General features: G+C 35.5%; 1 long non-coding RNA gene across 1 annotated transcript; it reads right to left on the reverse strand.

The window, feature by feature from the left end:
• Window positions 1-22,735: 22,735 nt before the first annotated feature.
• On the reverse strand, window positions 22,736-46,252 carry LOC137851772 (uncharacterized). Its single transcript, XR_011093453.1, has 3 exons — window positions 46,105-46,252; window positions 33,408-33,475; window positions 22,736-22,815 (listed from the first exon to the last, which is right to left on the reverse strand). It is a non-coding gene; the product is annotated as an uncharacterized lncRNA (long non-coding RNA).
• Window positions 46,253-72,089: the final 25,837 nt, after the last annotated feature.

Genomic DNA, 72,089 nt, shown 5'->3' on the forward strand with positions numbered 1-72,089 from the left:
ACCTCCCCTTCCATTTACCCTCCTCAGGAAGTTGTAGAGAGCCATTTTAGCCTTCTTTTCTCCCATGTAGATAACCCAAGTGTCCCAGCCTCTTCTCATAGGGCATGCCTTCCAGCCCTTTTATCAGTTTTGTTGCTCCCCGACTCCCTCCCCCCACCCCCTGGACACTTGCAAGTACCTTAGTGTCATTTTTATATTGTGGAGACAAGAACTACACACTATATTCAAGGTGAGGCTGCACCAATGCTAAATATAGTGGGATAATCATCTCTTTTTAACCAGCTGGCTATGCTGTGCACCCCAAAATGTGGTTTGATGTCTTCACTGCCAGGGCACACACATCTGGCTTGTGTTGAGCCTGCTGTCAACCAGCACCCTCATATCCCTTTCTGCAGAGCTGCTCTCCAGCCACTCATCTGCCAGTCAGTGCCTGTGTCCATCATTGCTCTGTCTCAAACTCAGATCTCATTGTTTGCCTTTGTTGATTGCCTCTGATAATTGCCTGATGCTCCAATGCATCTAGATCCCTTTTCAAGGCCTCCTGTTCCTCCAGGAAGTCAACAGTGTCTCCCAGTTTAGTGTCATCAGCAAATTTGCTGATGATGCATTGCACTACTGCATCCAGATCATTGATAAAAATGTTGAACAGGACTGGCCCTAGAATTGAGCCATGACAAACACTAATAAGCCCTGTGAAACACTGCTATAACCACAAATGCCATGATAGTAAGTCCTTTATTTTTCGATTAGTCTTATTTCGTAATTCAGATGCCATCTGGCTTTACAGGAAATTGAGTTTATTTCTGGATCTTTAATACAATTATTATCAACCTTACCTCAGATGTTAATGCTGAGAAATCAGCAAAAGATGCTTTAAGAACTCATCTGAGAAGCAAGACATTTCTGTCTGTATTAGTCACAAATGGTGACTGATACTCTAGACAAGTATGATATATCAATATCAGTATTACCAGTGTCACCTCAGGCTAGTTTAGCTGCTGACTAAGGGACAGAAAGGAAACCTCAGAATCAGAAAGTGTGTTTTATTTAGACTGTGGTGTTTATTTCCATACAGAAATAGACTGTCTACAATTCTGGTATTTTACTGAGTTTCCTGCTGCAACAATAAAGACAAAAAAATCTTTCTGCACCTTTAAAATGCTAATTCTATCCTAATTCTGTAGTGAAGCTACATTTGTTAATGAAATAATTTAACTTTAGAAGGATTACATGATCAAATGTTAGGGTACAATATGAAGGAAACAATTATTTGATGAGTAATGTTAATTGGTCATAATTTTATTTAAAAAAATATTTTAAAACTTATTTTTGGCATAGATTGATAATAAAGAAGGCATGATTTGTACTAACATACAATTTCTCTTCATGTCATCTAAACTGTTGATTAGGTAGGTTTGTTTCTAACGAACCTAAAAAATGTCATATGCTTGGATTTACAATTGAATTCATTGTTTTTGAGTTCAACCCTTGCAAATGCATGAGTAGAAGACATAAAGTATATCAGGATGCTACACAAGGAAGAACTACCACATGTTCTATGAGGTATGCAGAATTGCATTCAAATGTATACAATTCTTTGAACCTTTGCAAATAATCTTTAAATTGCTGCTTAATGTTCATGTGGAAAAATGTGTATTGTGCCTGTGCCTTCTGCCTTACTTACAACATTTGATAATCATAGAATCATAGAATATCCTATAGAATATCATATGTATGAGTGTTGTCCAAATGCTTCTTGAACTCTGGCAGGCTCGGTGCTGTGACCACTTCCCTGGGAAGCCTGTTCCCATACCCAACCTCCCTCTGATAACCTCAAACCTTTTCCTGATAACCAGCCTGAAATTCCTCTGTCACAGCTTCAAGCCATTACCTTGGGTCCTGTCGCTAGTCACTAGAGACCAGAGATCAGTGCCTGCCTCTCTGCTTCTCCTCATGAGGAAGTTGTAAACTGTGATGAGGTCAGTCATCCTCAGTCTCGTCTTCTCCAGGCTGAACTGTCCAAGTAATTTCAGCTATTCCTCATACCCCTTCCTCTCTAGAATTTTTACCATCTTTGCTGCCTTCCTTTGGACCCTCTCTAACAGTTTTACATCTTTCTTTCACTGTGGCCCCCAAAACTGCACACAGTACTCAAGTTGAGACCATACCATCACAGAGTAGAGCAAGACAATCACTCCCCTTGACCATCTAGCAGTGCTGTGCTTGATGCACCCCAGGGTACAGTTGGCCCTCCTGGCTGCAAAGGCACACTGCTGGCTCATGTTCAGTTTGCTGTCGATCAAAATTCCCATTTCTTCAGGGCTGTTTTTCAGCCTCTCATATCCCAGCCTGTATGTATAACCAGGATTGCCCCTTCCCTGTTGAAGAATCTGGCACTTGCTCTTTTTAAACTTAATATCATTGGTGATTGTCCAGCTCTCTAATTTGTCCTTGCAGATCTCTCTGCAAGGCCTCACCACGCTTGACAGAATCAACAGCTCCACCCAATTTGGTAACATCCATGAATTTGTTCAAAAAAAGTTCAAGGCCTTCATCCAAATTACTTATGAAAACACTGAAGAGGACTGGTCCTAAAATGGAGCCCTGGAGAACCCCACTAGTGATAGATCACCAGCCTGATGTAACTGCAGTGTGGTGTTTTCCCATCCACTAAAATAAATCATTTCAAAACACACGTAGCAAACATTGTCATAAAGAAAATGTTTTCAACGTGATAAAAGAAGGCAGTTTTAATGCAGATCATATTTTAATGCAGTCTTGCTACATAACAAAGGCCCTTAATGATTTCAACAATTTATTTTGAAACATACTTATTTAATGGGTAAACTGAATCCTGTTCACATTGAAGACTCTCATACTGGGAAAACAATAGGAATGGTTAATAAGTATGTTGCCAATGGGCTAGTGATACAGCACAGCTTTTTGTGTTGTCTGCCTTATGACAGATTTGGTAACCATATGATTTATGAAAGGCAGGTACGGACAATTCAGCAAGTGATAGTATTTATACTTGATGCTTAGTTCACAGTTACTTTGTTTCAAAAGAAACATTGCAGCTAGATGTACTGGAAAATTATTTCTGTTGTATAGCAGTTATGCTTGCTGAAAAGTTTCAACTTCTAATATGCTGATGCACACATCTCACATATCTTTGACTTTTTAAAAGAGAAAAATCTGACGTAAAAATAAGCCACAATATGAATTTATCAGTTTACATAAGCTGAACATAAATGTTGACACTGGTTTGTCTTTTATTGCACAATATGAAGTGCTTCTTTTTTGTAATATTGTGTTAGATGTGAAATAAAGTCAGCAGTTTGTTTTGTTTTGTTTTGCTTTTCCCAATACTGTTAATCAGTGCCAGGTTCCAATGACCTTTTATTGCAATATGATGTGGTAGAAGTTTGTTCACCATCCTGTAATCTGAACAGTCAGTGAACTATGGTAGGTGTAAATATAATATTTTGTGTCTTTTGAATCTTATCTCTTTTGTATCATATGGGATGTTACAATACTTTCAGGAAGAATAGCATCAAACAGATTAGACAAACATTGTGGAACTTTGAACACAGAGGATCACAGTTTCCATCACATGTTCACGCATGTGCATAAGCAGTTATCGTTCTCAGCAGGACTGCTGTTGAAATCTTTATATCCAAGAATGACAACATGGAATTTGACAAGTGACTGGCAGATACTTTGATATAATTTCTAAAGCCATGGAAAAAACTATTACTTGTTCTAAGGTATGGGGAAAACTAAATATATAAACTCCAACTTTGCCCAAGAGTGGACTTAGCAATACAAGGTTCAGCTTAGGTGTCAGTTTTAGGTTTTATTTTTCACTAGCAATTTTCAGCTTGTGTCTGTATTCACAGAAATAATATTCAATGGCTCAACATTCAGAAGTGTTATTTTCCATTTTCTAAGGAGTGATTTCCTGTATATTTTAAATTCAGAATCATTTATACGATCTATATGTCTCTCTATATAACATATATACATGATATATATACTTATGTATATATATACTATATACATGTCTATATACATGATATTTATATCATGTATATGATATTTATATCATGTATATACAGAACAAATCTTCTGTAAATATATATTTGTATTTCTCTATATATGTAGAATGTTATGTGAACATATGTATGTTTATTATATGTAGAATTATGTGAATATTTATTCACATAAATATTCAAGAAACAATAATATTGTTCCTTACAGGGAAAACTATATAAAAGATTGTAGGTTAATGATTTCTTTATTTTCAGCCAGGAAGACAAAACAGAATAATATTAAGTTGCTTAACAAATGCACTTTATATGTTTAAGAAGTATGAACTGAAACAACACTGATGTCTTAGTGGCAGTGTGTCATGGCATGATTGTTTTTCATAAGAGAAAGCATCACTTGCCCATCAGACCTCTCTTGAATAACAGAATCATATTCCAGCTGAGTCATCTTTATGTTCTTAACTAGCTAATTGCTTATCATTCTGTAACTTCTGTAAAGAAAATTGAGAGATCTTTATATATTGCATGGAAAATACTTATCTTCCCACCAGTTAATAATGTCATGAGCTGAAAATGTGAATTGCCTTGCTGTATTGTTATATGAGAATTTTCCACCTTTACTTTTACACACAAAATAACTTTAACATTTTGGGAAGCTATGTCACTCCAGTAAAAGGTGTTAGATTATTGCTGAAAAACACAAAAACAAACTGTACTGTATCTTATATAGCACAGGAAACAGAACTTAGGCCACTTTATTTCCCATTTGTTTCATCTGTGATTTAGAACATCCAGCCTTATGGCCAAAGGAATAACAGAATTTCCATTCTCCAGGTATCTCTTGTGACTTCCAGGAAAGTTACTGGTCAATGATGGGTGTGGAAGACAGCAGTGTTTTATGCTATGAATGGATGCTCAGCAGTGAGAACTTTATGCTGAGTTTATTATTGTAGAACAGAGAACGGAGTGTTAAACAGTAGGTCTAGACTAGCTGTCAGGGCAACTTTCATATCTCTTGATTGTCTATGAGGAAAGCCTAGAGCAGGCTAGGCAGACTATTCTATCTTCAGATAGTTAAAGTTAGGTGAGGTGAATTCCATTACCAAGTGTATTTCTTCATTGTGTGGTTTGATCATTATTATTATTAGGGTATAGTTATTATTATTTGTGATATTATTAGGGTCATAAGAAACCCTAATAAGATCACAAATGGTTGGAGCTGGTAAGTAGGAGAGACAACATAATACATCTCTCTTCATAGCTGGTTGCTGCAGAAATGAGTAGGGAAACTTATTGTAGTACCTAGATTTTTCCTTTGACCAGAAACAAGTCAACTTGTTTCATGATTTTCTGTTTCATTTGGCCTAGCTTTGTTGCCAAAGTTCAGCAATGCTTGTATAATTAATACAAGATCCTACACATTAAAATAGATAAAATATGCATGATGAAACATACTACAGACAGGTCTGGGTTTCCAAACTGGAGATGCCAAAGAAAAAGTCAGAAACAGGTTAAACAGTGAGCAATTAAACTAAAATTTTCTCATTAAGGATATAAAGTTTGAATATTAAATTTCATCCAAATGATAAAGGGTACAGTATGCAATACACAAGAGAATTAAAAAATGACTGATGCTTACGCAGTACAAACAAATTAGCAGGATCTGACCTAAATGATAAGGGTGTTATTACACATTAGAGTTAGATGTCATTCCCCCTAATTTAAGAGTATTCCAATTACTGTTAACCTGAAGGTTTGTTACTTTCATCTTTACCATCTTTGTGATAGTGTTAACCCTGTTGTTGTGGCATCATGGAAATTGTATGCATCATAAAAATGTAGCTAATTATCATTGAACTAGACACTTCTTATGTAAAATTAGTTTAATATTTTCAGGCCAATATTTGTGACCCATTTGTCTGACAACAACATCCATTATTGACCTGTGGCATGCCCTGTCTATCTTTCCTTTAAATTCACTCTGACTGGCATTGCATTTTCACTTACCAGATGAAACTATATTTTGTGGTGTGTGTTTTGTTTGTTTTTTTTGGTTTGGTTTGGTTTGATGTTTTTTTTTGTTTGTTTTGTTTGTTTGTTTGTTAGTTTTTGTTAAAAAACATTTAACATCCAGGGTGTACAGAAGGGACTCTTCTTAATTAAGCACCTGAAAATATATTGTTGTGTTCATTTGATATAAAAATGGGATTATGAGGACTATGTTTTCAAAAGAAAATTATTGCATAACATTCTATAAGATTGACAGTGGATTCTGCAGGATTACAGACATTTTTTGGCTCCTAAACTCTATAAGAAATTTTTAAGAATGTACAAAAAAGAAAATCAAACTCAGAGAAGTATTGAAATATCTCTTATCTTTATTATTTAAGTTCGGTTAAAGTCAAAATTATATTAACTTTTAGGATAAAGCATAATAAAAGATAAAGCTTTAATACAGTATTGTCTTGAAATATTCTACATCTTTCCAGAAAAAAAAAAAAAAAAAAAAGTATAGATGACTGCTCTGTGAATACATTATTCAGTGAATTTTGTCATTTTTTTTTATTTAATAAGTTCAATGACTTTTCCTCTGATTATTTTCCTAGGTCTATAATGGATACAATACTATTCATTGAGCATATTACTCAATAAAAAATTATAATAATTGAATAAATTGTTCAATTAATATTTTTCCCTATAATATGCCTACTTTTATCCTTTCTTTTTTTGCAATTGTATTTAAAAAAAAAATAATCATAGTTTTTAAATCTAAATACAGATGCGCTAGCCATGGAAAAGTGATGAAATGATATAAGATTTCTTTTTTTCTTCTTTTTTTCTTTTTTTTTTCCTGAAATTTTATTATCAAAACCTTGGATGTGAATGTGGATTGCATTTTATCTGTTGTTGTCATCTAATTACAAACCAAGCCTTAGTAAGTAAAGTAAAACTTAGCTGTTATAAGCAATAACAGTTGTAAAAACAGTCTCAATATATAAAAAGTTACCAGAAATTAAAGACTATATAAGCATACAAGGAGATCCACAGATCTCTAGTCTTATGTTCAGAAGTTTGTTTAATATGACAGATATCAATCACACAACCAGTTGATAAACTTGTCTTTTAATATAGAATTTCTAGCTAATTTAACAACTTAAAAATAAATAAATAAATATATAAATTTGGGAAGGTTGCTGTATACGAGGGACCTTTTACTGACAAATGTTTCATTAGCATGAAGTGTTTAAAATCTTTGATTAACTGAAACATTAAGGTCTACTACTTTTACCTCAGGGACTTAGTCTGTTCAGTTGGTCATTAAATGAAAAGTAAATTAATTAAAGGTTAAACATTATGGTGAAGTTAATAAAAAACATTAAGAAAAATTAAGTTGATAATGCAGTGTGTATAATGCAGTGTTGATAATGCAGTATCTTCTTTGTAAAATTCCATATCTTTCAACCAAGAGTCATACCTTTTACAACGAGACGCTAAAGAGCTCTGCAGAAAAAAAAATGGAAGAAGATGCAGAAACACCAAATAACATTGGTTAACCAAATAACCAAAATTTTGTTTATTTTTAAATAACCAAAATCTGGAGTTTCAGCTTCACAGGGCAGCACTTGTGGAACTCACTTCTAGGGCTTTTCACCAGAGGCCTTGATGGCCTCTCATATAATTCCAACCTGCATTTTCTTAGGCCAATTTATTCAAAAAGCTCTTCTCTGTCCCTGACTTATTTCTGTCCTGTTGAATAAACAAGGACAATGAAAACACAGAGAGCAATGTATTATTTTTCATCCTTTATTTTATCAAGGAAAACAAGTAAGCTTTTAGTGTCTTTCATGTTCTTCTTGCTGGAAAGTTGCAATGTTTCAAAAGTACGCATTTTATACATAGTGGATTATATCCTTAATCTGACTATCATCTATGATAGAGAGCAAAAAATGAGTGCCTGCCCAAGGCACTAAGATTCAGATATATCATTTTATGTTTGAGATTTTTTTTTCTTTCTGGAAAATTATTTATATAACCTGAATTAAGGAATTTGCACATTAATTTTTCTGCCAGTCTGTAAACATTGATGTTGAAAGAGTCCTTCCTCTGGTTCTTCGAATGTAGAATTCAAAGTCTCAGTACATTTTATTTTAACAATGTACTTGGTCATAATTGGATTCCATGGCTAAGCTTTCACACTTCATGCTTTCAGAATTTTCTGTGATAGAGCTTTATCTCCCCAGTCATGTTTTTGCCCAACAGGTATCAGGCAAGGAAAGATGTGTTGATTCCTGCATCGTACAAGCAAGGCCTTTGACAAAAGGCAGTATCTCCATGATTAGCAGATTACATAGATCTATCTGTCTTCACCTTTCCAGCTAGCTTCCTGACTTGTTTTCATAAATAAAATAAAATAAAATAAAATAAAATAAAATAAAATAAAATAAAATAAAATAAAATAAAATAAAATAAAATAAAATAAAATAAAATAAAATAAAATAAAATAAAATGTTTTGAAACCAATTTAGAAGAAATATCCAAGAATGACTCTGTTATTATAACAAGCTTTCACAGAGTAGTTGAGTGCAAACTCTTAGTTAAAACCTGGTTTAAGTCAGCAAAACTTGGCAGACACTATTAAGCTTTCATTTGCTATCATCAAAACTTCCTATGAAATATTGTGTGTGGTAACTACAGCAATTTTAAACCTCTCATGGAAGCAGAAATCCTTTTTGGAATCAGGATGATATAGGAGATAAATATTACAACACTTTCCTTCATAACATCATGAGCCAGAAAAAATACATACAAAGAAACTGTTGATATTTATACAAAAATCACAAACAGTGAGGCATCTATCTTTCATATTTAATAAAGATTTTCCAAGTCATCTGCAGCTGACGATAAGTATAATATCTTTAAATGGTTAATCCAAGGGTCATGGCTCAAGTGCTTTATATGGTTAGGAGCGAGTAAAGCTGTGCATTTCATAAATCCAATTATATTTTTTTATTATTATTTCTTTTTTTCTTTTCTTTTCTTTTTTCTTTTCTTTTTTTCCTTTTTGGTTTGGCTTTCTAATATATCTTAAATGCTTTATTTTTCAGAGGAGAGATAAGACTTAGTTCTTCACATAAAACTACAGCTTAGCCATTACTTAGTCTTTCTCCGTTACAGAAAAGGTCCTGTCTGTGCACAGATGTCTCAGATTAAATTGTATCTCACAGTCCTTACAGTGCTCAGTACTAGATGAACTGCCAAAAGGGCCGTAGGCAAGAACTAAATTGCTTTGGTTTCAGTACACAGTGAATTTGGCTCAGACAAGCTGAATCAGTACATTAAATGCGAATCCCTCACAGATTTGAAAGCAGCCTTTAGCACAATTATTGACTGTGAGTGATGATTATGTCTAATTGAAGGAGACTTTTGCTACCTGTAGCTCAGTTGGAGTCCATGAGAGCCACAGCAAGGCACTGCATCTTAATTCAATGTTCCAGCTTGAAAGAAGCAATTGAACCTAAATCCTGAAGTGTATACACATGGTCGATAAACTTTAATAAACTTTACAGGTTCAGTAACTAGACTGAGTGTATATAATTCAATTTTTTAATTCAGGAAAGGAAAATAGCTAACAAGTATGTTAGGCTACAATAATGTATTAGTTCATCTCATGCAGAGGCCCTCTCAGTAAAAGGAAAAGATATAGTTTCATGCTTGTCTTTGGTATGAGTCATAAATCTGTTGTTCTATACACTATATTAATGCTCTACAGGTGGGAGATTACTGGGTTACTTGGGTATGACCCAACTTCCAGTAAATTTGTGAGGGAAATAAAGTAATTTGACAATTTTGCATCTTTTGCTATGGAAGTTATGCCAATAATAAAGAGAAATTAATGTTTTTCTTAATAGATTCTGCCTCTCTTCAAGATTTCTTGGCACGTTTTCACAGTATAACAACCCTGTTGTACCAAAAATTATGATATTCTATGTCTCAATCTTTCCAAAAAATGTTATTGATTTTTCTCAGTGAACAAAAATAGATACTCTCAGGGGCCCTGCAATCAGAATTGTGTTTTCCTTCTGTTCTCTAACAAATAAAATGTGTTCACAACAAACATTTTTCACCCACACACATTTGTTTTGACCTATTAGATCGTTTCTAGCCTTAGATTAGGTTCCCTTGGCACCATTATTGTGATAACATTCATGAAAAGATCTGTGCCAATGCATTTTTCATATTTTCCATGCACATGTAGCTATCTGAGTCATGAAAACTTTCCATTCAAATTGCTCCTTCACTCAATAACTGATATAAAGGTCACATATGAGCCCTACAGGATGTTTGCCCCTTCATATGGGCTTGTTTATATATTTTGTAGGCCTGAGCTTTTAGAAAAAAAAAAAAGTAATTTGAACTTTGTCTTGGAAAAGTGATATATAGCATAGGCTGTGTGAGCAATACCATACGCAGAATGAAAGGATATCTGTGATAAGAGAGTTTGGCAAAATCCTTCCTTAATCAATAGCACACAATAAGCCTTGAAATGTTACTAGGAAGTATCTGTGATTGCTACATGCAGACAAGCCTACACAACAGTTGTATTATGTGTCATTTTAGGCTAACAAAGCCAAGAATAGGGTATGTCAGAAGTAGATCTCACTTTAGAATCCTTTAGGCAACCTTGCTGTAATTCCCTAAAGAAAAGCCTTTAAAGTGGCCTGTTAGCAGAAATGCTTACATTCATAACACAGACTTTGTGTCTTGGGCAAATAGATTAACTGATAGTGAGATTTTGCCACTTTATAGCTTCTCTGGCTTAATTACACACTCTCTTTTGTAAAATTTCCAGGTATATAATAAGAACAAGGATGCTTTTCCAGGATTTCCAGGAGGCTATGCAGTAACCGCTTCTTCTGTCCTTTTTCCCTGTGCTTCACTTCTTGGGTTCATTCTGGCTAAACTCATTTTGCCTCTATTTACCTTAACTTTCTTTTCAAACCAGATCTTCCCTTTCAGATGTGCTGTCTCCTCAGCTTTTCTTTTCAGATGTTATTTCTAATTAAATTTACCTTAATTGAAGATTTTTTTCTAAATTTCATCACCATCACTTAATATGTCATGCCTCCTGATATTCACTTTAACTAAGCCGTCATCTTCTCTTCCTTCCAGGTTCTTATGTGATCTCAGTAGTCTCTACTAAGTGTCTTGAATTTTATTTCCCTTTCTGATTCCTGTCTGCGTACACTATTCCCCTTAAATACCATGTCTGGCATATTTCCATTCTCAGTTTCACTCTCCCCTCCATGTTGTCTCTTATTTATCTGGAATATCTCCTTTCCAACTCCAGTCTTTTTTTTTTTTTTTTTTTTTTTTTTCCTGTTCATCTCAGTCATACCATCTTCCTTTTCTCAGTCTTCTCTCCAATAATTTTCCTACCAGACACTGGTAGCAAAATTATTGGGTTGTTCCATGGGGACTTTTTATACATAATGTGTTCAGCACTCCCCAGCTGTGGGGAAACAGAACATTACCTAATCAAAGGACAACCTAAATAATACTACATGCAAAATGCAGTTAATTCAAGATTTTAAATGATTTGCTATTGATGATAGGTTGTCCAGATTCAGCTAAGTCAAGATGAATTTCCACTCCAGCTATTTTCCAAAAGCACAAAGCCACTACAGCACCCAAAAGGAAGGATCTTGGCAATTTTTAACATTGACAGAATAAGCTGACAAACCAAGCTGAAATAATAATAAAAATAAAAAATAATTAAAAAAAAAAAAAAATCAGACACAAAGTATGGGAAACTACAGAGCAAAGAAGCTGTGTCAAAATTATAAGAAAACTTAAACTGTATTTTTTAAATAAGTGTCAAGCAACTAATCTTGCTTGCAATATTGTTCATTTTTCTGGTAAATGTTCCTTTAAAGTAAGGAGTTTTGTCTGAAGGGGAACAGTGAGAACAAACTTAAATTATTTTCTTGGTACGGGGGTTGGTGGACTGACATTTTGCAAGCAGTCTCTAAAATTCACTGTTTTGATTCAGTATTCAGATAGATAAATTTAAATAGTAACACCAAGGTAGCATTACATTTTAAAATTCAAATAATAGAGTACAATTATCTCACAAAACAACAACAACAAACAGGACAGTAAGATGCATCTTAGCTTCAGATGTCAACATATCACAGGTAGTGTTTTGAGCCATGATCTTTAATACCCATTAGTAACTGCAGAGACTTATGAAGTCAATTTTTGCATAAATCTTTATGCAAAGATTTATGAAGTTTAGTAACCTTTCTCACTATTGCCTTTTCTATAAAGCTATAATTTATAAAATACTGCTTGAAGTTAACCTTCTTGTAGAAAGATTAAAGCCTTTCAGAAAAATGAAACACTGAAAAGAAACATAAGACATACAATAAATATACAAATATATATATAAAGAAACAGTGACATGAAGAGGAAATTTATATTACAGTTACTATATATGTTTGAGACCTATTTAGTTTTACATACAGAAGCCAAACTGTCACATACATATATACAGAGCTGACAATGAAGTCAGTGAAAACTCTGTAACACACTAATGCTTTATTTATTTTCATGCTGTTGAATTTGTGTTCTTATTATTTTTCACCATGCTTATCCTGCATAAATTGTATTTTCATAGAAAGACTCAGTGAAAACTTACAACCATTCCTCAAAATGGGTTCAGTGACTTTTTTCCTAGTTCCCATTTCTTTGTCAGCTTTTGCATCTTTAACCTAGACTGGCTGGTCTAGAAACCCACACATTTCTCTTGCCAGAGAAGTCTCTTTTATTTACCTCCAAATTGCACACTTACTGACATCACAAATATATGTGTTTATTGTTTTTCTAGAGACCTGTTGCTTAAACCTCCAGCCTTCTGATCCCTGTGAAATTGTTTCCTAAATACCAATTCCACTGAGTGTGTTGTCTTTCTATACCCAGTCTTCATCACAAAAGAACAAAGTTAAGGGCAGTAGTGGTTGACTCAGCAGTGAAATTACTGTAAGGGAAGCCAGCAGGTTGCTCGCAGTTGTCAGTTCACACTTATGTTGACTGATCACAGTTCGTTACAAATTGTATATTTGTTTTTCGAAATACTGCAGTATGCCTGCAGTGGGAGACAAGTGACATTCAACCACTCAATTTTACAATTCTTAGAGACTCTATAACATTGTTGTGTAAGATAAGTCTTCCAGTATCAAACATGGAAATTCTGTGATTCATAAAATCATAGAATATCCCGAGTTGGAAGGGACTCATAAGAATCATCGAGTCTAACTCCTGGCACCGCACAGGTCTACCCAAAATTTTAGACCATGTGACTAAGTGCACAGTCCTATCGCTTCTTAAATTCAGACAGGCTTGGTGCAGTGACTACTTCCCTGGGAAGCCTGTTCCAGTGTGCAACCACCCTCTCAGTGAAGAACCTCTACCTATGTCAAGCCTAAACCTCCCCTGCCTCAGCTTGACACTGTTACCATGGGTCCTATCACTGGTGATTATGGGGAATAGGTCAGCACCTGCCTCTCCACTCCACCTTGCAAGGAAGTTGTAGACTGCGATGAAGTCTCCCCTCAGCCTCCTCTTCTCCAGGCTGAACAAACCAAGCGACCTCAGCTGCTCCTCATGTATCTTCCCCTCTAGGCCCTTCACTATCTTCACCACTCTCCTCTGAACACTCTCCAACAGTTGTACATCCTTTTTGTATTGTGGTGCCCAGAACTGCACACACTACTTGAGGTGAGGCTGCACCAGTTCAGAGTAGAACAGGACAATCAGTTCCCTTGACGGACTAGCAATGACGTGCTTGATGCACACCAGGACACGGTTGGCCCTCCTGGCTGCCAGGGCACACTGCTGGCTCATATTCAACTTACTGTCAACCACAACCCACAGATCCCTCTCTGCGGGGCTGCTCTCCAGCATCTCATCGCTCAGTCTGTCTTTCCATATCACTGTGCCAGCAAACTGCAGCTGAGGTGCTATATCCACAACCAAGGCCAGAAAACTCATATAGATAAATATTTTCCCGAACACAACAGGGTTGGAAGCCATGGCATCCTGAGAAAGGCAGCAGATCTATCTCTTGTTTCTCCTTTTATTTTGAACTCTGTAGAGCCAGGAGCTGCTATCTTTCACAGAAGCAATATGTCATCAACTCAGTGACTCAGTGACATGCCCTCTGCAGAATGGCATGTTAAATTACATTCAGTATCCACCAACAAATTTAAACTCTAATTTAGAAAAAGCAGAAAAATCACTCTTAAGATGTTAAAATTTATACATAAATCCACACATCTGCTGACAACATTTCTTGTTGAGGGTGGGTCCCATGTAGAAAATCACAGGATACTATTACTAGAAATTACATTTACACAGAGAAAAAATTATTCTTTCCCAAAAAACATATTTAGAAAAAAAAAAAAAAAAAGGAAATAATGCATGAAAAACTTTTCCCTTTTGAGATTTCAATGAAAATTTAAAACTATGAAAAACAAATTCTATAACTTTTATTTACAAATTCATCAAAAGATTATGTTATGATGGAAATATTTTTCTTCATGACATACTGCATTAGAAAAAAAAATGATTTTGAAACATTATTTTGAAAGGAAATTTACCATTTTAAAGTTATTTTCATTTCATTAGCTTTATTTCAGGTCATATCATAATATGCTGATGAGACTGAAGCAAAATATTTCAACAGTTTTTTAAGAGAGAATAATTGAGAACATGTTTTCATTATAGAAACATACATTTTTTTGCCTCAGAAATAAAACATCTATTTCTCACTTAACTAGATCATAGGCCCTAGACATCCTTTTATGTTATGAAGAAATAACATTTTCCTTTGCTTACAACACTGGGTTGGGGTCTAGATAAGTTTAATTATTTCAGAGCATATATTTCACGTGGTCAAACTTGTTCAGCACTGTTTTTCTTTGGGCTACTTCCATTCATTTAAAAAATTTGAATGGGACATCAAAATGCTGCATGATAATTATACCATGGAAAATATGCTATTAGCAAATATATATATATATATATAAGTATCTATTTTACATTTAAATGTAAACTGTGCAGCCAATACTTTCATAACGAATAAGTGAATACTCATATTCAAAAGTGCTGGTTTCCCAGGAAGAATCTTAGTACTTTCTCAGATATCCTGGACCTTTAAGGTGTCTTACATTTTGTGAATTTCTGCTCCTCAGTTTTGGGGTACCTATCACAGTAAAAACTATCACAGGAAAAACTAATAAATTAAAGCTAATTAAAAATAAAAAATTTTTTTAAATAAGTATTAATAAATAAATAAAAATAAATATTTTAAAATAAAAATAAATATATAATTAAGCTATCTCAATAATTTACTTTAGCCAATACTGAGAAAATAATGATGCACCAAAATCCACATAAAGTATTTATGGCAAAATAAATAAGTTTTAAGTCATGAAATTCCAAATGCTGGTTCTTCCAGTTTGCTTGATCAGTCTCATGGTGTATTCCAAATTTTTATATGTATGACTAAATTAAATTCTACATATAACAAGGAGAAGAGGCTTTGAAGTTATTTCATATAAAAAGAAAAAGCACACATCTGTGGTTTTCAGCATTGCTCACCTAACACTCTGGAAAGTAAAAGTATGAGACTAGGTGTATAGTTTTGCCCATGAATGTATAAATAGCCTGAACAGCCAGGCTGGGTTTTGTGGTCACAGTCAAGGAAGTGATTATGTTTTCTGCACAGTAAAACTATATACTACAAGTGCCTAAAGAACTACTCCTAAACAACTAATTCCCAAGTAACTAATCCAGAATTATGCTTCATGTTTCACTTATTGCTCCTTCAAATAGCTGTTCCTGCTGCTTTTGTGGCAACGATTTAATCTGACAGTCACTTTAGTGTGAGTGCATACTCCCTCTAATTTACTGTATATGTAAATTATGTTTGTTCTGCAGCCATTGTAATTTTCCATGCAGTACTTTACCTTTTGATGATATTTTTTTTCTGTGCTAGTTTCAGCCCTGATCTAGTTTGTACCTCTTTAAACCCAGGTCTTTTACCTCTCTCTAAATTTCCTTTAATAACTTAGGCAAGGAGATCCAGCAGGAAGTGCGTGTTTATAGAGAGCTTAAAAGTTGACTGAGTACAAATCTATTAGATGAGAACAGTGATTAATGTAAACATCAGTTTAATGTAAAGATGTCTGAACCAGACTGTCATGTAAGCCTGAACTAGATTGTCACTGGAGCAACCAGAATTTTTCCAGCTCTTTCTGGCATCAAGTTGGGTACAGGTTATTCTGCTCTATAAACAACTATTTTTTCTCCACACACAGACACACAGAAAAGTGGGATCATTCCTGAATTATTCCAGCCAGTTTGAGCTATGTTTGAAAAAGGTTGAGCACCCACAGTCAGCTTTATATGTTTTTTCCCACCAAGTGCATGTCATTTCAGTAAACAGATACAATTTGATAAAGGCTCCTTATGAGAATTATTATGAGCATTTTATTTTAGAGGAGGGAAAATGAATAACTGTTTTCCTTTTCCTTTGTGGCATGCAAACTCCCTTACATTTACACATTATGCAAACTTCAAGGAGGAAGCAGTTAGTATGTCAGAGAACCAGCAATGACAATAGTTGAGTGGAGCAGTCTGTAGCAGTCCCTTTAGTTTCACAACAAGCATATTAGTCGGAACGTTAGCTACTTCTCCTTAATTGGATTGCTTGCATAAATTGCAATACAAGGTGGACATGCGATAGCTTTCTTTTTCACCAATCAGTCATGTCAAGAGAACCTTATGTATTTTATATAGAAAGTAGAAAAAATGATAATTTGAAGAGATGAGAAGATGGTGCAGGGTAAAAGCTGATATTCCTCTTTTATAACAGATAGCCCCAAGTTGTAGAGGCCATTATTTCTTGCATTTTCAGAGCAAATGAACTTGACAGATGGCTGTGTCACCTAAACCCCTACCTACCAACTTGATTATGCAGAAAACAATACAATAGAAAAGAAATCATTACTGAAGGAACCTGGTTAGTCCACAGAGGGCTGAGCAGTGCAGAAGAACAAAATTACAGTTGTGGAATTGAACAGCAAGAATACATTTAACATAAAGTGGGTTACAGCAAGGTAATCAGTCATGGCTAAAGCTATTGTCTGGGCTTGCTTGCATGGTATATGAAGTAATCTGTCATCTACCACTGAATTTATGCTTAGTGCATAGTAGAAAAATACAAAGGTTTTGCCAGGGCATGTTCTGATAGTCTTAAGTAGCTCAACTATGGATCTATGAAATTAAAATTATTGGAATTCAGGACATTTTTCTGCTTGCAATGTGTTTTGGAGAACATTAGCACCAAAGTAGTTCCTCCTCCCTTCTCCCCTGTTACTCAAACATTAAGCAAATCACACCACTTATAGAAAGGCAAAGCAGCCTGGGCAAGACAAATATTCACCACTGGTCCAGTTTATACAGATCCATCATTACTCCATAAAAGTTGCACTAGATTTACTGGAAGTCTGGCTGCAGAAGCCGTGTAATGACACACAACACAGGAACAGAACAGGACGATTCCTATTCCTGGTGGCCTGGTCCCCACTTTGTTGATTATTACACATTCTTTGCAAAAAGATAAAATCTTCTATCAGTATTATTACTATCTATCAGGGATATTATTATATGATCTCATACATCATTCTCAATAAAGTAGGCTTCCAATCGCTTTCTATTCCTCTCAACAGTTTCAAGCTACGCTATCTACTACTATATGCTTCAGGGCTTACCACCTGGTAAGCCTTCATGTTAACTAATTATTTCAATTAACTAGTTTTGAAATAACCCACATCTTCTCCTATGCCATTAACAACACTAAAGATATGAGTTTTAGCATGCCTTACAGTCCATACAAGAAGAAAGTTCAGTTGCTTTCATTTTGCAATTGCCTGTCAAACAGATGTTGACAAAAATCCACATCCCCAAGAGAATGTATTTCATTATTTTAGTCTTGGAGACACAGTTACACACTTCCTTCGTAACAGAAAGGTAAATTACTATAATAGTGTTAACAAAACTTTATTAGGATTTTGGGTTTGCTCTGCAGAAAAGACTAAGTATTATAACTTCAGTTTATTTTAATTCTTTTCCACAAAACAGTAATCAGGTCACAAACCAAAAGAACACGCATAGATAGCTTAGCCATAACTTCATATAGGATACTAAAGTGTGATAGACATTCTCCTAAGTATTCAGGTATAATTTGTAATTTAGATAAAGCCTAGATTTTCTTGTACTTATTCACTAAATACAGTAGCTGATGTACAGTCTTCAGACAAATAAACTATTGGTCAAAGAACCAATAAAAGAAGAAACTTGATACCTTCTATATCTATGAATCAATTCATGAAATTACAAAGAGAGAGAGAGAGAGAAACAAAAAAGGCATTAGAGCAATATATAGCAATATAACAATATATAATTATTCACCTAAATTTAACTACTCACTGTTCAGGTACATCTCAGTAACTGCATGTTAGGATTCAAATAGCTAATAAAATACTTTATGTTATATATATATATATATGTATATATATATATATATTATAATAGCTAATAAAATAAAACTGCATAGATTTCTACTATCATCAAATGATGTCTGCAATACTATGTTGAAAACACACATTTCTCAGTGAAGTTTGGTTCATAATATTTAATTAGGGAAGCCACACTAGAACTTGTTCCCATTTTGTAGAATATCTTTCTTTCAAAAATAACATAATATGGATTATAAAGGTAAAGAAAAAGAAGCCCCAAATTAACCAAATTTTAATCATACTTATAATCACCCTACATCTTTTCCTCCTCACCTCATTTCTTTTACTTATGTCATCTCTATGCCCAGGATTAATGTGTTTGTTCACAGATTGGATAATTAGAAAGGCCTAATGCCAGTGGTAGAAAGTGAAGGTTACCAAGAAAAATTAAGGTGGGAAGGCTCTCTACAGAACACACAGCGAAGTTCCTTCACAGAAATAGCTCTTGCCTTTCAAGTGCTAGGCCTCCCTGCCTTTCAGAGCATATTTGGCAGGTTCCCGTTTTTTTCTTGTCTGTTTTGGTGCAGTTAAATGTTTACATCACTGGGAATCCATCCCAGTGGCAGGTCACCAGAGGTCCAGGAGCAAGAATATTAGTACTAGTATGTACTATATTAGTACTAGTGTGCACCTAGTACTCCTCAGCATCCTGAGAGGGAAAAAAAAAAAAAGCAAGAGGATAGAGATAGAGCCTCGAAAACAGAAGAATCTTACTCCTGATTCCCACAAAAATTGATATGTTTTTTAGCCTGAACATGTAATCTGACCCCTGCAGATGAAATCTTTGATGTTTCCCCAATACTTCCATCATTAGCAGCTCTACCTCATCTACCTTGGAGGCTTGTGTCTTTTTCCTTGGGCCGTGGTCTGAGATTCTTTGGAATACCTAGGGATTGAGACTACTTCTGGGGGGAGTCAAGAGTCCACATTCTCATAGGAGAGATTAGGGACAGCTACTTGAATAGGGTTCAGCCTAATTTATTTTATTTTTTTTTCCATCCCCAAAATGCTGCCTGCAATGTTATATACTGGTGCAGGTTTTCCAGATCTTTGTTCAACAGAATGAATGTTTTTGATAGGGCCGTCATACATCCAGAATCTCCATGCCTGGGTGCAACGTAGGCCAAGATTGCATGGAAATATACGCAACCATATATACAGCAATTCAAATAGAAATACAGAGCCTAGATAAAATTAAAAAAAAAAAAAAAAAAAAAAAAGAGGAGGGAGAGAAGATAGGGTTAAGTATTTTCCAACGAGAAGCTTTACTGTGCACATGTTTATCTGTATACAGGTAAGAATCAGATTTTACAGACATCAATTCTGATTCATCCCAAGTTTGCAAAATTACATTTTATCTTCCCATCATTGCTCCATTTCTCAACTTCCTCCCTCCAAAATATCATCATGAAGTTCCATGAGAAATTCAGAGGAATAAACAAGGAAAGAACACAACTTTTCAAAGTTATCTCTGGAAATCTTTGGAAATGTTTCAGTATCTAAAATGTGACAGTTACTGTGGGGATACACCTAACTTTTAGGTAGGACAACTAAATTTGAGAAACTGGATTTAGTAATTAATTTATATGTGTCTCTTTCACATCTAATTCTGTATCACACTAGGATAGAGTACGACAACTGGGTTCAAGGCAAGTTCTCTCTTTCACTCCTTGCTTAATTACATCTTGAAAGAACTGAATGAAATTAATTCAGGAGTAAAACATTTTGAACACTAAGAGCATCATTATATTTTACCTGAAAAGCTCAGTGCCCAGCAATTAGATGGATGGCACACAATTCTATCAACACCATCCCCCTAGCTTCCTGATTTGTACTAGATATTTTACTCCTTTCCTTCCATATGCATTCAGAATTTTGCCAGAGCAACCTACTCTGGCTACTCAGATTCCCAATATCCGTCAGATTAATGCTAAGATAGGATGTAACAGTGATCCTCTTCTGCTGATGATCCTCTTCTACACTGAAAAAAAACTCTGTTAATACTAAACAGCAGATTACAAGAATCACATCCTCCCTCCTCTAATCTCTGCCTGTGTTTATACTTCATCCAGGGAAGATTTTGATCTCACCTTGGTCATTTCCTGGTGTACTTTCAGCCCTGTACCTGAATCAAAGACATGTTCTTCACAAGCTAAAAATTGCTTGGAGGATCAACTTTCTCATGTTTCACATTTAGCATATCAGCTGCTTGCTCGTCTAAATTTTGATGTATTTTTCTGTAGGGTAAGTAATCCAAAGCTTTTCAGTTACTACATGAAATGAATGTATGTGTGATTAATCGGTCTATTCCATAATATTAACCTACTAGGAATATTTTTCTTAGCTTAGTGGTTTGGGTGCTCATGGGATAACAAAATCTTAAGATTAAAAAAAGTAAATGTATTTAGTCATGTATTTCATCTCCTGATCAGGACAGAATTGTGCCTTGCTGCATGTCAGATAATGACTGTTCATCTTTTAAATAAACAAGAACACCTTGGAGTTATTATACCTTGTCTGTATCTCCTCAGTAATGATATTACTGTTTGGATTTTTCATTAAAAACAGGATTTTATTAAAACATTTTTATGTTGAATCTGAAAACATAATTAATGACACAAAATTGAACTGTTTCTTTGCTGATGTTTTACAGCAAACATTTTGAAATGCACAGCTTTATCCCTTCAATGCACTGGCCACAGCTACCTTCCTGGTAAACTGCTGGACTTGGGATCTTTAAAACTTAGCACACCACTGGGACCAGCTTGGACTGCAGACGATTTTTAGACAACTCATGGTACAAGTCCTGTTTGATTTTTGTACCAGATGACATGGGTATCAGCATCAAGGCAGATGAAATATTTAGAAAAAATCAGCCCAGGGCATAATTTCCTGCCCATCTACACGGGAGCTACATGCAGGATTGCTTATTCTAACAGTTAGCATGTGAATATGTTTCCTCCTCAAGACCCTATATACAATATGTGAATGTGATACAGGCATGTATTACCACAGTAATTACTGTGGTAATTAAAGAAATATCTGACTCTCAGTGGTTATTTGCATGCTGAAATCCAGGTCTAGAAATAAATAAGTATATGAAATACTCTATGAATTCATATTATCATAACACATACACATAACTATATATAATTATTGCTGTTTTAGTAGCTGGAGTACCTGTACTCTTCACCAGGAAAAGAAAAAATCCCAGGATCCGATCCTGTCACTGTCTGCACGAGTGTGCTGCTTGTGAAGAAGTTAATCATATGCTCTGGCTTTTAAAGATGAATCTCACTTTGTTCTTAGATTCCTAAAACTGCTGGAGTTTGCAAATTAATTTTCCAAAACCTTTCTTCATATTCTAGAACATGCTTCAAGGCAGTTCACAATTCTTAGTTGTTCACAGCATTAATTTACTTTATTGATGACATCATCAGTATTTTGTCACTGTAGAGTTTAGTTGTCCTGAGTAAAGCTGACCATGGAAGTTTTGAACATTGATTTTTTTTTTTCCCTTCTCTAACATAAGCGAATGATTTATCATCTTCTTCTGGGACATACGCCAGAGGCAAGAAATAGCTCTAATAACATGCTCGAAAGTGACTTATACTGATTGTGTGTTTAAAAACCTGGTCAAGAAATGTACTCTACCTGGACAAAGGAACATTAACCAGCAGGAAAGACAAGAAAGTTTTTAAAACAAATGACACCTGCCACACAGAAAATGCAGAACCCAGTTTTCCTCAAAAGCTCAGAGACTTTTTTCACTTGTGCTTGAATTATAGCTATATGAACTCAATTTTTATTATTTAAAAATTTCTTAATAAAAATATTGTGAAAATACATGTCAATCAGGAAAAGGTAGAATAGGTTTCATGTAGGAACTTTCTCCTCAACAGGGCCTTAGATTTTCCCATCACTAATTTTATTAATTTTCATTCTTTTACATTGTTCTACAATACAATCCTGAAAAGAAATAAATAACTAAATTAATCTAAATCTCATACAACAGACGACAGAAAAAAACCTTTGCACTGCTTACAGAATAAGCAGAAAGCAAGTATGAAAAATAGTTTCATAGGTTTCCTATCTCTGTTGCCTCAGTAGATTCATGTATGTGCCTGTGCATTTCCAAAGAGAAACAGATAGGATGCAATTAGATGTTTGCTTAGGTGAAGAAGCTGGTTATTTCTTGATTTATACAGCAGTCTCATAAGCAGTCATTTTGACACTATTGATACAACAGGAGAAGGAAAAGCTCTAGTACAAGGATGGGAATAAAAGTGAAAATATTAGAGGAAATAGGACCTCCTTATGCTGGAGGGACAACTAATAAAAGCAAATATTTTGAATGTATTTTATAGATAAAAATTAATTTTGATTAAGGAAGCAACTACAAATAATGTACCAGCAAGCTTTTAAATTGGTCTCAGAGTTGTAACATTTCTAATGTGCAAAAAACCCAGAAACAGAGTGGGAAATATATACATTTTTACTTTGCATGTCTACAGGCTAAGTAAAAATAAATAAATAAATAAATAAAAAATAAATAAAAAATAAATTGGAGATGCTTATGGGGGTAATGACAGACCTTTACACTAACTGTGTTTGGCCACTTTCTTACTTGCTCTTCTGCATATTTTTTTTGGAAAATTTTTGGTCTCCTAATTGTTCACTTGAAATAACCAGAGACCAAAAATTATATGTTTATAAACACTTTATGAACTTTGGTCAGATCCATTAATGTAATTTATTTTAGGACTATTTATTTTTGGACAGAACAAGAACTATTTATGTATGTAAAATCATTCAGGAATCCATATATTCATTTACATATACTGTCACTAGGCTAGATTTTTAGCTGACTTAGATGGATATAGCTTTATGGGTACATGATGCTTTGTACCTACAACATTTTTATACTTCTGCCTCATATAGATAAATTAAAAATAAGAATTCTGTGATTCTGTAAATTCTAATGTTCAAGAGAATTGAGTTTTTTCTCCCAGACTGAAATACTGGTGTATAATATTTCCTGATTTTATTTATTTATTTATTTTAATTACAGTACATTCAAGATATTAATCAACCAGAAATAAACTATTTTAAGTTAATATTAGCTTATTGTAGTGGCAAATCATTGCATAAATTCAGGTAAAACAGACTGTTACAGACTACTAGGTCCGATCTTATGGTAAATTTCAGAAACACTGGATTATACTAAATGAAATAAAATATGTGAATATTTTTACTTTTTTTTTTTTAATTACTTCTACACAGCAAGAATTATCCCCTTCCAAAAAAAAAAAAAAAAAAAAGAAGTTATCTCTGCAGTATCAAAGTCACTTTTCAACTTGAAAAAGCATCAGCTCAGTATTTTGAGCTTTACTAGAATTCTTATTCTTCTGTTTCAAAATTTGACATGTTTTCTCAAAACTACTTCTGAACCCTCATTTATCTTTGCTACAAGAGTCCACTGCATTTTTTTTTCTGAACTACCTCTTCCATAATATCCAGTAGATATTATGGAAGACCCATATTTTACATTATTTTTATATTATGGACCCTAACAGCAGAGGGTCCAGCAGACCCTCTCAATATATACTTATTGCCTATGTATGAACACTACTTGATGAATATTCTCACAAGTCACTACTCCCTCCTTGATAGCTTGTCGGGATGAAGAGATTTTAAATGATAGTATTCACTCTATTTGCACTGCCACTTTTGCTGCAGAAATTTTTGATAAACAAATGAGTTAGCCACCAGGAAGAGAAATCCTTTTCCTTTCTTCTGTTGAGGACCCTAAGGAAAATCTCTGCCCCTCTTCTAAAGAGATCTACATAGGTTGGGGAAGAGCAGGTTAGTGCCAGCTGTGCACTTGATATGAGCACCATCTGGCACTTGCGGGGTAGGGTGACTCTGGGGGAACACTGTCAAGAGCACTCTGCCATTGCTCTAAAGAGGAGCAACTACAACATCTTGCTAGAATATGCTGCTGGTTTTAGCATATGTGATAACAAACTGAGACTGGACATGCCACTTCTTATGGAACCACATCTCCCCAACTGATGAGGGATCCATTTCTGTCTTTATACTAAAAGAAACCTGGGTTTGGAATTTATTCTCCTCAAGGCCTGCTTAAGCACACAAACCAGTGTTCTGATTGTTTATTTTCCAGATCCACTGGGCTATAAGATACATGCCACAAACATTAAAGTTTTACAGGTTACAGTGTGTAAGACATAGTAGCAAGTTTTCAGCATTGAATCCAAAGGAACATGTCTTTCTTTTAACAAGGGTTAAGAACTCAAGAAGCAGATCAGTTTTAATATATAAAATGCTGTAAGAAAACATTTGCCAGATGATTCTTGGAAAAGAAATTAAAGCAGAAACTTACTAGAGTCAGGCTACACAAAGAATAACCACATGAGCAGATATTGACATCCAAAGTTAAAATCAAACAAAAATCTCAAACTCAAAACAATCTTGCACTTGTACCCTACGTTAGAACATACTTTCTCTTCCACCTTTTATATACACATGATCCGTCTGGAAAACAAAACAATAAAACCAAGCAAACAAATAAACAAATGGGGAGGTGGGAAGAGAGAAGGGCAAACAAACAAAACAAAGATATACAGGCAAACTAAGATATACCCACTCATGTTAACATTAAAATATTATGTAATATGAGTTAGTTCCAAAATATCCAAATGGTTCAAGTGAACACTGAGATAGACCTAGTTTTGGTTACTGTTTAAGTAGAGATATAAGTTAATAAATTTATACCTTTCTATATGAGTCCCATCAATTTGTAAGAGTATTTCCACAGATAGAGACAACTACATTAAACAGAAATGGTTCAGCAATCTAAGAAAGGATTCTTTGGATCTTCTGCATTTCCGAGGTCATATTATGTACGGCTTATTCATTCATTTGGGGGCTGGATAGCAAAGTAATTAATATTAATTAGAAGTTATCATGTAAGAGTAAATACTACCACATCATTGTTACTTTTTTATACATATTTAGTACTCACTACAAAGGAGTGAGAAATCCAGCAGTTATGACCAGGCTTCTGAAAATCTGGCCCCACTTTTAAAATTCTGACAAAAACAAACAACCAAAAACAACAACAGAACTATAGATTATTATCACTGAATGAACTCCATTTTGTCTTCCACTAATGAGCTTTGTTTCCATCCCCAGGATACAAATACATTCAGAAGTTACACCATTTACATGATTTCATGTTGTGGCTCTAAGAAACAAATTCAATTGCTTCTGTTGAGATGACAGGGACTCCTTGGGCCTGGACACAGAAAAAATTGTTTTTGTTTTTCCATTTTTTTCTTTCCTTTTTTTCTTCATGCAACACTATTAAAAATAAAAGTTCCATTTTGACAAATAAGATTGTTTTCAAAATTTGAGTACATTTTGGAAGTAGAGGGGAGTATAATTCATTTTTTCTCTTAAATTTCCGTGTTTTTATTTGTTTGTTAGTTTTTGTTTTGAGGTGGTGGTGATAGGTTTCTTTAGTATTCTTTTATTTCTTTGATTTTTTTTTATTATTATTATTATTTATTTTTTTAAAGGGATTCTATTCTAAGATATCTCTAAAAACATGTATATCAAGTGATGTTTATTTTTGAAAGTTAGTATTCCTGGTGGGGAAAAAATTATAAAAGTTCTACAAAGCTCCAAAACCAGAAGGCTGACTTACACCCCTTGCAACTGACTTGCAAGAAGACCTTGTCCTCATTTTTACAAGCAAGTGTACCAGACCTGTGCTGTTAGTCCATTTATGTAAATAATAAGTCCAATTCCCTTTGTGACCTCCTGCGAAAGCTGTGCCATTAGAGCCATAGTGTCATTTAGGCAGTCAGTGGAGAATCAAAGACTGCCTGTGCTGCAGCAGCCCACTACTATGTTTCTAAGAAAATGGGCTCTTAAAAAAGGAAATGTCACACCACAGAGTGAGAGATAAACAGAGGTATATCTTTAGAGCAGCAGGCAGGGACTGTAGAAACACTCTCTGTAAATGACTTTGATCCCCTAGTGTGATGAATCATGGAGTCGCAAATCCTTTTTAGCTAATTGCTATCAGCTTGCAAGATTTTTCCTTCCATGTTCAATATCAATTTTCAGGGCCATAAGAGATAGCACTTCTCCCCCGAGCCCGCTGGCAACTTACCGCTAAAACTGAACTAGCACCACTTAACAGTTTAAAGGGGGAAGTCATTTAATATGACACTGCTGCTAGTAACTAAAAGGGAAAAATATTGGGGGCAAATACATGCAATAGTAAACCTTTTTACTGTCAGTGACCTTCCTTTGAAAACTGTCCTTTCCCTATCTGTGTAGTATCAGTATAGCTATCTCAAAGCAAAAGAATCTTTAATTATTCACAAGTGCTAAACTGGGACCTCAGAAAAAGGAGAGTGAAATCTAGTCATTTTTAAGGCCTAATGACTTAACCACTAAAAACTGAACAGAAAACAAACTTTTAAAATATCTTTTGAATCCTACTATGAAACTGAATGGGAAATTAACAACATCCATTTTACCAGTTAATTTTAAACAACACTTACTCTGCAAATTTCATTACATTTTTCATTTGCAGAACAATCTCATGAAACTATTATTTCTTTTCAGGAAAATCTGTAGATCTTTTTTCCATATTCAGTTCAATGGGACTATAGATTTTTTCCATATACAAGGGGAAGAGGAGGCGAAGGGGAGAGGAAGGGGGGGGATTCATTCATTATTTCCCAGAAGTTATTCCTTTGGCCTTCTTGTCAGGAAAAATGTCTAACATTAAGGTAGAGATACGTTTACTTGAGGTGGGTTAGCCTTCATATATTGTAATAAGACAAAAAAAAAAACATAGGATTTTGACATATATACTGAAACCATAATATTTAAGTTTTACATGCCTTTTCAGTTTTGAACACTTGACCAAGTTTTAAAGGTTCCCATCTGTTTCTTAAGAAAAATTCTTAGCAGGTGGAGTTGCTTTGCCTACTGTTCTGAATTGTTTAAGAACAGAGTAGGAGTTCTCAGGTTTCCTCTTACATCTGGGTTCCAGTTATATGTGTTCACTTAACTTGTATGTATTTTTAATACTTAACTAAATGTCCAAGGGAGTACATCAATTTCTCACATATTTTTCACCTGCCTTGCTTATGACTTTTCTTCTCTGAAACTTGACTCAAAAATCTTACCATACCATCTGTGGCCCAAATCACAGCACCATCACAGATGATGCAAACATTAAAAAGTACCTGCATTCTGAAATTATACTAATTTAGTTAATTTGATATGGCATTGCATCAAAGCTTCTTTATAAATAAGATAATTAGAATTATTTCCTATTCCTACCATATTTACAGAGATGTTACAGTAAACAAACAAGGACAGGCAACTGCAGGATCAGATCTTTTCCTTGGAGTTAAAAATGTGGATGTTAAATTTGAAATGAAATTACTTACTAAAAGCTAAAGTCACAGAAAGTTAGACAAGTAGTTTGATTCTAGAATCCCCTGACTTTCCCCAAAACATTGAACAGTTATGTTATGAGAAATGAAAAACAAACAAACAAACAAACAAAAGTATTGACAATCAATCTCATTCTGCAATGAATTATACTTCAAATATAGAATATTCAAAGTGATTAAAATGATTTGTGCATTTATGTACATGTTACAGCTGGTGTCGTAAACTGAAAAACAGTTACAAATACTATGTACAGGTAAAATGTCTTTATTTGAATTAAGCCAAATTTAATTTAAAGCCAATAAATAGCCACTTCTGGCAAAAGAGACAAGAGCAAAGATCTCACAGAAATTGGTGGGAAATTTTGTCTGCTACCTTCTCTGACAGTGTTAAAATGAATTATAATCATCAAGTGTATCACAGACTATTTCTAGCTCACAAACATACAAAAATTCAAGCCGTTCCTAAAACTCAGTGAAGATTTTCATGCAATTTAGAGTGAATTCCAATTCAAAAAGTCTGCAAAGTTATAACTACTTAAAGATTTGTCAGGTAAAGTCTGAATGAAGTCTAACTTGTTTCTCGTGAAGATAAACTTGATGTCTTTGGCCTTTGAAATCAGGATCTAAGAAACCTCAACAAGATTCTGGATCAACAAAACTATTCTTCTAGTAAAGTTTTATTGATGAATTTAAATAAATAAATAAATGACACTTTGGCTTTATGACTGCGTGCTGAATCAACCTGATAATTACCAATGTGGCATGCCTTTAGGGAAGAAGACTAGTGCTCTTCCATTACAAAGGCAATATATTGTACCTTTTGAAAAGCCAGTGATATTAGCACTAACATATTAAATTCCTAAATATTCTTCTAATTGATTAAAGGGGTTAGCCCATTTATTCCAATAACAGTTATTTGTTAATAAAGATTTGTTTCTAGACAGTTCAGTTTTTTTCTATTTTTTAAATAGAAAAAAAAAAGAACATGTATATAAACCTGTATTTCAAATAACTGGAAGCAATGGGAAGTTATTCTCATTGAAAACAGAGACAGCAAGTTTTGATAAAAAGTTGATCTTACAAATGTTATGTAGATTTTCTCATATACACAACTTTCCCCCATTTATCTACAAATAAGAAACAGTTACAAAATAATATTTAAAATAGCTAAGAAAGGTGATGCCCATCAATAAAATTTCATTATTAAATTGTTAATGATGAAAGTCTGATTTCTTTTATTTGCTCTGAGTTTTCAAAGAGAGTTTGAGAATTTTGACAGTAGCTCAAATATTTGAGCTTCTATTCAATGTTTTTATTCAGTAGCTAATTTAGTTGTAGCTTAAAAAGAAACAAAAAAAAAAAAAAAGAAGAAAAAAACATAACAAAATAAAGATATAAAATAAAGTGCATTTGAGGTTTTTAAATAAGTAGGGGCAATATTGTGTGGACTATTCTAGGAACCACACAATACTAGCTAAAGTGATGCATCTCAGGAAGAGTGACACTGTACTATCAGTGAGAATCACTACTGGAGTTTAGAGGGAAACTAAGATTGCCCTTTTACATCTTTTAAAAATTGTGTGAAAGAACATCTCTGTGGTGATCACTGTCAACACTAATATTGTGTCTGTGTTGTTGAGCATTCAGGCAACACCAGCAAACTAAAAAGAAAAACAATCCTGCCCTGTCTCTTCACTGTATAATTCTCACTGATGTTGGTGGATGTCCTAGCGGTAGAGAGGGTAAAGGATAAGGTCACAAGATAATGAATTTAACTCTAGGTTTTTAAATGAGGGAGGTTGAATTTGGAGGTGTTTTTTTGTTTGTTTGTTTTTTGTTTTTTTTTTTTTTTTTTAAATGGCATCTTTTTCTTCCTTGGGGAGATCTGCAGGCTGTGGCTTTTTGCCTTTGAACATCCTCAAGTCAAGCATCAAGAAAAGGTGATGAGGGTTAGGGAGGCTCCCTTGACATTTGGTGCACTGGCATCAGCCTTTGCAATTATGGGCCACCTTTCTAGCAGACGGTAATTGAAAAGTGTGAACCACATGGGCTCTAGTCAATAATAGCGTCAGCATACAAATGATACTCTGAGCTTTCTGTGTTCACCATTCACTGTTTTTGCTTTTCACCTTTTATCCTTCTCAGCATCATGACTTAATCCAGTCTAATGAGGTGATCTTTATTGCCAAAAATCAGCAGCAACACAGCTCTCTTCTGGCACCACTTGGGGTTTGTAAGTAGTCAAAAAATAGTGAGTCTGTCAGCTTTCCAAAAGGGCGGACAGTGCACCTTTTGAAATGTTCTTAGCTTTTTGAGCTCTCTTTTGAGCACAGGCTTCTTCCACACTTGCTAAGGAATGCATGCCACCTTCATACAACTTTTTCATCATTAAGGCAGCACCAACCCAAGGTGGCCAGAGCATTTGAGCTAGCTTAGTACATGCCTCTCTTAGCTTGAAGGTCATTATTGGTGGCCACATGTCACTATTTACAAACAGCAGGTGACTGCCCACAGTGGTGAGTGTGAATTTCCTTTGCTCTCTTTTCCTTACCCATCTGTCCATGTTTCTGGAATTGTAAGTATCTGCTTGTACAAAAAGCTTCTGAAAAGACATACTAAGATATTGTAGGTGACAGGAAGATACAGGAAGTAACCAGCTATTTCTGAGTGACTAAAAGGAAAACAGTTAATTTTACAGGGTTTTTATTCTTTTCTTTTGTCACAAACATTTTAATGTAAGGTCGCAGAAGAGTACGTTGTCTATGTAGCACTTACAAAGACCTGGAATTAATGAATTTTGTCTAGCAATGGGTTTTTCATCAGACTTCAAAATGGACCCAGAAGCAAGACCTATGTGTGTCAGTAATAAATACATGCCCTAATAAAAATATAAAACAATCCATATTAAAAAAAAACCACAGTGTAATTGTAATTGTTGATCCTTAGAAATGGTATGGTATCCTTATCAACAATTTTAGCTGCAATGGCAATTTCAATTTTTAAGATGGGACAAGAGGGTGAGGATGTGTGTGTTTGGGGGAGGAGGGAGCGGGGGGGGGGAATGGAGAGAGACAAAGAAATATAACGGAAAGTATTACCATGGGATTAGATCACGTGGCTTTAATACATATATATACAACTGAGAAAAGCAGAGAATTTTGCCTCTTACTCTCCTTGGACCTCTTTCTCCCCTTTCTTCATCTCTAATCTGTGTTTTTTTTCTTCCCCCCCCAGTTCCTTTTGATCTATTAGGGACAGGCAAGTCAGCTCTGTAAGTACAGATGGAGTAAATATGGAGATTAGCCTCTTCTCGTACTGCATTAGCTCCTAATACCTGATTAAGCCCAGAATCATGCAATTGTCTCCGTGTTGGCTATCAGAGTGGCAGAGCACAGAAGGGGGCAGGATGAAGGCTGATTTTGTAATGGATACTTATTTTATCCCAGTGCTCTAAGAAGATTAGGCCTGGGGGTGTCACATTAGCCATGATCTCTGGGCCTTTGGTAGTCTCTTGCAGTTTTCAAACACCTTAGCTTCAGCCATAGAACAAACAGGCAGCTTGGACACCGTGGCCCCATGTTGTGGCATGAATAATTGCACACTGCAAACTGTTTGAAGATCACAAAGTGCTGTGTAAATTACCCAGTTTGGGCTTAGTAGAAGTGATTTGTGGTGACTTACTGAATCTTTTCACAGTTCAGCATTAAACTTTCCACACTTCCCACTATCTCAGATGGAATGAAGGTTGAGTCGTATCTTCCTTTATTCTTATCAGATCAATCTTTGTAAAGCCAGTTTGTATAAACTGCTGTACTATATGCAAACTGTGCATGCAGTACTTTGGTAAAAGTTCAATTTTATTTATCTGAAACACCAAAAGATGTCTATTCAACATAAACCTTAAATCAGCTCATGTGAAGAATGTAAGGATATGTTCAAAACCATCTGTATAATACATGCCAAAATAGTACGTGTGAAAACCTGAATTTGTTTCTTTTTATTGAAGTTTCTTGCAAGATTTTTTTTTCTTTTTGTTTAGAATTAAGATTCAACTTTATCAATGAGCAAGCAAAGTCAAAAAAAAAAAAAGAGAGTGACTTTTCACTGAGGAAAAATGTGAACTCTACTCTAAACTGAAACTTGGAATATGGGATTTAGAAAAGGAAAAGGGGGAAAGGGGGAAAAAGGGGAGGGAAAAGAAATGCATCTGTTTATTGTTTGTTTTTCATTTTTTTCTTCATCAATTAATGTTGGTGCTTTTTATCACTAAGGAGTAAGAAAACTAAAAACAAACCTTTGAGATGCATGGACACCCAGACGTGCACATATCTATGCACACACAAAATATGTGCAAGACTAGAATCTCCCGTTGTAAACCAGCAAGAAAATTAAACACCTGAAGCAGCTTCTACACACTACTGAAAGTGAATACTGAAATTGATGTTCATATCCTAGAGGATTTAAAGCAAGTGATCACTAACAGTTTAACAGGAATGTTCAAATGCCATCCTTAGGAGAGATAAGCACATGCTAAGTGTGAGACACGAGTCTTCTAAACACAGTACATATTGCATCAGGTAAAATATTTTGAAAGAAAGAGAAGATGCAGAAAAATAATTCAGAAAGTCTTTATATACCTTTCAATTTGCTCTGCTTATCAGAGAAGCAGAATTTCTCCCCCCATCCACATGATAAATATATATTTTTGATCTGCAAATTGAGGAAGAACTATGCTGGATTGATAAATCGTGGGCTACATTACATTAAAAGAAAAAAAAAAAAAAGCCTCAAACCAAAAATCTGATATACCGCTCCGCCTATATTTTTGTTTGTGAGCCTATCTTATGTCCTCCATATCAAATACATACTATACAATCTAAATTTATCACAAATGTGTAAGGTATATCTAGAAGAAACATTATGGAATTTCCTGACTTCTACCAAACAATAAGAGACAGGTAAATATACATTAAAATTAACTTATGAATAGAAAAATAGCGAGATTATAAATTATTGTACAGACAATAATGCTCACAAATACGTTCAAGTACCTGGAAGACTTTGTTATCTGGTGAAGAACCCTTAAAATTCAAGCAGAGCTTTCTTTTTGCCTGAGAGAGGGTAGACACATAAAATTTAGAACTGGGTGAGAAGCTTAAGAGTTTTTCAGCCTTTTGGACTGAATAGGTGAAGTTTTTTCTCATGTTTCTTACCTTGTAAACGAATAGAAAAAAAACTTCTGGGACTTGACCAAATCATCTTGTACTCTTCACAGTAAATCCTATTTAAGTGAGAAAAGATAATTTCAGTAGGAACCCAAAAGCGCTCAGAAACCATGGAATTGCCTGTGAGGCATAGTACAATGGAGTACGACCACAATTTGGAAGAGAATCCTAATTTTCTGATCCTCACTGGTGCTCTGAAAAACAGAGAAATCTACCAAGATATGGAGCCATTTTCCTTGTGTGTTAGTTTTTTAAAATGTCAGGAAGATATTTTGAACTTTGTCCTAGTGGGACCCTTTTTTTCCAAGGATTCTCCTAGACCTCATGTACACCAAGCCTGTCCTGTCCCACGACATTCAAATTAATAAATATAACAAAAATAAATAAATAATAAAATTACTTGTAAATAAATATAATATAGAAATAGTAAAAATACATGTAAATAAATATGATAAATACATTCAACCTAAATTATTAAAGCAACCAGATTAGTTAATTTACGACTCAGTAACATTTAAACCAAATTGAACACAATTCATAACTGTTGTATATCTTTCCTTATAAAGGCATTATTCATACATTTCTTAGATAAGCATTTAAACTCAACAGCTGCCAAAGTAAAGATTAATAACAGCAATACATTTATGACACAACAAGAGATAGTGTATAATCATTCGGTTCTGTGAGCTTTTTAATGCTGAAAATACAATATAAATTACTCAGAAGAGTAATTATAATCTGTTTAGGGAGAGATATATTAATGAATAGTATATTTTTTAAAAAAAGAAACTCTGTAAAATGGTCGGTTTTAGTCTGATGATTTTTATATTAAAAGAGATAACCATAATTTGTTCTCTACCTCTTTCGGAAGGCAGATTCACTCAGACAGCCTTTGATTATTCAGCATGGTAATCTTATTGTTTTAATATTTTAGCAATAAAAGTGAAGATGAAAGAGAAAATCCTGTAGTTAATGGTTACATCACTTAGGTTTTGGGAACTATTATATTTTATGTATATAAACCAGTTTGAATTAATTGATATGAGACCAATAAAGGTGGAGAGATATATGTTGATTGTATAACTTTCAATCTTAGAATTGATATTCTTATTAGTTTAGTAAACTGGAATGATGTTTCTCTTAATTCTTCTCTAGTGCCCTCTGGTTCTCATGTTCCATAAAAAATGTACATTAAGTCCCCTGTATCATTACCCTTAAAGACCGTCTTGGGTAGTTCTATATTAACCCATGTAGGGATGGGGCATCCACAACCTCTCTGTACAACCTGTTCCTCTTTTATTTCAAAACCATTCCTCTTGTCTTATCATTATCTGATTGAGCAAAGAATTACTCTTTTATAACCTCCCTTTAAGTACTGAAAAGATACAATGAGGTAACCTCAGTCTTCTCTTCTTTAGGCTGAGAGAGCTGGGACTGTTCAGCCTTTCTTTGTAAGAAAGGTGCTCCAGCCCCTTGATCATATTTGTGGCCCTCCTCTTGACCCATTCTGACAGATCAATATCCTTTTTGTGCTGGGGGCCCCAGACCTGGACACACTACTCCAAGTGATGTCTTAACAAGGGCAGAGTAGAGGGTGACAATCACTTCCCTAGTCCCGCTGGGCACTCTTCTGTTGATGCAGCCCAGGATGCAATTGACCTTCTGGGCTGCAGCAAGCATGTACAGCTGGCTCATGTTGAGCTTTTCATTCCATCAGAAGCGCCATGTCCTTCTCTGCAGGACAACAGTCAGTGAGTTCTTCTCCCAGTCTATACTCATGTGTGGGATTTCGCCAACCCAGGTGCAGCACCTTGCACTTGGACTTGTGGAACCTCATTAGGTTCTCATGGGCCCACTTCTTGAGCTTGTCCAGGTCCCTTTGGATGGCATCCCTTCCTTCTGTTCTATCAAGTGCACTACTCAGCTTTGTGCCATCTGCAAACTTGTTGAAGGTGCACTCAATCCCTATGTCACTGATAAAGATATTAAACAGTACCAGTCCCAGGACAGACCCCTGAGGGACATCACTTGTCACTGGCCTCCACCTGGACATAGAGGCATTAACCACCACTCTCTGGGTGCAATCTTCAAGTCAACTCCTTAACCACTGAATGGTCCTCCCATCAAATCCACCCCTCTCCAATTTGGAGACCAGGATGTCATATGGGGCTGTATCATAAACCTTACAGAAATCCAAGCAGATGACATCAGTCAGTCTTCTCTTGTCAGTTGTTGCAGTTCCTCCATTGTAGAAAGCCACCAAATTGGTCAGGCATGATTTACATTTGGTGAAGCCATGCTGCCTGTCTCAGATCACCTCTTTATCTTGTATGAGCCTTGTCATTGCTTCTAGCAGGTTCTTTTCCATGATCTTGCCAGGCACAGAGGTGAGCCTCACTGGTGTGTAGTTCCCCAGGTCTTCCTTTCTACTCTTTTAAAAACAGGAGTGATATTTCCCTTTTTCCAGTCACTGGGAATTTTGCCTGACTGACAGGAATTTTCAAATATGATGGAGAAAGACTTGGCAACTACATAAGCCAATTCCTTCAGGAGCCTGGGATGCATGTCATCAGGTGGTCTCAAACCTGCTCTTCACTTACAGTGAGTGGGACTTTGTTCCCCCAGCCTCCATCTACAGGTTCAGGAAAATGAAAGACTTGGGAAGCCTCAGTGGCAGTGAAAACTGAGGCAATGAAGTTTTTGTGTACCTCAGCCTTCTCCCTGTCTGTCTTTACCTGTTCATCCTTCTCATCCATGAGAGGGAGTACACTCTCCTTGGCCTTTCTTTTCTGAGCAATGTAGCTATAGACTCCTTTCCTGTTATTCTTTGCATCCCTTGCCAAGCAGAGTTCCATCCATGCCTTGTCTTTCCTTATCCCCTCCCTGAACATCCAGACTGCATCCCTATACTCTTCCTAGATCACATGTCCCTGCTTCCACTGCCTGTGCATTTCCCTCTTGCATGTCAGTTTGACCAGCAGGTCCTTGATCATCCATCCCAGTTGGCTACCCACATTTTTGTGTGGGTGTCTTGCCCACATTTTTACGCAGAGGGATGGAGAGTTCTTGTGCTTTAAGAAAAGCATCCTTATAGAGTTTCCCGTTCAACTCCTTTTTTTTCCTAAGGACAATGTTCCAGATAATCTTACCTAGTAAGTCTTTAAATAGCTTGAAGTTCACTCTTTGGAAGTTCAGGGTCTTGACTTTGCTCTTTTCCAGGCACATATTCATAGAGATCACAAGTTTAACCAGGGCATGGTCACTACAGCCCAGACTGCCTCTAATCTTGACCTCTTTAATGATCTCTTCAGCATTGTTGAGCACCAGGTCAAGTAATGCTTCTCCTCTGGTTGGTTTGTCTAATACAATTTATTTTATGGAAATAGTGTATTTTATTGAATATACTGTCATTTTTTTCTTATTTTTTTTCATTTGTATATACATCTCCACATAATGTCCATATGATAGAACTAGCAAATATGTTCTGTAATATAGCACTGTAGGTTCATTCATATGTGTGTACTTCCTTCCACTCCAGTCTGTTACTTTGAAAGGATCAGTAAAAAAGTAGTTTATCCATCTCTAACATCATGAAATCCAGCAGTTCTTCCCATCTCTCACTTACCTGCCTTATTTTAAGAGGCATTCATGTGATGCATCAGTTTAAATTAGTTTATTTTAATACATAAATAATAATATAAATAATATCAAATTATCCTAAGTATGTGTTTCTGGAAGAAAATAATTGGTCTGATAAAATGTTAATTTGATCTCTCCATCTAATCTGGTGTTCTGACTAACTATAGATGATTAAAAGAAAGGTACAAAGGTACAGGATGCTCTATAATGAGCATGTGATAGAAATGACACTAACAAAAAGACAGTTAAGAAATGACATCTTTCACATGGTAAAAGCAGCCATATTATTATTATTACACATTTGTAAATAATACCAAAAGTGTTAAAATATTATTTCAAATTCAAGTACTTGAAAGCTAAGAAAGGCCAGAACTAAAACTGTTTCTATGGGTGGTATTTCAAAAACACAAACCTTTTCTCTTTTTTTTTTTTTTTAAATACTATAAACACCTTAGAATTATTAGATCCTCATACATTTTTTTTTCTGAAACATCTTTTATTGTACAGTACACATGATGGGAAAGTCATGAGAAAATCAAATCTATATATTGAAAACAGTTCTATTGTGGGATTTATGCCCTGTTTGCATTAAGATGTTGGACTTTGATTAGGAAAATTTGACTATGACATTTTTGGCATAAATATTTGGATTAATTCAATATTTAATTACACTAATTTCTATGAACAGCCACAATAAATAATAATTTAGAAAAAGAAACATCAGATGGTTGCATTTCTGCACATATTCACTCCTGTTTTCCTATGATAAGTACATAGATGCATATACTGATGCCACCTATATCTCTATTTGAATCTGGTAAGCGTTTGCACAGATTCCTTTTCTAGCATTATGCCAAAATTTTTCATTGTACAAAAGAAAAAAAAAATATTCTCAGTTTTTCCTGGCCATCTCACAAACATGAAGAATCTTACTTGCTTACTCAAAACAGATCTCTTGAAGAAGATAATTTTTTTCAAGACTTAAGGGGGGTAGAATAAGAGATAAGTTTCATATGACTTTCTAGCAAGAATCTGCACAGCATTTCAGTCAACAGCATCAAACAACTTCAGGATTTAGATAAGGCTATCTTCTAAAGGCAAGACTACAGACAGCTAACGAGTTGTGTACACTTACCATAACTTATTCTCAAATGAAATAATGGGATTGAAATTCTCATAAGAATCATGACACTAGTTGCTCACAACCTTATTAACTGTAAGCATGAACCTTACATTCCAGAGGATAAGTACCAAGATAAATACCAAGATCGTGTTGAAGTCAAGGGAAAGTTTCCCAGGTAACTTCCTTATGATTATTCCTATCAAAGAAGTTAATATTTTTCATTAAATGGAGGTTGTTAACTTCAGTTATTATCACTAAGAAGAAAACATTCTTCCACTGCTGCAGATGACTTAACTACAAAATTAATAAACTGATATACTGGCAGCCACCATGTTTTGCTTTCTCTCAGGAAAGTTGTTCACTCCGCAGTGGAATAGATCCAGGACTCTTCCCTCTTTTTTTTTTTTTTTTTTTTTTTTTTTGAAGCAGTCCATTTCAAAACTTTTATTAACAATTTAATTTCTTGAAGTGATATGCAGCTGCAATGGTTTAACTTGTTAGCTTAAAATGATGAAAAGGTTTTCAGAAGAATGCACAAGTTCTGGAAGACTTCTTGTGCCATTCCTTTACACACACACCTGCATGGGCAACTTATGCTGAATTTGTCTTGCAACTACAAAACTCAGCTTTGCAGAATTGCTCACGGTTGTTTGTTTGTTTTTTTTTTTGTGTGTTTGTTTATTTTTTTTTGCTTCCAGCCTCCAGGCATTATGTGAACATTAGGGGAAAACATGTGCTGCCTTCTTTATGTGTACACAGAAAAAGATACATAAATACAGTAACTTATGACTTTCCCACCCATTTCAGTGTTTTGTATAAAATATTCCATGATGAATATCGATTTTTTACTTTTTTATACAAAAAATACTTTGCCTGTTCTGCATTTCTTTACTAACAAACAATCGTAAAAGTTTAAATAAATGGAAACACACAGATAATTTGGATATTAAACCCCCCCACTAATAACCCAAACAACCAAAGACTAAAAGTAGCCAAAATACTTTTGCTGAGGGTATGGATAAATTTCCAGATTCCCCAGGGGAAACCATGATGAATTCTGTTTTACTTCTAACTAAAGTAGAGGAATACGATGAATGAAAGATTTCAACCTCCTACCATTACTGTGCTTTCCAGCCCACTGTTTAAGTAAAGGCAATGAAAGCTGAACTTCAGACCGCGTCCCCTGAAACAGCATCAGGCCATGGACTTGTTTCCAGGTTACAAAGTCAAAGTTAATAATGCTTCACAAGCAGCAACAGTTCTAGTTCTGTTAGCAAAATACCCACAAGTACACAGGAAAAAAAGAACATGTTCAGGAGCTAGTCACAGTTTAGTAGTGAAAAGAGATGTTGTTAAGAATGGTGCAGTAAATTCAGTTATGTTGTTCTTTTCACCCTTGTCTCTATTTTTTTCAGATCTGTTTTTGTTCCCAGACAATCTAAATGCCCTTTTATCTGAAACAGAAAATGTTACAATCCTTCTGTTTGTAGCCTTATACTTACCAGCAACCTTATCCTCATAAAGCAGAGCATGCACTTGATAGCCTGATAAGAAAAAAGTTTCACTTGCAAGACACAAAGGAAACAAATGAAAAATAAAAATAAAAATAAGAACTACTGTGAAACAAAAAGCCTCTGCATAACAATAATAATAAAAAAAATCTCCCCTCCTATCATCACTAATTTGCTGGTTAATGCTGTCAGCTGAGAGGCCAAGGAAACAAAGAATAGAATTACCCTCTCAATCCAGGTGCTACCTCCAGGGCATGACAAACATGTTGGCAGAAGAGTGAGGAAACTTGCCCTAGTGCTCCTGGGCTATGCCTAGGGATGTCTTTTTTTTTTTTCCCCCCCCTCTTCCCCCCCCCCCCCCCCCACTTCTCTCATAAATTTACTAAAAATCGCATAAGAAGAAAAAATGATGAAACATCTTGACAGTCTCTTTTTAAGTTTGTCAAAGATTTAACTGACTATTAGAAGTGCAGCAAGCCTGTCAAGGTGTAGATGGCTGTGTGCCTGAAAACACTTACAAGCTGTCCATTACTACTTATAATCCAGCCCCAGGCTGGATTAATTTGTGTGATGTTAAAAAGCCCTTCCAGCTATCCAAAGGTGTCAAAGTAGGCTAGCATAGACAGAGTACTTGGGAATACAGCCATAGACATTGCACTGAGGGAATACAACCAGGTGTCCACTCTCTTAACCTTATACAAGCTTTTCTACAATAAATCCTAAATCCTGACCTCCTATGTAGAATAAGTCAAGTTAGAACAAGCTATACAGATGGTGGGAAGAAGTTTTCCCAGACTTTGAGCAGATCATACTAGGGCTGCTAGTTTTTATACCTATAACTGTTAACAGCTCAGGTACAAAATACTTCCACTTATTTCAAAAATAAAAAGGGACATCTTCTTGAAGTCCAAAACAGAGTGAGATTATTAGTTACTATTATATTTAGGACTATTCCTCCTTTTTCTTTTCATATACCTTAGATTTTTTAGGCACCTTGTAATAACAATAAGAAAACTATATGCCAGAGTTACTGCCCATATTAAAACACTTGGATGAGCACCACAAAACTAATTTTTACAAATAGGGGAATCATGCACTTAAAATATAGACAAGCATGCTGACAGTGACACTCCATAACATTTTTTCACCTCTCAGGTACAGATATACACTACAAAATGACTATAAAGTCACGTATATTTTAATATCATGTTCTTCCAAAAACTTATCTTAGGATATCTTATGAAAATAATATATCCTATTAAGGAGTATAAAAATAAGTTTTACCTTATTTTTTATCTTACTAGCTTCTAGTACTGTTAATAGCAAACATTTTCAAAACATGAGCTAAAAAAAAAAAAAAAAAAAAGTTAAAAATTATAAGATTTTTATACTATTTATTCCTCAGATTTCAGGGCTGCAATCATATAATATCAGATATATATATATTTAAATAGAAAATATAGGATTCTCATAAATTTTTTTTCATGATATCACTTGAGACCATAAGTAAAAAAATACGAAGTATTATGAAACTCATACAATTAATAATAACAGAATTGGCAAAAGAGGCTTATGTTTCAGGAAATAAAATAGGGTTGCTAAACTACTTTTCTAGAAAGAAGTGCAAAAGTAAGAGATGTTCAAGTAGTCATCATTGTTCAAAATGTTATCATTGCTCAAAATGAAAACATTTTAATAAATGAAGAAAAATGCACACATAGACACTACTTGCTTGTAAAGAAAAAGCCTTGACACTGGTCAACAACTGTTCAGCAAAAGCCATAAGATCTGTATTCTATCACTGATTTAGTCACAAATTTAATACACAGCAACATAAGTACTGCTAAAAGAAAAACTTTGTGCCCACCAGAAGCAGTACGGGGAACAAAAAACGATTTTAGGCACTGTAATGTTTCCTGTTAGACTCCAAACATATGCACACTACCTGATCCAGAAGGAGGAATTTCAGTGCTAGAGGTTCTCAGCAATAAAAGGCAAAGAAAGAAGATCCTAGGCTGCACTTCCTAACGTGAGATGCACAACTAACATTGTAAAAGTTACCAGAGAAATAGTTGTTCCTTGATGCTTTTTTGGACAACAAACTTTTGTTTGTTTGTCTATTGCCTAAGCAGACATCTCCATAGCCTTAAAAACAGAGCAGAGTGTGGTTGTGGAATCCAGCTTTTGAGTCACATTCTGTTACAGAACCAGAGAGTAATTATACCTCCATGGTCTGGGAATAGGAGGAAGAGAAGAACTGAATAGCTTTAAAACAACATGGCCAAAGTAGTGTGAGTGAGAAATACAAATACCACAGACAAGAGGCAATAGAATTACATCAACAGTTAAGACTGATTTTACATATTGCTCTCCTGAAATCAGGCACTTCAATTCCATCTTAGAAGTATTTCATTCTTCTATCTAAACACTTCAGAAGTTTTGGTCTAGAGGCTGTGCCCTATGACCACAGACAGAACAGAACAGAAGAGGTTTGGCCACCTCTTCTATAAAATAAAACATATGTCTATATATAATGCTTGTTTACTTAATATGGTGCAGTTTGGGGTTTTGCAGTACTGAGAGGCTGCCAAGTACAAGAAATATCCAACTAACTGTATACACACGCAAAAAGGTGTAAGAGCTAGTGTAAAAGGAAGGTTCAAAAAAGAAGCTGAAGAAAAGAAAGAGAGAACAAGGTTTCAGAAAGTTTAAATGCAGGGATAAAGTGTGCTGAATTACCATAAGTCTATCTCAGTATTTATTTGGTTGCTTACCTTCATTCACTATCTGCCCCTAAAGGGTACATTATTCTAGAAAACTACAGATATTTTGCAACAGTATAAGCATCATACACATTGATTTTCAGTAATCAATCTTACCAAGGCTTTTTCACTGTGTTCATTAACTTCACTGAAGATGGCAGGACATGAAAATTACTGGAGGGTATAATCAACGTGGCTCCAAAACAAAGAATGAAAACTAACACTGATACAGGTCGAATTATGCTAGATTGATAAAACTGGAAATAACCATAGTCATGATGGAAACAAAACAGCTTATAAACATGATTATTTATTTTTTGGGAACTAGTGTTCAACTTTTGTGTTATTTAGCCATTATCATGTTGGAAGACGAGAGCACTATGCAGAGGTGGCTATGCTTGTGGAACTATGCTTCTGAATTTATTGTCCACTGCATTGGAGTTTAGTTTATTTAATCTACCAAAAGTAAGCTACAACAAACATTCAAAATAAATAGTAATAAATAGGTAAATAGATAAAAGATCCTTATGTTAAAGAAAAATAAAAAATAAGAATAAGGAAAAGAAAAGAAAAGAAAAAAACACAATTATAAACCATGAGAGGAGTGCATTTATTCAGGAAATTAGTGTAGAACAGCAACCATTAGCAAAAATCACATTTGGAACACACCACTGATAAGCAGACTATTTTAAAAGATGACATCAATAATTATATGATAATATTTATGTAACACAACATTTGTGTCAAGGGGACATAACTCAATTACTAGTTTGTTATTACATTTAATGTTCATAAGATAGCTAATGCCTTAGTTAAAATTATACTAACTCTTCTACGAGTTATCTATCTTTATTTTCTTCTTTAGTCTAGTCCATTTTTTGTAGAATTTGGGTGTTGCAAATAGCCTTTCTTGTACTTCTGATTATTCCTATGATTTCCAAGAATGATTTACTGAAGAAGTATATGCAGGTAAGAAAATGTTCAATCCTTATTAAATCATAAAAACAACAAAACCACCGTTGATTTTGGGTTACATTTTTGAGGAATTAACAAACTAGCAGACTATTAACAGACTATTCTAGTGATATCCTAAAAATCAAAAGTTGATCTTATTTCTAAATATTTCTACTTTTAGCTCACTATATAGTGTAGGGGAAAAATATGAAAATTACTAGTTTGAAGTGTTCTAATGAAGGACAGAACTCCCATTTCTGTCCATTCACAGTTCTGGTAATGCAGCATGTTCTGTTGTTTTCCACTCATACTACAACAAGCTCTTGGTTGAGATTATCAAGGGAGGGTACATCACATTTTAGGAACAGTTTTGAAGTAGCTCAGCCTTCAGCACAGGTAACTGAGATGGTAGTTTGCAACTGGTATGGAAATCACAGAAAGTAAGTCACAGGAGGAACATTCCGCCTCCTTCAATTTATTAGTCATTTTACTGGATCTGGCTGGGATGTTAACTTCCCCTGCCCATACAGTGCCCATACAGTGCAGTGCTCTGCACTTGTAGCTAGAACAGCAGTGGCTTCACACCGGTGTTGTGTCTTCTGCTGAGCAGTGCTGGCACAGCATCAAGACTCTCTCTAACTCTCCTAGGGGGTGGGCAAAAAAGCAAGAAAGGAACATCATCAGGGCAACTGACCTAAACCAACCAAAGAGATATTCCATACCATATGATGTCACACTCAGCAACAAAAGGTGGAAAAAGGAAGAAGAGGGGAAGGATGGGCTCTCATTGTGAAAATCTCGGTCCTCCTCCCAAACACTGGCTACGTGCGTTGAGGCCCTGCTTCAAGGATGTGGTCAAGTATCACTCATTTGTGGAGAGTAGAGAGTAATTTCTTTCCTCTGCACTTCCACACAGCCTTTACTTCTTTTGTTTTCCCTTCCCTCATCCCTTTTCCCATCCCCCTTTTTTCTCTTTAGTTAAATTGTTTAATTAATAATCTTTTCTTAACAATTATTTTTTTTTCCTTTAATTAAATTATCCTTATTTCAACCTGTGAGTTTTTCTTTCCTTTACTTCTTCCCCTCCTCATTTAAGCAGGGGGAGTGAGAAAGAAGTTGTGGTGGAGTTCAGCTGTCTAGCACGGTAAAATCACAGCATTTGTTTTGTTGCTTTTGCATCTGCAGTTGCCAAAGAGGGACTGTACATCCAGATTACCAGTCATGCTTAAAGGTACTTTGTTTCTTCCCTTTTGGTCTTTGGTCTGCATGGTTTTTACTTGTTGTTGAAACTTCTTTGTCAGTTTAGACAGTATTGTCATGAATTCGTCAGCCATACTGCATAGCACAGATAGCGTGGAGGCCTTCTAACGACTTTTAACAGATAAGGAGCAAGCACATTCTGCTATCTTCTGATCTCACCAGTTTCCTACAAGGTAGCAGAGATAGGACCATAATAACAACAGGTTTTGGTCATATCTGAAGCATGGAAACTGTATAAGTCTGGGTCAATCATAAAGTGATACCACCTACTTAAGGAAACCATGGTATTATACTGCTGCTTAAAGTGTGTGTGGCTCATAGTTCTCCTTTAAGTCTTGGAACCTTGGGACATTCCCAAACTTTTCTAGTCCGGAAGAACAGATACCTGTGCTTTAAAAACTTGGAAAATGTAGTAGCTGAGTAGGATTTCTACTGAAATTTAAGGATGGTGAGTGAGTGCAGAGGCACATAAAAATGGGATCTTTGCTGAAGTTAGTCTTTCTATAAGTGTCTATCCTTGATTAATAATGTTACTCATTGTTACGTAATCAAATTAAAATGCAAACAATATTCTGTTTGCTTTGGGCTATCTATCTAGGCCAATGACTGACTTCAAACATACATGTAAACTCTACATTACAGCAGTCTGGGTAATCTTTGCTCACACCCATAATGCTAGTGCAGAAAAGGGGAGGGGAAGAAAAGGAAAGGCGAAACTATATAAAAGAAGATAATCTCAGCATTAAAAACACAAGGGAATTGACTTTAGAGCAACACCAAAAGAAAAGTGGAGAAACTGAATTCAAAAGCAATGTACTATAGCCAGAGGTGTCAGAAGTAATATCATTTGACTCAGGCTTGACAATTTAGTGCAGTGGTAACTCTCCTCTAAACTTACTGTCTTTGTACATTTCTCAGTGCAATCCTATTCTTTTGTTCTATTATAGGAGCTGTATGTGCATCAGTATGTCTCTTTCTCTTTAGTTACTTTTATGGTTATGACTAGTGTGTAATGTATTTTTCTCAGTGTTCCACCTGTAATGATCCCGTCTCCCACCAACCCTACAGTGTAAACGAGATGTGACATCACTGCAATGTTTAACTTGAAATATCATAGAAAAGACAACACACTTCAGCCTTCTGTTATACTTTATTCTTGCAGCTGAAAATCAGGTGAGGAATCACAGTCATGACCTTTGCAAAAGTTATATTTATCATAAAGAAGATAAGTATGTTTCTGTCATTTTTAAATAGGTTAATACAATACCTATAAGCTTTTTATGGTAGTGTTTAACTTTCTTTAAAAATTAAAGGCTTAAATAATTTAAAAAAAAAAAAATGTATTGAAACAATAATCAAAGACAGCTGCAAGCTTGTTCTTTCTCTAAAACATGAAAGGGAAAGAGTGACTGCAATAGTATAAGAAAGAATCTCACCAGTTTCTTAGGAGAAATTTCATGCCAGCACCACTTCGCATTCCAGAATGATGTAAATGGAACACAGTGAGGATGGAAAACCAAACTTTAACATAGAATAAAAGTACAGGGACTGCAGTAGAGTGCCACCTCACCCACAGCAATTGCAGAGAACAAGAGCTGATTAATGTAAATGAATAACTGCTGTGATCCACACTGACTGCTCTTAAAGCAAGTTGTTTGGTTCAGCTGTGTATAAAGTAACTATACACTGCCCTGTTTCTGCACCAGTGGCTAATTCTGATACTGTCCTTATGTACATGGTTTAAGAAAGGGAATGAAATATCCTTTCATTTACCTTCCTCCCCAAAGCAACTACTACTATTACAAATAAAAAAGTATTTCTTAACACAATGATCATAAATATATTTAAAAGGAAGAGTTAATATTCTAACAAACTGAGACAGAGGATAAAATATGGTTCAGCTGTGGCCATTCAACACTTTCTCATGGTTCATGACCCTATTACTCTGCTATTCTACCTTAACTTGCAATTCCACTATTTTAGATCAGCAACATGCAGATAGTAGTGCTTTTCCTTATAGCTTTCCTTTTGAACAACCCACCCCAACAACAATTAAAAAATCTACTCTAGACTACAACCGGAAAGAGTGGGTAGCAGAACAGCATAGTTCTTCAGACATGTGCCAAGGTAATTTATTTATTTATTTTTGAAATGTAATATAATTAATGTAAATGTTGGGATAATCTTGAATCAACGTTCTGTATAATTTATCGTAGTTTTTTTCTTTCTTCTGACTAGGCAACTCTGACTTTGGTAGAGAAATCTTTATAAAGTTAATTCTAAACTCCATTAGTACTTGTGTATCAAATTGTATTTAATAATATTTAATAAATTAAATTATTTAATTATATTGTATTAAATGATTTAATATTTAATAAATTAATTTAATAAAGGAGACTGTAGTGAGGTGCGGATTAGTCTATTCTTCCATGTGCCTGGTGACAGGACGAGGGGGAATGGGCTAAAGTTGCACTGGGGTGGGGGGGGTAGGTTGGATATTAGGAACAACTTCTTTACAGAAAGGGTTGTTAGGCATTGGAAAGGGCTGCCCAGGTAAGTGGTTGAGTCACCATCCCTGGATGTCTTTAAAAGACGTTTAGATGTAGAGCTTAGTGATATGGTTTAGTGGAGAACTATTAGTGGCCAGAGGTTGGACTAGGTGATCTTGGAGGTCTCTTCCAACCTAGACAATTTTGTGATTCTGTGATTTCTATTGCTGTTTGTTTTTAAGATGCTATTTACTTTTCATATCAAGACTTTGAATCTCCATAAAAAATCTCACAAGTATTATCAAAAAACATGTGTCCAAGGCAAACATTTTGGAAGAAGTTAACTTTGTGCCAACTCCCTTAAGTATTAACCTGAATATATCTCTTTGCTAAAGAAGCTTGAGCAGGTTCTTCTGCCTTTCACTGCTTGCAGTTTCAAGAAGAAGGAATTAAAGTCTTCTGTACCATAAATACAGCTGTACTGATGATATTTAAATTACTTACATTACTAATAACAGTCTGCATTTGTGCAGATGAGCTAAGTCTTCCTCTCTTCAGATTTTGAAACACTTATCTGATCCTGCTACATTTTCTTTTGGCTCCATTTCTTATGTATACTACATGTACTTCTTGGATTCCTGTTTATAATTTTATATAGTGGTGGATAAGAAGAGAGAACACATGAAAGAAATAATCAGTTTTATCTTCATTAGTTATTCTTGAAATTCTCTCTGTTTGTTGTTGTTGTTTGTTGGTTGGTTTAAATATTAACAGTACAATTCTGTTTTTCTGAAATCCACTCTGATCCTCTGTAGAAATTTCTGCTTACTACTTTAGTGCTATTCTTTATTTTTCAAGATTTAATGTTACCCACATGCTTTATTTCTTTAGGCAGAAGATTTCAAGATTTTTTTTATCTATTTTATAAATATACATATACATTTGTACACGCATGATTTTGGGTATTTTCAAGATAAAATATTTTCTGTTTAAACAAGGAGACTCCTTTCAGCAGAAATCAAACATAATTACAGTCTCCACACCTTCCAAAAGAGAAATTATTGCACCCAAATCACTACTATCCTCTTCAGCTTACCATAATAGAAACTGCTAAGGAAAAAAAAAAAAAAAAAACAAAAACAAACAAACAAAAAAACACTTCTACACTTCTCAAAGACCTGAAGAACTGATTTTTCATAGGCAAGCAACCCATTCTCCAGTTCTTCCCAGGCAGAGTAAAAGTAGACATAGCAGGTGCATGCAATACTTGATTATGAAGGAGTGAGTTAACATCACTGAACGCAATGACAGCACGGAATTTCTCATTCTGAGTTTTTTGCCTGACTTGGGCAGCACAAGGAGTAATTCTAAATATGAGTTTAGATTTAGTACTTATTCTGTGCCTGACTCATTCAGTGTGATTTTAGTAACAAAAAGGCTGTGGAGTTTGTGGAACAATGTTTTCTTGTGCACTGAACTAAGGGAGCTGATCATTGTTTTAGCCATGTGATAATCCTTTTGAAGGCACTTTTTATTAGGACAAATACTTTATTTGTTGTTTTTGTCTGAAAGGCAGAACTGACTAGTAAATTCACAGTACTATAGTTTGAGAGCAAACAGAGGTAACCGAGACTACAGTATGATAAATTCAGCAATTCCCTGTGTAAATATTTATTATAAGCACTGATAAGAAATGTTATGCTATTGTCATAGACATTGACTTCCATCTATTCTAGCTTCTGTTAAGAACTTACCTATTATAAAAGAGAAAAATATTTCTGTTAGAAAACAGAACAATGAGGAAATATTTTAATAAAATGCAGCTCTGTCATCTAATTGGTCAATGCAAGGCACATGTATGAGGAGATATAAGTGGTATTGAATTATCAACTCCAATATTCGTATACGATTCTTTTAAGAGAAGCTTGAATCCTTCTCTGAGTTGACAGATGTTTGTGGGATTTTGAAAATGCTTTAGAGATCTGTCCAAGCAAGTGGTCTTGTTTGATCACAGCTTGATCTTTAAGTGTTAAGTACGCGGTCCACTTCTACACATCGGTTATTTCCAAAATTAGTGCAATGAAAAATGTGTACATTCAACTAATATGATTACAACATTTTGACACAGGTGGTGGAAAAGCTAAGAAGGAGAGGTGTGCTGCTGGTCCCTGTAATGAGGAAGGACTAGTTGGAGATGTGAGTGCCAGGGTCAGCCTTGGCTGCAGTGACCATGATAAGGTAGAGTTCAGGTTCTTGTGAGGAGGCAAAAGGTAGGATTGTGACCCTGGATTTAAGGAGAGCAACCTTTGTCCTCTTCAGGGATCTACTTGTAAAAAAAATCCATGGGTTAGGGCCCTGGAAAGAAGGGGGGTCCAAGACAGCTGGTCAGTATTCGAGTATCACTCCAAGCTCAAGATAATGCATCCCTATGAGGAAGAAGGCAAGCAACGGGAGCAGGAGTCCTGTATCGATGAGCAGGGAGCTCTTGGTGAAGCTCAGGCAGAAGGAAGTTTACAGCATGTGGAAAAAGGGACAGGCCACTTGGAAGGAATATAGGGACACTGTCAGAGTATGCAGGGATGTGACAAGAAAGCCCATCTGGAATTAAATCTGGCAATGGATATCAAGGACAACAAGAAGAGTTTCTTCAAATACATCAGTAGAAAAAGAGAGACTGGAGAAAATGTCATTCTGCTGCTGAATGGAGAGGGTGCCCTGGTGAGAAAGGATATAGAAAAGGCAGAGTTGCTGAATGCCTTTTTTGCTTCAGTCTTTACAGCCAATATCACCCTTCAGGAATCTCAGACCCTGGAGACAAGAGAGGAAGTCTGGAGAAAAGAGGACTTTCCCTTGGTCGAAGAGGATCTTAGAGATCATCTAAGCAAACCTGACATCCACAAATCCATGGACCCCAATGGAATGTACCCACAGGTGCTGAGGGAGCTGGCCAACTCTCCATCATTTTTGAAAGGTTGTGGAGGACAGAAAGGTGTCTAAGGACTGGAAGAGATCCAATATCATGCCAGACTTCAGAAAGGGCAAGGAGGACCCAGGCTACAGGACAGTAGCCTCACCTCCATCCCTGAAAAGGTGATGGAACAGCTTACCCTGGTGGTCATCTCCAAACATGTGGAGGATAAGAAGGTGATCAGGGATAGTCAGCATGAATTCACTAAGGGGAAGTCGTGTTTAACCAATCTGATATCCTTTTAGGATGAGATGACTTGCTGGGTAGGTGAGGGGAGAGCTGTGGATGTGGTCTACCTTGACATCAGCAAGACTTCTGACACTGTCTCCCATAACATCCTCATAGACAAGCTCAGGAAGTGCAGCCTAGATGAGTGGACAGTGAGGTGGATTGGAAAATGACCGGATGGCAGAGTCCAGTCCCGACAAGTCTCGGCAAGTCAAGTCTCGACAAGTCTCAGAGTGTTGTGCTTAATGGTACAGAATTTATTTGGAGGCCTGTAGCTAGCAGTATCCCAAAGGTGTCAGTACTGGGTCCAGTGTTGTTCAGCTTATGTATTAATGACATGGACAATGGAATGGAGTGCACCCTCAGCAAGTTTGGTGACAACACAAAACTTGGAGGAGTGGCTGATGCACCAAAAGGCTGTGCTGCCTTTCAGAGGTACCTTGACAGGCTGGAGAGATGGACCAAGAGAAACCTTGTGAAGTTCTACAACGGCAAGTGCAGGGTCCTGCATCTAGAGGGGAATAACCCCAAGCACCACTAAAGGCTGAGGGGTGACCTTCTGGAGAGCAGATCTGCATACAGGGACCTGGGAGTCCTGGTGGACAGCAAGCTGACCATGAGTCAGCAGCACTGTGCCCTAGTGGCCAAGAAAGCCAACGGTATCCTGGGGTGCACTCGGAAGAATGTTGCCAGCAGGTCAAGGGAGGTGATCCTTCCCATCTACTCAGCCCTGCTGAGGCCACACCTAGAGTATTGTGTCCAGTTCTGGGCTCCCCAGTGCAAGAGGGATATGGAACTACTGGACTGAGTCCAGAGGAGGGCTACGAAGATGATTAGAGGATGAGAACACATGATGTATGATATGAAGACAGGCTGAGAAGACTGAAAGGAAAATCATCAATGTACATAAATATCTGAGAAGGTGTTCTGAGGTGTACTGGGTCTGACTGAAATGTTAACTTTCCCTGCAGCAGCCCATACAGTGCAGTGCTCTGCACTTGTAGCTAGAACAGCAGTGGCATCAGACCGGTGTTGTGTCTTCTGCTGAGCAGTGCTGGCACAGCATCAGGACTCTCTCTAACTCTCCTAAGGGGTGGGCAAAAAAGCAAGAAAGGAACATCATCAGGGCAACTGACCTAAACCAACCAAAGAGATATTCCATACCATATGATGTCACACTCAGCAACAAAAGGTGGAAAAAGGAAGAAGAGGGGAAGGGTGGGCTCTCATTGTGAAAATCTCGGTCCTCCTCCCAAACACTGGCTACGTGCGTTGAGGCCCTGCTTCAAGGATGTGGTCAAGTATCACTCATTTGTGGAGAGTAGAGAGTAATTTCTTTCCTCTGCACTTCCACACAGCCTTTACTTCTTTTTGTTTGTTTCTTTTATTTTGTTTTTCCTATTTACCCCTCCCTTTTCACCTTTCCTTCCCCCCCCCCCTTTAATTAAATTGTTTAGTTAATAATAATATTTCCTTAATTATTTTTTTTTCCTTTAATTAAATTATCCTTATCGCAACCTGTGAGTTTTTCTTTCCTTTACTTCTTCCCCTCCTCATTTAAGCAGGGGGAGTGAGAGAGTGGTTGTGGTGTTTAGTTGCCTAACACAGTAAAAACACCACATAAGGATGGAACCAGTCTCTTTTCAGGGCACAAACCAAAGCACAGGAAGCTCTAGCTGAATATGAGGGGGCTCTTTTTTATTGTGAGGGTGACAGAGCACTGGAACAGGTTGCCCAGAGAGGCTGTGCAGTCTCCTTCTTCTCTGGAGATATTCAAAACCCACCTGGATGCCATTGTGCTCTAGGTGATCCTTCGTGGCAGAGGGGTTGGACTAGATTATCTTCAGATGTTCCTTTCAACCTCGTCCATTCTGGGATTCTGTAATATTACCTATTACTGTTTTAGAAAATTATACTGGAAAGCAAAAGTCTGCACTATCTATGTGTTTCCCTGGGGATCCCACTGACTCTGAAGGGTCTCAGAGTACAATAAAACCTCTACGTGAATAAATATGCTGCATCTTTTTTGCATTTCTGACAAAATATCACCTATAATTTCACTAAAACATGGCTTGAATCAAACTGAACATTTACACAAGAAATGACATTTTATAAAATGTATTTTTTTTTCTCTTTGGAAAATTGTTGGACTCTTATAACACCATTGCCAATGAGCACATTTAACAGCGTCTACAAATGTCTGTGATATTAGAATTATGGACACCTATTTTTATGATTCCACAGTGATCTGCCATTGTTACACAAGTTTTCTTTTATTTGTTTTTTGTTTGTTTGTTTTTAATTTTATTCCAATTTCCTTCATTGTTTAGTGAGAAACATAATCATATTTTTATAATCAATAACACAAATGTTATTTTAACAACATTGGGACAGGGGTCATAGACTTGATATTGTGACTATGTATTCTCTAGGATTCCTAACTGAATGTGTTTGGAAAAGTGATTTCTTGAGTTTTTGCTTTAAGGTACACAATTCCCTTTCTGCAGAATGCTGCTGTATTTCTTCTGCTTGCAAATAATAGCATATAAAACCTGAGGCCAAGCAATGAAGTAGCAGTCTAAAAGGTTAAGGACCCTTTGATCAGGGTATTAAAGACTCTGTTCACAGATGAAATGTTGTGCTTCCAAAGTTTTATGTTAAAAGTTAATATGCTTAAGATAATCAATCTCAGCTGCACTAGACCTTCAGTAATTTTGTTTCTATCATCAAACAAGCCTTATGGGGTTGAATATAGTGGTAGTTCATAATGAAGCACTTCATATAGAAGCAGCTGTCTCCTCACCTGTTTCCCAGCCCATCTAGAGGCCTGGAGAAATTCTTCAATTTAGCAAGCAAACTTAAGTCATTATTAGAAATGACAGGGAAACCTGATGAAATTGTACTTTCAATTGGAAAACAAAATTGCAATCAGACCAACATGATTTCCTCATGGTCTGACCATGCTAATGCCAAGTTGAGACATGGGCAAATGTATTTAAAAGTCATAATGGAGTATTACCATGCAATCTCTTTTTACTGGCCCTTATTAATATAAAACTTCAATTTGCATGTAAATGCAGTCAACTTTCATATCATCAAAATACATGAAGCCTGGGAAAGTAATGAATTGAAGTTTGATGCAGCAATTACTGACGTTTATAAAGAATTTTAAAGAGGTCATTCTAGTCTTGGCTGAGAAAATGAGGAAATCAACAGGGAATATTGTCAATATAGCAACAGTGGGAGTTGGAGTCAGTCCCAGGTGTTAGAAGGCCAGATGATGATTAATAGAGAGGGAGTATGAAGCCTTTCACCCAGAAGGACTGGGCTGGACCTGGGGCTCAATAACAGAGCTCTCATGAAAAGGTTCTTGCTGGGTTCCCACTTTAGCTGCCTCGAAATGTGTTCCAGAGGGAATAAAGTAGCAAGTGTTTATGAGAAGAGCAGTGCTGAAGGTTTAATTGGGCTCCACATCCTTTCAGCTCCCTTCAGTAGTTGATATGCAGTTTAACCTTTTTTTCCCCACCTCAAATACCCCAGTGCCACTGGGATTTTAATAAGGCAGTATCTTGATAGCTTGGAAAAATACTGGCTTCTTTGCTAAATTGAGTTAAACTACCTTATTGTGTAATAAAGACAATTTGTACATCTCTTGATTTGAAAATTTTGCAAACAAACAATAAAAGCCTAGAAAATCTTTTCATCTTCCTCAAACATTTTTAAAATCTAAAAAATAATGTTGTTTTCTTTTTCCTTTTTTTTTCTGCTTTTTCTGTTCACAGAAAAATTTTGGATGGAGAAAAAATATAAATAAGTAAAAAACTCAATTCAGAAATGAGAACAGAGCTATGCACTTCTTGTACTTCTTTTAAAAGCAGAGCTCACTTCTATAAGGAAAAAGCATTCAAAAGAGTGGACCTGGTCCTGTGGTGTGGAGGAGTCAGAACAGTGAGAAATTTTGATAGACAACACATTAATAACTGGACTGATGTATTCTGCAACATTTTGCACTTTGATCTAATTGCTTACACAAGTCTGCAAATGAAACATTTGCAAGAAGCTGTCTTCCTAAACCAGTAGTTCTTTATACACACCCAATAAAGGTGTCAGCAATTACACAAAAAGCTCAATAAAGCAAAGGATCAGGCCTGAGGTTTTTATTGCTGGCTCAGGCTGGCACATGTTGTGTCAGGTGACAGCAAACTGATTTTAGCATGCTGTGGCTTAGTTTTCTTATCTACAAGTAGAAATCTATAATTTGTTTGTATTCATAAGATTGGGGATGAAGTTTAATTTATAAAAACTTAAGTGATTTGGGATCTTCAGATGGAAAGCAATAAATACATGTATGTTTCTAATTTATTTGTGTTATTATTATTATTATTATTATTTCTTCGTGTTCTAATTAAAAGCAAACCACATAGATGGTAAACTGTTTGTTCTGCACAAATAAAATCAAGGTCATTGGTAAGGATCAAATAAAAATATATAATGGAATAAAAATCAATTCATGTGCTGAGCAAGATTAATTTGATTTCTCTTAATTCCTTCTACTCCTATTTTATCCTTTTGTTTTCAAAACCTAATTTTCAGTTACACTATTTCAAATAAATCTCCAGATCAGTTAAACATTTTAGATTACATTAATTAAACTAAGAAGATAAGCAACTAAATTCGAGATGTGTTGAATGTTAGATTATTCGGAAATGTACAGAATAAGCTTCAATGAAATTTAAGAAACAATACTCAAACAACCTGACCAGTAGTTTGAAATGCTATTATGAGAAGTATTTATTATGATCGCTTCCATTTTCTACATGTATTCCACAGAAATGCATTTTTGGCTCCATAGCTCAAGTAAATGTTTGAAAATGTTCACTGACAAACTGAAATCCTCAGAGCAGAGCATCTTTGCCAGGCTTGTAGACAGACTATTTTCCCAAGGGACAGCATGGTAAATCAATGTTTATATTTCTATAACCCTTGAGACTCCTTGGTCTAAGCATTTGTAATGCTCACTAATGTGTATGGTGAGAGATGAAGGGACTGCTGTTATTACAAAAAGGAAGGCTGAAAAACATTGAAGATGCAACAGTTATGGTCTGATACAATATTTTCATTTCCTAATCACTTTCCTGATATACTTACGGGATCCAATCTTTATTTGGGGGAAAGTATAATTTTTCAATAGGCCTGAAAACAAGAGTAAATAATGAAGAAAAATAAAAATATCAACAAGAGTACAGGAGAGGTATTATATTTATTCTGAATCTCTACATAAACTTTAGAATTTATCTTATTACTTCACAAATGAAGGGTTACTTTATGTTTTTAAAAGAATGAACAATCATTATCAACATTAATGTAGTTGGATCTTCATTACCTGCTGTTTTCTTCAGTGTTCAACACTGTAAACAGTTAAGAACATTTAATCTTGGTAAACAAAGCAAAAAAAAATAGTTTGCTTGTTCGTTTTAGGGACAATAATACAGTTTTATAATTGTATGTTCTTGACAAGCGGGTAGATAAGGTACTAAAGATCATGCCTACCAGAAGTCTGAATCACTGACTCATATTAGACAACTAATAAACTAGCCTGGTGGACAAAATGAGTTCTGGAAAGATAGAAAAACATATATATATATATATATTTGCTTTATCTGGCAAGATATTTCAGCAATAAACACATTGCACATACAAACATATTTTTGAGAAGTAACCGTAGTATAGGAAAAATTGCCAGACATTAAAAGAGTTTTTTCTACATTTAGAGAATGTTCCTTCCAAATGGACTTGTTGGCAGACCACAGCTTCCACAGATAACAAAAGTCATTAAAAAATTATATATAAAATGTAGGAAATAGCACGTAGGAATCAAACATTTAGGAAAGCAGTAACTTTATGACAAAAACACTGATTCCACATCAGAGGAAAAACTGCATTAAGTCCATAGGAATAATTTAGAAAAAAGCCCTTAACACTAACTGTTTCAGTATACAAATCTGCTCTTAAAATCCTCAGTGAATGCTAAGCTACATACCACCAGAGATACTGGGGTTGTTATCTCCTTAGCTAAAAAATAGTACGTGTCATATTTCACATTTCCCAAAACAACACTTGCCACTAGTTCCAGTAGACCACGACTGTATCTCTAGTTCTAAATGGGTCACTGAACAAAATAAATGTTTTGGAGCCATAAAATGACAAGAGAAAATACAATGGTAGGAAATTATAGTGGGAAGAAACAGACAAATTTCTAGTCATTGATTGAGTTATTTATTCATTCATATACTCAGTCAATAGACAGGAATGGAACTAAACCCAGTTAATGGGGACCAGAAATGTATGTATGAGCTTACCCATTACCCTAGCCTTTATAAATGATCTCAACATTATCTGCATGACTAAAGCATGATTTGGTTATAGCTAAACTTCTTGTTTTATTAGGGATATTAAGAAGAACTAAGTACCTCCCATTCCCTCTCCATTCATTTTTAAATCACAAGAGAGTTTAGGTGCCTCATCCATAGTCTATCCGTTTGATTACAGTCCATCTGAGCACAAATGAGCCTCCAGAATACAAAAAGAACATTAAAACAATGAGGAAAAGGCTGTTCATGTAGTCTACCTAGACTTCAGCAAGGCCTTTGACACAGTGTCCCACAGTATTCACATGGAGAAGCTGGCAGCTCAAGGTTTTGAAAAGGCCTACAATTTGCTGGGTTAAAAACTGGCTGGATGGTCAGGCCTGGAGATTAGTGCTGAATGGAGTGAAATCCATCTGGCAAAGGGTCACAAGTGGTGTTCCATCCTCTTTAATATCTTTACTGATGATTTGGATGAGGGAATTGAGTGCATCCTCAGTAAATTTGCAGACAACACCAAATTGGAGGGAAGTGTCAATTTGATGGAGGGTAGAAAGGCACTGCAGAGGGACCTGGACAGGATGGGTTGATGGGCAGAGGTCAAAGGGATGAGATTCAATGTGGCTCAGTGCCAGGTCCTGCACTTTGGTCACAAAAACCTCATGCAGCACTACAGATTTGGAACAGAGTGGCTGGAAAGTTGTGCAGAAGAAAAGGATTTGATAGTGTTGTGTGATGCTTGCCTAAACATGAGCTGGAAGTATGCCTGGGTGGCCAAGAAGTCCAGCGGCATCATGGCTTGTATCAGGAATAATGTAGCCAGAAGGACCAGGAGGTGATCAACCTCCTGCACTCTGTTCTGATGAGTCTGCACTTCGAGTACTGCGTTCAGTTTGGGGCCCCTCACTACAAGAAGGACATCAAGGACCTGGAGCATGTCCAGAGAAGGGTTACGAAGCTGGTGAAGGGCCTGGAACACAAGTCCTATGAGGAGCAGCTAAGGGAACTGGGGTTGTTTAGTCTGTAGAAGAGGAGGCTCAGGGGAGACGTTATTGGTCTCTACAGCTACCTGAAAGGAAGTTGTGGGGAGCTGGGTGTTGGCCTCTTCTTGCAGATAACAAGTGATAGGACTAGAGGAAATGGCCTCAACTTGCACTAGGGGAGGTTTAGGTTGGAAATTAGGAGGCATTTCCTCTCAGAAAGAGCAGTCAGGCATTGGAATGGTTTGCCCAGGGAGGTGGTGGTGTCAACATCCCTGGAGGTGCTTAAGAAAAGGTTGAATGTGGTACTTAGGGACATGGTTTAGGAGGTGATATTGGTAGTAGGGTCATGGTTGGACCAGATATCTTGAATATTTCTTCAAACCTTTATGATTCTATGATTCTAAGTTTGGCTCCATCGTAGAACAGTCTTAGGACTTATCTAAACAAGTGTTTTTGGGAATTTCTCACTGCTCAAAAACCACTATGTTAGATCAGGTGGTTTGAAACCCTCCCTGAGATTCAGACTCCTAAGTATCTGTAATTCAGAAAACAGAGTTCAAAAACATCAGAAAAACAAACAAACAAAAAGCATCTTCAATATGGAAATCACCCTTTATTTAAAATGTTAAAACTTATACAGATATAGAAGATCTCCTGTAGTCCAGCGGCACAAAAGCTCAAATAGTCTAAATGTTTGGGGGTAACATATATAACTACATCTCCAAAGTTCTAGAGGAAAATTTTCATCACAAGATGAAGAAGAAAATCAAAAACAGTTGTTACTCAGTCCCACCAGCAGATGATATGTTTGTTTCCAATCATATACAGTTTATCTTAATCGTGTGTCCTAAGTGCCATCACAAGAAAAAAAAAATAAAAATGAAGGGCACTAGAAGGAAGAATTTTGTTATACACACACAAACAAAAGACAAAACTAGTACAGAGGAAGGATGTCTAGACAAGTCTATCCCCAGGCAAACTTCTGAACATATTTTATAGAATCATAGCATATTTTATAGAATCATAGAATATCCCGAGTTGGAAGGGACCCATAAGGATCATCTAGTCTAACTCCTGGCACGACATAGGTCTATCCAAAATTTTAGACCATGTGACTAAGTGCACAGTCCAATTACTTCTTAAATCCAGACAGGCTTGGTGCAGTGACTACTTCCCTGGGGAGCCTGTTCCAGTGTGCAACAACCCTCTCAGTGAAGAACCTCTTCCTGATGTCTAGCCTAAACCTCCCCGCCTCAGTTTGACACCATTCCTGTGGGTCCTATCACTGGTGACTAAGGATCGGCACCTTCCCCTCCACTCCCTCTCATGAGGAAGCTGTAAACCGCAATGAGGTCTGCACTCAGCCTCCTCTTTTCCAGGCTGAACAGGCCCAGTGACCTCAGCTGCTCATTGTACGTCTTCCCCTCTAGGTCCTTCACCATCTTCGTAGCCCTCCTCTGGATACTCTCCAACAGATTTACATCCTTTTCGTACTTTGTTAAACAGGACCTATCCCTTGTGAACCCATGTTGGCTGGGACCAATGACTGCATTGTCCCCAAGGTGCGCTTCAATAACCTCAAGGATAATCTTCTCCTTAACTTTACCAGGCACTGACGTGAGTTTGACTATAATTGCTAGGGTCTTCTTTCTTTTTTGTTTTCCTGAAAATTGGTACAACATTTGCCAGCTTCCAGTCTACTGGGACCTCTCCAGATTCCCAAGACCATTGAAAAATAATTGAGAGGGGTCTTGCAATGATGTTAGACATCTTTCCAAGCACCCTGGGATGAATCCCATCCAGAATAATGGACTTGTATGAATTCAGGTGGAGCAGCAAATCCCACACACGTTCAGGGTCAATTGGGAGTTTATCATTCCCACTGTCGTAGTCCTCCAGCCCAGGGAACCCTGGGTCCTGAAGCCCATCATCAGTGTTGAGGACGGAGGCAAAGGCATTAAACATCTCTGCTTTGCCTCAGTCCTTGTCTGTGAGGTGACCTTCCCCATCAAGTAGCGCACATATATTTTCTTTGGTCCTCCTTTTACTGTTCACATATTTGAAAAGAAAAAAAAAAAAACAGCTTTTTTTTTGTCTCCCACAGACCTGGCTAGCTTCAACTCTAATTGGGCTTTGGCCACATGAATTTTCTCTCTACAAACATGAACAGTGTCTCTGTATTACTTCAACGTTGTCTGACCCTGCTTCCAGCAGCTGTACATTTTTTTTCCACCTAAGCTCCTTTTTTTTCCACCTAAGCTCCAGTAGAAGATCCCTGGTCTTCCAGGCTGGCTTTCTGCCCTGCCTGCTTGACTTCTGATATTTTGGAATTGCCTGATCCTGTGCTTTTAGGAGGCAGTGCTTAAAGACTGACTAGCACTGATGGATGCCAATGCCTTCAAAAGCAGTTTCCCTGGGGATCTTGCTAACTAGTTCTCTGAGCAGCCTGAAGTCTGTTTTCCCTATATCCAGGGCTGAAGTTTTGGTGGCAGTTTTCCTTCTGTCACCAAAAATTTTAAACTCAACCCCTTCATGGTCACTATGACCAAGATGGCTGCCAGTTGCCACATTCCCCACAAGACCCTTTCTGTTCTCCAGCAACAGATCTAGGAGGACACCTTTCCAAGTTGGCTCCCTTAGCACGTACTTCATGTCATGCATCTTTTATCCTGCTCTCCACCTCTCCACATGTGCAATTTTTATCACTCTCTCTGTCTTTGCTTCCTGTTACACACATAAATAAGTGTTTCACATACTTTTAGGCTCTTTTAGTTCCTTTATCTTCCCAATCAATGTTTTCCCAGCCAATTTCTCTTATTTCTCCAGTATCCCTTCTTTTTTGCTTCATTCTCCCAGCCTATGCATTAACTCTTTTACTTTATCTTTCTCCCACTTCTTCATGTTTTACTAGAGCCATGTTCTTCCAACTCAATTACTAAAACAGCTGATTTCAGGGCTTGATTTCAAGATCCATGAAATAGCCCACATGATGTGCAGAAGCAGTCCTTGCTGTCTTGGGGTTTATTTTTTTCTCAAATCATATATATGCACTCTAAGACAAGTTAGATTTTTAAAAGGCCATCATTTATACTACACTACCGTATAAAAGGATAACAAAGTTAATAAATAGAGGAGACTGTTAACATATTTTTGAGACCCTTTATCCAGAATAACAGAGTCACAGAATGAGGTTGAGGTTGAAAGACACCTCTGAAGATCATCTAGTCCAACCTCCCCTGCCGAGCAGGATCACCTACAGCTCACTGCTCAATATGGCATCCAGGCAAGTTTTGATTATCTTCATAGAAGGAGACTCCACAGCCTCTCTGGGCAGCCTGTTACAGTGCTATGTCACCCTCACAGTAAAGTACCCTCTCATATTCAGCCAGAACTTCCTGTCCTTCAGTTTGTACCCAGTGCTTCTTGTCCTGTCACTGGGCACAACTGAATAGAGACTGGCTCCATCCTCTCGATAACCTCCCTTCAAATATTTATATACATTAATGAAGTCATATAGGTTTTATGGCTATGAGGTCATATATCCATATAGCACATTATGTTTTCTTTAGGTATGGTATATGTAAAATACATAATTACAGCAAAAATATATTATAACCAAAAACTAGTTCCTTGTCCCAAAGAGCTTACAGTGTAAATAGAAAAAAATAAAATAAAATAAAATAAAAAATAACATACTGATTACAAAGTAGCACTGAGCTACAACTAACTGCATGAAAAGCAACAGCAACAGAACCTTAGTTTTTTTAGCACTGAAGTTTTCACATGTAGCACAAGTGAGAAGAGATATGAAGGACAATGATCTCTTTCTGTTTACTTTTTTTTCTTTTCTATGAAATACATAGATTTTACAGAAATCAAGACAAAGTAATTTTAAATGCCCTTTTATGAAAGTGCTGTAACCCTCCTCATTGATTCTGAGTGGTTTTGTGTTTGTCTGTTTTCTTGTTTGTTCTTTAAGACCCTTCTGTATGTAACAATTTTGTTTAATTCCACTCTTATATATGGGGCATACTCTGATTACCAAAATATTTGTAGGTGTACTCTCTTTTCTCAGGCTTAACTAGTAGCTCTAACTGTAGCTTAACTGTCTCTCTAAAAGCAGAATATAGATTTGCTTCTAACTGGCATGATAATCTCTTTGCCATTATTATGTCATGGTTTATCAAGATATTAATTTGTGGGTCACTGATTGTGATCATATACATTTTGAACTACTATTATCTTTACATTTCATTTGGTCTTGAAATCATCTGTTAACAGTTTGGTTTCCATCCTTGACTGCCTCTGAAAGAGGAGGATCATGTTAATTTTGTATTTTTCACTGATTTCAAAAGATAGAATTAAACACAACAATCACCTGTGACAGTTTGTCTGACTACAATATTAATAATATTAATTTCCTATGGTCAATATGGGCAAGAAACTAACCACAAAATGTTTGTATTCTCTAACTTATTTTTTACTCCCTTTGTAAGACATAACTCTTTAAAAGACACCCTGCCTATTCTACATGTATTTCTTTTGGAATAGCACTGTGCATATGGTCCCTACTGAACATAAAGCTCAGTTCCCAACAAGATCCATGAGAGCTATTTAATAAGAATAATTGTCTTTCAGCTTCCTTCTACAGAGGGGAATACTGCTGGATGAAGGGGAAACAGTAGTTTCCTTGGGAGTAACAGCCAAACAGTGAGTTTCAGAGCTCTTTTCCAGATTTTTGATAGTTCTCTTACAACAATCTTATAACTCTGAATAATCTAGTGAAAAATATGTAAAGATCTCAAAAACACACACACACTGTGCAAGATACTGCTAAGTTTCTTTAGAGAGCAACTACTATCTACAAAAGACAGGAAATTTAAGAATAATGAAAGAGCACGTTTTATACCAAGGGAGTTATCAGACTGATGATGAAGATAATTTTGTATTTGCACTTCCATTTGGCAATGACCAAATGCCAATCTGTGGGAAGTGGGAGAGAAAAAAAAAATAGCCACACTTGTGGCTGCTAAAATTTTTGTTGACAGATCTGTAAAGTGCATTCTGACTGACTTAAGTTTCTACAGGGATTGTGATATGTACCCACGCTATCCACCAAAAATATGCAAACACACCTGATTTTTTCTGCAACTTTTTTTTTTTCTTTATGTTAGTTTCTGAAATTAAAACAGATTTTCAGAAATCTAGAAACATCTTTAAACATTTTTACAAAATGCTGATGGTTTCTATATAGAGATTATAAAGATTTTTTTAGAACCTTAAAAATAGGTAATAAAAGTTCAGCCCTGTAAAAGATAATTTATTAACCCTGTAAAGATAAATTATTTATAAAAAAAACACACCCTTATATGTCCAGTCAACACTCAATGTACAGTTCAGAAATGGCTGTTTATAAATAACAGCTTCCTGAATCCTGATGTCTGAATCCTGATGTTTCTCATTAAAAGAATAATAGTAAGAATAGTAGGGAAAGAATAGTAGGGAAACAGAACAAGATACATAAAGTATACTCTGAAAGGAACAGGATCCCTACTTACAACAGAAGACAGACCCATAGCCAGTGTGAGATATGATGGAAAATTCTCAGAATTTTGTAATTGTACAAAAAGTAACAGTGGTACAGTAACATTGGTGAGAGGTTGGAGATCCACTAAGCTGGACTGGAAATAAGAGGGGAATGCAAGAGTGAACACTGTGGGTGGGGGAATATTTGCTTTCAATTGTTTTGATTACTCCCTTACCCAGAGAGGTTAGAATTACTTTATTCTTATTCTTCATTCTGGACAACCTGAAATCATCAGGAGAAGCTAGCTTAGTAGATAGCACTGTTATGAAGACTCTATAAAGATGACAAGTGCAAACCAACTATGTGTCCTTTGAGAGTAACATAAACCAGAGAGTATTGCTATAGAAGTGAAGTAGTGTGCTGCCAGGTAACAATGCTTTTGTAGATAAAATAGTTTTATTTTATTCTTTTGTGCCAACAAAAAAGACATCAAAATTATAAAAGAAATTTTACTATAACATTAATGAATTCTATTGAATTCCATATATTCATTACATTATCTTTTTCTGAGGATTAAATCTCCTTTTCAGTTCTGGAAATATTTGTTGTGTTTGGCACATTTGTCACAGCCATATCATCTTCATCTCTGGAATAAGAATCTGCATTTTACAGTGTGAGATTTAACTTTTTCATTCAGCTGCCAATATCAGTTCCATCCACTTCTTGCCCCCCATTTTTCTTTCTATTTCTTTAGTTAATCTTAATTTCATTGTATTGTTTTTTCTCTCTCTTTTTTTTTTTTTCTGTCCTGTTCTGATTTTCTCTACAATCTTTTTAGCTTTCTCTATGTTCCATTGGTTTGTTCTGTATTTCCTAATCTCATCCTACTTTCTTATCCTTCTTAATCAAGGAGAAGTTTGCTAGCTCCAGTAATTCTCTGGAAACAACATATAAGAGAAAGAAAAAAGTATGTTTATATAAAAAGGTGATACCTTTGGGACAGATATCCACACAGTTAAGAGGAAAAAACTTTGATAGTCCAGCAACTTAGCAAGGTGGTGGGATGTAGTTCCAAACATTTTGTTTGGAGATAGATACAAAAAATAGAGTTCAGAATATTTGATAACTGTAACTATAAACATTATATATATATTTTTACACAGAGAGTAAGACACAGTAAAAAATATTTTTACATTTTAAACTTTATATTTTACAATTACTTCCACTGGCAAAACACATATAAGTTGTGACTATTTTCTATAAAGTAAAGAAAATTCTCATAGAGACACAAATTAAATCTTCACCAAGACAGGCAAAATGATTAAGAAAGAAAAAGAGTTGCCACTAAGCCTTCCTCATTCACTCTCTGTGAGTTAACTAGACTTGACATTGTTAAAGTTTAGTTGCTATTTCTATATATGACTGTCACTTTGATTAACATTACTTGTAATGCTTTGCAATGTCATTCTGCCTAGAGACAAATATATATGAGTTTATAAACAGGTAATCCTGTTTTGTTATGATTTAGGTTTTGTTTGCAAGAAATTCACCTTCTTGCAACACTGATGACATCGGGAGGAATTACTGTAGAATTCAAAGGCTCTGCATCTGTGTTGACAGTTTCAGCAGTGTATATTGTTTAATTTTTAATATGATGAGGTATGCAAGGCTAATGTAATTTCTGATTAAAGTCCCCAGTACTCTTTTATTGTACTGAAAAACTGGAATCAAACTTAGGTTTCAAAACAGTGAAATAAATATAAACTTGAAATGTTAATCAGAGAATTTATGGTTAATCTAAACTAAGTTGGAAATGTTATAGAATACTTGCAGTTATTTTTAAATCTTCTACTGTAATAAGCATGACTGGATGACACCAAACCAAGCAGTGATCAGAATGATCAGAATGATCTTCTCTTCTAACAATGGAATACAAATTGTAATGATATTAATTTTACATGAGTATAGAAACAAATTTGCAGTTTGATATTAGAATATATAATAAATTTTTATTAGGTCTCAAACTATAATTTTTGTGAATGTGTTTCAAACTTTGATATGAACACTATATTCACAAATACTTAGCTGCTCATAAAGTTTGAAAATACATTAACGGCTTTTCCATTCTGAAACAAGTTGTGGGACTTCATGAAACAAAGAAAATTCCCAGGTTTGGCATGGTTCCAGTAACATGTGAGAAAGACTACTTGAAAATAAGACTTTTTAAGATTTCAGATAGGCAAGTTAGGTGAGATCAAAGATTGGACACATTAGAGGGAGAAGAACTTATATTCTGAAGAGTTCTGCTTGTGTTGTGTTTTACAAAGCCTAGACAACTTGTAATAACTTCAGTAATTTAACATACCATAAATAACATACAAAGCATCATCAGCCCACTTAAGGCTACCATTTTCAATAATGTTTCTTTTTGTGTTGCAGTAGAAGCAGAGTGGAGAGAACACATTGATCATTTTCTTTGATCAATGATTTTCTTTGATTTTCATTGTTTCTTTGTTTCATTTGTGTACATTAATTTATTAGTTTATGCCATTACTTTATCTGAAAATGCTCAAACTCCTGGATGGTCTATTCTGACTTGCAGTAGCATTGAATACTGAAGGTTTTCTGAGAGGACACCAATGCAAAAACCCTGCAAAGAGCAACAACAGGCAGGCAACTCTGAAGAGTCAAAGCTACTATGCAGAAAGCTTTAATATTTTTTATTATTATTATTATTTTTATTTTTCCTAGGAATTTAGCTCAGAATAGACCTGGGTCTTTGGGGAATGAGTTTTAGATATATTACAAAGATTTTGGAGTGAACAGTTGTACCCAGCAACCCTGGAATTTCCTAGCTATTTTCTATCCATTGTAATTCCCGAGTTTCTTTATGAACAATAAAAGAATGTAGTGATTTTTTATTGTTCTGGGCAGTAATAATTAAAAGACTTTCCTATTTCTTGAATCTCACTTTACCAGTAGGAAGGCAGATCAACCCAAATGGTTAACTGTAAAATCTTACGCTTGTTCTGACACTAAAGGCTAGATATGTGAAAAAATATGCAAAGATTTTCTCAAATGCTGAAAGAATAGCATTTCTTAATCAACACAGTGATAAAGTAAAATAGTAAGACTTTGCCTTTCTGTGTTTGAGATTCAAGCTTACTTAAAAACAACCATAAGTGTGACAAGAATGGTAATTTTTCTCTTAAATTTTGTTATGGAACTCTGGTTTTATGAAAATTGAATGTTTTAACCATAATGCATAACATTATGCAAGAAGTAGTTTCTCTAAAACCCTGCATAAACCTTGTGTGGGTTACTTTGTTACAACAACAATTTTTATTATTTTCTGATGAAACTGATAAACCTAATATAATGCTTTGTTAATCTTGGAAACCTGTTGCTGTCAGTATTTTGAGGCATGCAGGCAAACAACAACAACAAAACTATTTTGTGAAGTACAGGAACAATTTAAGATTTTTGACAATATCATGCTCTCATAAAGTGGTAATGTTTCCTTGCAAGGACAAGAGAAAGTAATGTTGGAAAATGTATTGTAACTCAGACCTCTATGTTCTGAGAACTGACAGCTATATTATTAGTGGGGAGAATATACATGTAATTTCTTGGCGTGGTTTCCTCTTTGTGCTACCCCTAAATTTGACCTAAGAGACTACTGTGCTCAGAAGCACTGATATGTTTCTGATAGCCACTCTCCCAGTACCCCCATTCATTAGCTAGAGTAAAGGCTTTGAATCAGTACATATGCAATTCTTCTAGCCTATGCCAAACATATCTAAACAAAATTGTTTGTGCTTTAAGAAATAGGAAGGCAGAAGGACTATTAGGACTATTATTTTTTATCAAAATTATTATATTTGTATAAAACTTTCTGGAAAAAAAAATAATAAAATAAAATGCAAAGTAGAAATAGTATTTTCATTTTTATGTTGAATTTAAAATTATTTCACTTTTTTATTTTTATTTTTTTGGTCAGAGGTTAGTTCATCTGAATTTTCCTTAAAATCTCTATCTAAAAGTTGCTTGTTTCTGCTGTCTATGAAAAGAAAATTCAGTGGCTAGTTCAGGCACAGACATCTAATCTTTAGAAGCTCAACTAAAGGCAGATATACTTCACCCATATTACCTTAAAAGACAAAATACTCCCATTTTTTCCACAATCTGTAGAACTAAACTAAGGAACTGAAACAAAAGGAAGGAAGCAAAGAAGAAAAGAAAGACAAAAGGAAAGAGGGAAGGGAGGAAAGAAGGAAGGAAAAAATGAAACAAGATATTTAGAATGAAATGGAAAATAATTGCATTAGCCTAAAAAAAAAAAATAGATTTGTATAAATTGTAGAGCTTTTAGAATTTTAAGATAAACTTAAAATTATACTAAAATTATATTTCTGGTATGGATAGGAGGCTTTGCATGAACAAGACTACAGGAAATTTTGAAACATATATTCAGGAGTTGACAAAGAACTGTTAAATCAAGGACTTTGTTCCAGCTCATCACATCATAACAACATCATTCCACTACAATAGAGTTCCAAACCACAGAACTCAAATGTTAGAATCTTAAAATCACAGAATATCTCGAGTTGCAAGGGACCTGAAAGAATCATTCGAGTCCAATTCCTCCTCCAAAATCATAAAGATATATTTCTCAAAGGAGAAATATGAGACTCCCCCTATCAAATACAGAGACTATCCCCTTACATCAGCCCTGGCTTTAAGCTACTCTTCAATAAACAAGACTCCAAATTAGTTCAGATTAATATTCTGAACTTCTAATATTTTGGCTTTTCCTGCTATTATTTGCTATTCTTATACAAATATATATGTGTATATATATGTATATATATATGTATATATAGAGAGAGAGTAGAGACCAATAGCACATACACTACAATGGCTGTCTACATTTTTCTATTGAGCCAAAGTCATTCTGCAGAGTTTTAAGGTTATTTAAGCCTTATTCTTCAATTATATATTATATATTATATATATTATATTATATATATATATATTATTAAGCCTTATAGCTTCAATTATATAATTTTGTATATAAAAATCAAATTATAATATATATTCATGTATTTTTTAAGCATTAAAGGATTGGAGAGGTATTCTGTATGAAAAAAAATAACATTTGGATTTCACATTTGGAAGATAAAAATGTACATTATTTGTAGAACCAGTGGTGCAGTGGAAAAATATAGTAATAATGTATATCATCATTATGATTGTTTAATTTCCTCATCTCATCTGAATAACACAGGAAAACAGGATGTTGAAGAAAAATACCAGGTTTTCAGTTCTGCCTAGACTCTGCTTATTTGGCAAATATTACATAAAACTTATTTTATTCACCCACCTACTGAAGTTCAAAACCAAAATGTATGAGAAGAAGGAAATCTCTTTCTATTTAGTTAAAACACGAGAAAAAAAATAATCTGATTCCATCTATTGTAAATAGAGTTATGCAAGTTTTGTCTAAGATAAAAATCTTCTTTCACAGCAACCATTTCCAAAGATATATTTGTGGATGATTCAGAGCAGAGAATAAGGGTTTCAATCACCCCTTTGGATGATAGTACTAGATGAATAGGATTTACCAGTATAAAATATTGTACGTGAGAAAAGTGAATATAATTTAAAATATTTTCTCTTTGTCTTGTAGGATTCATGCCTGGTTTGTTAAGTACACCACTTGAGCTGGAAAACATATGACGTCTTTTTCTTGGGAAATTATAGTCCCTCAAGTAGAAAACAAATTTTACCCTCCACAGTACTGTGTCTTTTTTCATTGTTTAGTCAATTAAATAATATAATGTTTTAATATAACACCTGTGAATTTTAAAATTTCACCACTGACATTCTTGCTATCCCATGAGTCCTCAAAGGTAACCAGAAGAAAATTGTTCTTAATATGAGAACAGAAAAAAAATTATGTTATTCAATGAAGTTTTTCAACTTCATATTTTATTCATATTTGTTTTATATGCAAAAAGCATTTTGATACAGAATATACCTAAATACCTCATCAATTAGTAGCCTGGGTTCATATACATTTCCTAATGGATAATCTCTTTTTTACACTAAATTCTTAGAATTGTAAATCAGCAAATTGAATACAATATGAAGTACAGTAGACAACAACAATTAAAGCGAAGCAAAACAAAGCAACAACAAAAAATAAATAAGAACAAAAATACCACCTTTCTGTGATTTATACTGTAATATTTTTTTTCAATAGAAGCCTCAGGCACTTTCAATTACATCCCACTCCCCTTGTTTTTCAACTCCCATACGTCAAGCCTACAAACAGGTGTTGTATTTTAGAAAGGCAAAACTCTCTCACTGCAGGTAGGAGATCTGAGTAAAGTATTTCATGTTATTCCATGTTCTTAGAAAAATCTCTGAACTACTGAAAAAGTTTCACAGTCAGAAAGTGGTAAGAGACATCTCCTCAAACTCATGTGTGAAGGATGAGAGGACCAGAAGAGATTTTGATCTCACAGCTCTGCCTTGTCTGTACTTCAGGCACTGTATGGGTATCATGTCCTTCCTCTGTGTTATGAACCCTATTGCCATCAACTTGTGTGAAATGGTTGTGGTCTGCCTAAAGTGGGGAAGTCGTTTTATTTTCCCTTATACCGACATGAGCCAGCTCTTACAAGAACATAGTCTGCTGTGTAAAGGAGTGGAGAAACACCTGCTGATATCCACAGAGAAAGCCCCCATATTCCCACAGAATAGCATGGGTAACACTGTTATGGTCCTTTAAGAAGAGAACACTGAAGACCCTTATTTCAAATTAAATACTCACCAAGAAATAAAGAGGACCTTGGAGAAAAGAAATCATGCAACATGTCCTCATGAAGTGGTGATCATGGTGTCTCACACTAAATGCAATTACTGTCCTTCCTTGCCATTAATCCTTAATTACTCTATTGAAATACTCTATTAAATAAAATAATAATAATAATAATGTGAGAACAAAATAGTGCAAATCAATTTACTCACATCATGCTACAGCAGATTTTTTTTTTTGGAAACTGCAACTTTAACTTCATTTGAAATCCCATCCTGTCAGCAGTAGATAACTTTCCATGACTAATACCCATTACAACTTTTGGAATACACACACACACAAACATATATATAATATGCATATGTATATATAAACATATACATACACACAAACATACAGGAAAAATGAAGTCATTGGCAAAATGTTTCTCAGTAATTGCAGTCATTCACTCTGTGAAAAAAACAGATTATTAATGAAGATTTTTCTTGCCTCTTGTTTTGATAAGTCTACAAGCATAGTCTTTTTTTTTTTTTTTTCCACTATCATCACACTTGGGAGTAAGCTAGTAAGCTCCACCAGCATATTTTTTACTGACTTCATTATTCATCTGTTATTTCATTGGTGCATCTGAAGTTACTTTAGAGGTGTCAGAAAACACCAGGCCCAGAAATTTTTGTTCTTCCCAATTTTTCCCACACTTGTCCCAGAAGTACCGCATACATACTGAATTCTTGTTTCATTCTCTGGCTGATAGAAAACCATTTGTTGTAGAGACTTGCTATTCATGCTCTTCTCTCTTGTTGCTGACAGAAACTTGTGATGAGTTCAGTGAGATAGCTTAGAGTTCCCACATCTGGAAGCTCAGAGCTGGTCAAGTCAGATGGTGTCAAAACTTTTGAGAAGCTGAACATATGATCCATGTATTGCCCTCCTTTTATCAGTGATGTTACAGATGGTTGTGATTAGGTCATATGTGCCTTTCTTCTCTCTGAATCCACCCTTAAACTTCATGTGATCTTTCATCATATGGACAAGGACTTTGTTCTTCAGCAGAGTCTGGAAGATGTTATGATTGTAATAACACTTTGCTATGCTGTCTTTTCTTCGCTGAGAGCAAAAAGATTACCTTTGTCCAGTTAGTTTTCTGGCTATCCTGACATTGGTGAAAATCTCTCACATGAGATCAGTTCTGATCATTGATTGCTTTTATTGGTTCTCATAACACACTAGCAACTGCTGTGGCTTCATTTTTAAGAATGAGCACAATCTCTTACTCAGCTAACAGCTCTTTCTCTTTTTGTCATCATCCTACATGGTGAATAGTTATGATGAAGCATGTGGACAGATGCATTCGGCAAAATATGTAACATTAGTAGCTTTAAACAGAGCTAATGTCTCTACAACTTGTCACAACCTTACAATTTAGCAGGTACTATATTCACACAATAAAAAACCATGACATAAACCTTGATGATTAACATGTAATCATCATCTATGAGAGGAAAAAAAAAAAAAAAAGAGAGAGAGAAAGAAAGAAAAACTGTATGAGTTAGTGGGTAAGTGCGGGTATGCAAAAAGTAAAATAAAATAAAATAAATAAAATAAAATAAAATAATATAAAATAATGCATTTTTTACATCATTACACTATTGTGATGGATTCTTAAGCCATCCTATTTACTGGAGGTCATGATCACATCACTCCAGTTGGCAGGAAGAAAAGATAATTTTTCAGAGTATACAGATGAGAGAAAGCTGCATATACAGACATTCTATACATATGTGTGTGTGTGTGGTGTGTGTGTGTTTTTCTGAATGTCAGGGAAATGAGATGTTGTTATGGCTTTTTAGTATGGTTGTATTATTTGATAATATTCATAATTTTTGTAGCAGAATCCTTTTGAGTACTGATTCCACTAATATAGATAACTGATTTGACAATACAAGCATGATGTGATTGGTGGTACATCACTCCTAATGATCAACCTTCAGATTTTGTCTAAGTTATGTGCTCCAACAAGCTAACTTGGTTTGTGCAA

This window comes from Anas acuta, chromosome 2 (assembly GCF_963932015.1).
Source record: "Anas acuta chromosome 2, bAnaAcu1.1, whole genome shotgun sequence".
NCBI lineage: Eukaryota > Metazoa > Chordata > Aves > Anseriformes > Anatidae > Anas > Anas acuta.